Genomic DNA, 72089 nt, shown 5'->3' with positions numbered 1-72089 from the left:
ATACACTAGGAGAAAATTTCATCAATATTTGCAATCAATATTTAATATTGATGAAAATTGCCTACACATTAGCAAAACATATGGACATAAATTTGGATTATTGAAGAAATTTTGTCTAATGTGGAGGCAATTTCTTCAATATTCGTTTCAATATGGATGACTTTTCTTCCATACTGTCTTTCAATATTGTTTACCCCTACACATTGAGACAAATATCATCAATATTATTCTTCCATAATATTATTGAAGTGCAATATGGAAGAAATGGTCGATATCAAGTTCATTAGATATTTTCTTCAATATATTAATTTTCGTTTTCACGCAAATTCGAATATTTTGTGTTGCAGAATATTCGAAAAATATTATTTGTCGATTTTGGTGCAAGTTCAAAAATAAAAAAGTGTGTTTCAGGGAATGTAACTTCCTAGTGGAATTCACCCCAGTTTTGGTGAAAGTTTTTATTCAGATGTAAATTGGGAGTAATTTGTGCATCTGGACATGGATTGAGGCTTCTGAGACAAAGCAGATGTCAATCCCAGCATCCTGCTGGAGAACAAATCAAGGTAAGGAATTGAATTGGGATGGAAGTGAGACATTCTATTGCATTAGTAGGTCCCGTGTTTTTTTTTAGTTGGAACACAACCCGTGGATCTCTTCAATATAAACCTAAACACTGGCTGACAGACAAGGAAAATATCAAGGAATATGTAGATAAGGCGCGAGATCTTCTCAAGCAAAGACACTGGGAGCCACAGTTGAAGTGCCACAATATGGGCAAAAAGAAAGAGATTTTGTTGATTTTATTTTTTTTTTAATTAAAAAATTATAAATAAAAAAAAAGTGTTTGCAATTTTATACATACATTTTTTGTTTCTATATTTGATATTTTTCTGTACATTGGGGTGCGGAATCGTATCCATAATCTGTCTGCAACTCCCTTCTGTGAATCTCTGGAAAAGCTGCTGAGTTGAGTGTATCCATGAACCTTTGGGCAGCAGAAGCACTTACAAGTCAGAACAGTCCCCGGTGCTTGTGAATATCTGTAATCCAACAGCCGGATATGAGAGTCCCTCACCTTCTAAATGTAGAGGACTAGCTTATGACGAGCCCCATTTGCCATTTCCAGATTCTTGAACTCCATCATTTGCTCTTGGAATGTTTATTGGATGTGGATCTAAAGCCATCCGGATGTATTTAAACCACCAGCAGATTCTGCATCCCACTGGCATTTTCTATAGTGTTATCAGGGAAAACTTCGGAGTTTTTGCACCAACAGTGCGATCAGGCTAACTTCTCAGACGAGGCTGGACTCACAGCAGCCACCTGTCCGACAGCTGCCTTATCAGGGAAAAACTTCGCGGTTTTTTCATCAGGGCGATGTGGGCTAACTTCTCAGCCGACACTGGACCGCAGCATCCATCCGTCCGGCTCCGGCAGCTGCTGTCAGATTGTTACCCTCTTCGGTTTTCAGCACTTCAATACCTCCGTCCGGGAAACTGAGCATAGCTAGCAAATCCCTCAGTCAGCGATTCAAACTGCTGTATCACTGCTCTAGAACGACACCACTGATGCTTTTCACTCTTGTGGATTACAGTATTCTTTTGATGCTGTACACTTTTCAGAAAACTATTTTGAACAAAGTTTGAGGTTATGTTTCAATGTCTCGAAGTTCTGAAAAACCTTTATTGTCACCCGGATATGTGTCGGATCATTTTGGAAATTGGAATATGGTATTAAATAACTCTTCAGTGATGCACAGGAGGGATTAACAACCAATAATTAAAAGAAAAACGAGTGAAAACTTCTAGTAAAACTTGGTTGAATCCCACTACAAAAAACATCTCTAGAAAACACTTCTTCTTCGCACTTTTGGTAAATTTTCCACTAATATTCACTAAAAACTATCCCAATGAACTTCAATAAACACTTTCCACGCTTTTCCAGCAGCCAAATAATAAATTTTCACGAAAAATAATCTCGAGCCGCAAGAAAACTTGAGAGATGTCACGAAGTGTCAATATTGAAACGTATTAGCTGCTGTGTGGAGGCATTTTCTTCAATAATTCTCTTCAATAATTGAAGCTTTTTATCAATAGTATTATTGAAGAGCCACTCATCCATATTTTTCCTAATGTATAGACAGCTTTAGGCGCTACCGGGACATCACACCCCGTGACACACGACTGCTTTTGGCCAGAGCACTTTTGCTCCCTTTTTTCATTTGTCGGCTTCTTGTGTCACGGTGTCCTAATTATCGGGCGGCCCTCTTGACGAACGGTGGTTCGGCTAGGTTAAGAGGGCTCATTGTGCCGAAATCTGTTAGTGAGACATTCCGTCGCACTCTCTTTGTTAGGGGAGTCTACCTGTACAACTCCCTTCTTCCTTTTACGAGAAGATCGGTTGCTGCTATAAGGGAGCAGTTCCTGAACTCATCCGAGTAGCTCTTTGAATCTTAACAATTTTTTAAACTAATTTTTTATTATTCTTCCTAAATCTTTTTTTTTCACTGATTATTTTTTTTTGCATTTTTTATCTTTCATCTGCCACAAATTTGTAAGAGGGAAATACCCTATTTTTTGTGATGAATAAATTAATTGAATTAAACAATCGATTTTTTTAAATTGCTCCTGGGGTCGGAGGAACTTCTGTTCGACAAGGAACCCCTATTGACACTTTTGTCAAAATGTTGAAAATTATTTATTGTATCTAGTAAAATATAAGTAATATAACGTTTTTTCTGTAATATATCTTTTACTATAAACAGAGATGTTCAAATTTTGTATCCCAAATGGTACAGAGTAGGGTGTCAATAGGTGCTGACACGAGTTCTTAAAGTGTCAATAGATGTTCCTTTCACCCTAGTGTGTAGGGGCTTTTGGTGATCAAAAAATATTATAGAGTGTGAACTATAGTATTGAAACCAGAAAAACAGTCTAGAACTTTGAATAATTTTACCTATTTACGATAAATTTTCAGTAAAATAAATATATAATTTCTTTTTTGAAAAAAAAAAAAAATATTGATATAAATTCCGTGTAGAAACTATTTTGAAGATCTTTTTGATTGTTAAAAAAATTAAACGTGTATTACCTAAATTTCGAATCTCACATTAAATAAACATTAAATAAATTGGAAAATAAAATCGCAAATTTTGTTTTATTACGATTTTGTATAATGAGACCACGAAAGATAAGTATGTCTGTAAAACAGTGTTACTACTTTCATATGTATTTAAACATTAAAATTTGCTGATTTAGTTAGCAAAAATTTCAAATTATAGTCAGTCAAGTAAAGACTGTTAGTCATTACTGTCTAAACACAGGAATTATGCATCTTCATTTTTTTAGTGCAAAATTATAATTAATAAATTATTTTAAAATTACACAATCCCTTCTCTTTCGTGACGCACATAAAAATTCAATAATCCCGAGCTTTATCTCAAAATTTATGGTTCATAACTTTCCGAAAAGTTTCTTGAATATTTCACAAAACACCCATTAATCCCAAATAATGTCTTTGAATAGAGGAAATGCAAAATGGGGGAAATTTAGGCTCAGTAGTAGAGTTTTTTTTGTGCTAAATGTTCATATTGAATTTGGAAACATTAATTGAAGAATTGAATAATATGCTAATTTGGAAACAGTGCCGGCAAAAAGAGAGGCAATTTCAATTGACTAAATTATAGAGACTCGTTTTTTTAACACTCATTTTGTCTGCAGAGGATTTATTGTTGAGGAGTTTGTTGTAATGGATAAATTGAGTTCATTGATATTCCGGTGTCTATGGATGATTGGGAAACTCAACAAATCAATCATGGACAAATAGTAACATTAAAAATCCCAACCAGCAATCATGTTGTGAGATGAGTTCAAAGAACCAAGTATCATAATCCGAGCTGGACAAAATTACTTGTGAAATTTTACGATGTCTTGGCACACGCATGTCAAAAGGGTACTTTTTTGTGGGATTAGTGTATTGAGAGCTGCGCTCAAAATGATTTGAATGTCGCGGGGTTAATTGATGAAATCGCCCAAAACAAGCTCCTAGTTTTTTTTATTTTCTATATTCTTGTCTACCGCCCCCAAAACTGTTATTTATGACCGTTTTGTGAAGATTTAGAAAAATGCCATTTTAGGCTATTGTTAGTTTTCTCAGGTGGCAAAATATCACGAAATATTCAATAGACTCCTTGTTGAATAAAATATACAATAATTATCTCAGTAAGATGCCAAGCAAAATTTGGTTATTGCTAAAAGTCATCCGGCTCAAAGATCAAAATTTATACATCAAGTTTCATGTAAAAATTTATGAAGAGTTGACAAAAAACACCTAATCGGCACCTACGCGAAATTTTCAATTTAGTCTATTGGTATCCGTGTTAAAATTTCAAATTGATTTTTAATATGAACAATTGGTCAAATAGGGGAAACTGGGGCACCACCAAACAGGGCTACCACCAAACACTGCGATTTTTTAAATAGGTATAAGATTTTAGAGAATGAGACTTATATGAAGTCAAAGATACTATAGGGATGCTTGTCCAGCATAAGAATGATCCACATAGTTCAAGTAGTTTAGAAATGAGAAACTTTTTTTCGTAAAATTGTGAGATTATGATAATTTTCGTCATTTATATATCTACCTGGAAAATGAAACTGAAATAAGTTAAATAGAATTTCACTACACCAGTACTTTCCTACATGCTTTGAGATAATATTTATGTAATTACTAAAGAAATTATTGTTCATTTTTTTTTTAAAATTATAAAAAATCAATCACAAAACTACTTGGGGCACCACCAAACAGGCAAATTTCTCACACATGTGGACGTCGCGAGCGTAACTTAAATGAATTTTTTTTCCTCTTATCTTTCTTAGGGCCTTGACAGACCTGAGGATTAGCCGAGAGACGGTTTAGCGTAATTATATTCGAAATAATGGTTAGACATAATTTCCATCATTTTCCACTAAGTCGTCTCTCGGCTTAAGCCGTAAGTGTGCCTAGGGCATTAGTTTTCGTCTCTCTCTTTGATCGATTTTCGAAATTTATATCCATTCATGAAATTTTCATTAAAATTTCAGAAGAAATAGGAGAAATATAGTTTAATGAAGCTAATTTTACCTTAAAGAAGTTTAAATCAAGAACTAGCGGATAATTTTTCGATTTTATCAAGAACAAAACTAAAGAGCGCGCAGATACAAACTTTAGGTAAAACATTCGCCACGATTTAGTGGCGCTGTTTACCACAAGAAGTCTATTGTTGTCAAAATGACAAAAAAGTCAATAGAAAAATATGTTCGTTGTGCATTGCTTTAGTTTACTGCCTTTTTAGTTATTTATTCTTTGAGAATTATTTACATTTTCAATACCTTCTTTATAATTAAGAGCTGGGGTGAATGCGCAAAATAACTTCAATGGGTGAGAAAAAGAGGTGTTTACTGGTGCACCAGAAGTGTTTGGTGGTACCCCGGGTGGTTAGAAAAAATCGAAAAATGCATGGTGAAACAATTTTCCTTTTTCTGGAAAATTGCATTGTTTTATATCATCTTTATATGCAGCCTAGACCCAAGGCTATAACATGGAGTATGCAATATTTTTCTAAAATTCACAGTTTTCTTGGGAAATTTAGTCAAAAGCGCATCTTTCAAAAGTGTTTGTTGATACCCCAGTTTCCCCTATGTTTTTTTTATTTCTGTATTTTTTTTTAAATATCTTTCTTCGGTCGACCAATTGCACGATGAATAAATTGTACTTCATCTCTTGATATCATATTGCTCGACGAATATATTAAGAAATCACTCGACACCATCGCGTCAGGGAAAAGTTGGTGATTTGACGTCGAGACAGATGAAATAAACATTCAGGATCTTAAGCGAGTTGTCTTCGATTAGAAAGATCCATATGAGACGCCTCTCCTAGTTATCAGAAGTACAGGGTTATTGGAGAGATGTGCAACCAATTTGAAAGCAACAATTCCAATGTCTAGGAATATTTTCCAACTGATTGCTTCTTAATAACTTGCTGTTTAAAGCTTTATTAACAACAAATAATTACAAGTAAAATTTCCAATAGTTTTGTATTTGAAGTTTATTATTTATAAAGTAGAAGCATTTTAAAATCAGGAACGCGATAGAATAATTTTGGCAGTGAAGATCAAACAAGGGGTAATTAGGAAACTTTCGGGTAACCCACGGAATCCATACATTTTTAATGGAACTCTCCGGGAACTTGGGAACCTGGGGGAGTCATATATTTTTCACTGGGAACCTATATATTAATTTCAGGGAACTCAGGGAACCTATATATTTTTTCGGGGAACCGGGAACTGGAGCCATACTAATTGCTCATGAATAACCCCTCGAAATCGAATCCTCACCCCCCTCATCCCAATAAAAAGCTTCCGTGTTTTTGAAAATTATTCGCTATTTTTCACCTCTTATACAAAATGTGTCACATTAGGGTAATAGAACATAATATGAAAAAAACATACTTCATAAAAAGCGCAAATTTAACACACAATACATTCAAACCTTAATCTCCATTAAAAATATTTGGAGCATTTTTTAGTCCCAGACGAATCCTGGTCAAGGTCGTGAAAAGTTCAAAATCCCGAACGCCTTAATATGAATATCAAAAATCCCGCAAGGGTCGAAATCTTGAATAGTCAAAACCCCGAAAGCCAAAATTCCGAATGCCAAAATTCCGCAGACCAAAATCCAGAATTTTCAAGTGTCATGGCTACTTCTGTCTAATCGGAAATTATTACACACATTATCCTCAGTATAATTTCGTCCCTTTTACGATTTTGACCATTGAGAATTTTGGCTTTCAGGTTTTCGATTTTGAAGATTTTGACTTTCAGGATTTTGGTTTTCGGAATTTCGGTTTCTCGAGATTTTGACATTCCGGATTTTGGCTTTCGGTATCTTGCCTTTCGAGAGTGTAGCCGACACTTACTCAAGATATTTACTTAATAATTCAGGGAAAATTTTGGATACTTTCTAATGTTACGGAATTCAGAAATTTGATATTTTACGGTTTTTGAATTGAGAAAAGAAGAAATAGTTTCAGTCACGTGATTTTCAATTTATAGAAAAGAAACAGATAAGAAGAAACAGAACTAAATGGCTGAATAAATTATTTTTTAAAGGATATTAATTTCATTTTATAATTATTACTATTAGTATTATTTTGTTATTTAGTCGAAAATTTTCTTGTTTCATGATATGACAGTTTATTTAAATTTCAATTTAATTTATAAATAATGTTTTAGTGCAGGTTCTCTTTAATGCTAAAAATATATCACATTTGCCAGAAAGCAATGCAAGCGTTCACCGCCGTGTCTTAGCGTTGGTTGTCATCCAGAAATAAACCGTGGAAATGCCAAGAAACAAGAAAAATCTTAGAACAAAAGCAATATGAAATTAAGAAAATAACTTAAAAATCTTTTCTATAAGTAAGATTTTACTTGGAATGAGTTTTAAGTTGATTTTTTAAGGATTTAAAGAAATTCTTCCACCTCTTCCAAAAAGTATGATAGCCTGGAATGAATTACTTCAGACTTTTTCCGCTGGCTTTGAAGTAAAAGATCGTCTGGTAATTACGTAGAATTCTTTTTCTTTCAGTCATTTGTGCCTACAGGATTTTTTTCGAAGTTCTTTTTAAACGGGAAAAAACTGCACTTTGCACTCTTTATCACTCTAGTGCACTCAAATTGACTGATAGACAGTGGGGACCCTACTAACATATAAAATAAATATCCTAGACATCAGTGCGAATTTTTCTCTAAATTAATTGACCTTATGATATCGATGAATGTGAGACAATTCAAATTAAAAAGTGCACGTTAGAAGATACAGTAGACTCTCTCTCAATTGGGCATTTGGGGCAAAATGTCATCCGGTTTATCTATAGATTTGGGTGTCAAAGCCTTTGTAAATTCCACAAAAAGCGCTCAATTATAAAGAATCACGATGAAATAGGAAGAATTACAGCAAATTTGAGCAAATTAGCTTCATAATTAAACGTGAAAATTGTCAACAAAATTTTTCGCCCGATTGAAAAAGAGCCGATTGAGCGAGAGTCTACTGTACTTCAATTTTTTTCTCTAGATTAAAAAAAAAGAAGAAAATATCACGCAGGAAGTCGAGATGTATACAGTTTCTTTTTCAACACTTTTGAAACATTTGATAAAAAATTCTCGTAATTTGAAAAGGATTCGAATCCGGGAACACTTGTATCATGGAGCGAGCTTTCTAACATTAATGTATTTGATTTTTTTTAGTCATAAACCAAAATGGTACTATATTTTTTAAACTAAAAATTCAATTTTGGCAATATTCATTAAATTTTTCCTGAATATCCCTGTAGTGAAATATCATTCAATTTCTTCTGCATGACATTCCAGTCGGAGCACAATATCATACCTCATAGTCTTATGGGATGTAAGACAGAGACAAAATAATACTTTTGTGAAATAACATCATGATTATATAACAAAAAGAGCCCATCACATGCCTCATATGAGGATTTGGTAATTGAACACAATATTCAACGACAAATTCACGCAATTCTGGCGCCAATAAAAGACTCGTGTTGATCGCACGCTCAACAAGATCATTGCTGGTGCTTATAACCATCGGCCACGGGGGCCACAGCGAAGAAGTGGACACAAGAGATATTGCTTTTGACCTGCATTGACATGGTATTTGTCAATTCCCGGAGGTGGCTTCTGAAGAATCTTCTCGCATCATGGCAAATTTGCATTGAACGTTCATTAAGTGGTGATTGTGAAGCAAAACGATCAGAGGAAACCACTTTTTTGCGACGGGTATATCGTCTAATTTTGATGAGTGGCGCCTTTCCCAAAAGGCTATAATTAAACCGCAAGGTAACCCAGTTCTTACAGATGATACTGTTCGCAGGAGATTTCCTCAAAACCCCAATTAACGAACATTAAAACTGATAATAAGTTCACGAAGTAGTTTCAGTGCCAAATCTTTTCTGGGCTGTAAATCACAATGAAGAAATAAAAAAATGTAGATAAAAAAGACATAGATTTATTGAAAGTTCAGAAAACTTAAATTTGATCGACAGGTTCTTCATTTAAATCCAATAATTTTGAGCGAATCAAACAAGATTTTTGAGGCAGTACCATTTATTGGAGATTGCTTTTCGAATAAAAAGAAAACTTGCTAAACTGTAAAAAAGTTGAAAAAAAAATCTTCTCACCATAACTTATGGCTATGAGGATTATAAGTCATTCAATTAAAAATTAGTAATATCATAGAATATTCATTTGGAAAAGTGATCGATTGTAAAATTATGAAATAAAAGTAACTTTGATATTTGACAAAGTGTTGATAAATCGCAGCTCGTTCGTCATCACTTGGTATAATGTCACGCGCTAGCAATTATTTAATCATTTGATAATTTGATCTTTAATTATTGGATCTTCTCGTGAGTTTGAGAGAAATATTGTAGTGGAATTATTCACGATGGTCTCACATGATATATCACATTGTATATTTTTCTCTGCACGGCTTAAGGGAATGACTAACTTAATAAATCTGCATGTGTCATAGGTTTCATCTTCAGGCATTTTTTATTAATGAAATTTTTCCTAAAATAGACCTTTGGAATTGTATAAGAAATACTATTTAGTAATTTAATTTCTTAATAAATGGTATAGCTATTTAGTAACCTAAAGAAGACATATTTTCAGAGGACAACCACATGAGAGAATAAAAATTTGCTTAAAATAAATATAGGTCATTAAGAAGATGAAAAATTGACTACATTTAAATTTAAATTGCAAAAATATGACCTAATTTCTATTTAAATTCGAAACGGATCTAGGGTAAAATTCAGAATTTTTATAATGTGTTGTATAATTAATTGTGTTCACTATAAACTCGTGTGAACTAACAAAAGATAGTTAATGGCTTCTTTTTTTCGCATAATACTCGCACGAGACAGAATCAAGCTTGTGCGGAATTTCCAGAGATGCTAAATAGGGGAGATTGGGCCCACATTTAAGAAGGCAGAGTATCTATTTAAATTTTCGAATATTAGAATGGGTTCAAAATTAGTCAAACACATTAAGTATGTATTCTCATACCAAAATAACCAAAAAATATGCTTAAAGGAGAGTTCTATAACAAAATTTTAGCATTATTTATTTTTAAAATTAGGAAAAACATTTTTTGTCTTATTTTTATTATTTTTTTTTACTCAATCTTATTAATTTTAAATAAAGATGAAGAATATTCTGAAATGTTATAATGCTAAAGAATATGCAAAAAGAATATTATTTTTTTCTCAAACTCATTTTTTACATTAGTTTAATGACAATATATTTAAGATATTTTTAATTAACGAATTAAAAAAATAAATTTTCAACTTATACAATTTAGAAAGAATATCTCTGCAGTTCTATTTTATGCATTAAAAAGTCTTAAAAAACTACACAATTTTTCTCTCGTGATTTAGGTGATACACTCTGGGTAATTTCTTATGTGAGGATATATATAGGCATTGTTCACACATAGTAAACCTACAAATGATGTGAATTTTCTCTTTTGGCTTCAAAGGGCTAGTCTGTCATTTATTTGCCATAAAATAGATCATTATTAACTGCTCGAACTCCTCGAGAGAGCCGTTTCCACAATCCATTTTTTTCAAATTCTCTGCATCCTGGCTGATAAATGGTAAGAGATACTGACTTCTGGTCTTCGATGACCCCCAACCCCATCACAAGTCAACAATCTCTAGCGAACTAACTTATCCAAATCACCCTCACCACTTTCATTCCCTCCCAAAACATGATTTTTGACTTATTTCAAAATTGGCCCTAGCGATTTTAATGATTTTCGGATATGTTTTGTAGTTTATTTAGCTGAACATTAAAACATCGACACCTTTCACTGGTTAATTCTCCATCTTGGATTATTCAAGGTCAAAGGGGATAATTTTTAACAGATTTTCTCAAATTAAAGTAATTGAAATACTAATGTTTTTTTTCTAAATACCCTCTTCTTGTACAATTTTCAACTTCAAGAGATGGTTTTTTGGTAATTTATAGACCAAATTAATCGAAATTAATCTTATATGAAGCATCCAAAAAATTGCTAAAAGGTAGAGAAAATTCGCATCGTTTGAAGGTTCACTATGTGCAAACCATGCAGGCATTCTCCTAATTAATAAGATAAGACATAAGATCAGACTAAGCTGAAGAATCTTTTAAATCCATAAAAAATTGCGATGGAAAGTATAGAAGATGAATTATGGCAATATTTATAATTTCTTCCAAAAAATTCTGAAAAAATAATACGGAAGTTCTAACTTTAATAATTTAGAACAAGTTAGTAATGCTAATCTACAGTACTTTTAACAATATTTAATTGATTATTTTAAATTAAATTTTACAAAAGTTGCCCCCAAAATTCAAAATCTATATTGGTTTGTTGTTAGTAAGTCCGCCTTATCCCTAAATCTAAATTTATCTTAAATTCCAGATAGAAGCACCCAGGCTTCTTTCGGAACCGTATTGGATATTTGAAACTGTCTAAAATCAATTTCCACACTAACTTAATGTAAAATAGAAAAGTAGTTAAGATTATATTGGGTACTGCTTAAAACCAAATTTTTTTTTTCATTTCCTTCAGCATGATAAAAGGAAAAACTTAAAAAAAACAAATGAGAAGTAAAAAATTAAACTTAAGGTAAATTAAGCCAATTCAAAATCTGCTCCAAATGGAAATTTTTCGCTATTCCAAATGGAAACGTCATTGTTTTCATGATAAATACAATAAATACATTACTAAATTATTGTATTTATTTTTTTTTATACCTCCGTTTAATTATTTAGTTCATTTTGCTCTAAATAAAAAAATCCATTCATATTCACAAATTTTAATTTGACAATTTCTCAGAAAAATTAAAAGTGTCCTTTTTCACCATCGAATTTTTCATCGATCGACCATGTTTTCCAATGAAAAACACAATAAAGTGTCTGTTGTTTATTAGTTTTGTTTAACATTTATGTCATATATCTGGCTAATATTAATAGTTAAATTAAGTGCTAATTTTTATTGTTAACGGTACCTGAAGTTTTCAAATGAAATAATTACCTATTTCGTGAACAAAAAGGATTTTTCTGAAGCGTGTGCAAATGCTTCAATAGGAAACCCCGGAAATATGATTTTTTTGAGAGATTTTCTTATTGTTTTAGATGGGAAAGGAGAAAAGACCAGGAATAAGAACAAATCCTGCAATCAAGCGTAACTTCAGAAAGTTTTGGAAGCCTTTCGTCGCAATTTCACTTACACTGTTCTGTTTGTCTCCAATTAGAAAATTTCCCATGTCTCTATTTGGATTAATTTGTTTCCAATAGAAGCATTTTGCACTAGTGTGTTTTTCTTGTATTTAAGAAGTTTTCAAATTATATTTAGAGAATTGTCACTAAACAGTAATATTCTTGAAGAGTCGAGGAGCATAATTATGAAATTCTCTTCAGAAAAAATATGAACTTAATGTGTTGAATCTTCTGTCAAAGTTAAAGCATCTGGAAATGGTTTTGAATTTGGATATTTACCCTAGTCAAAAAAAACTCAAATTTAGGCGATAGCATTGCCTTTGGATACAAATCCAAAGACAATGTCGGTAGGCAATTTAGATTGTTGTCTCCAATACAATTTTTAAAAAGAGTAAAACATTTTTGGTAAGTTAATTGATCCATTTTAGTAAGTGAAATATTTCTTTAATATTTCACTACTTACTAAACTTAATTTTTTACTTACCAATTTTCATTTTTATTTACCATTTTTATCAAAATACAACGATCTGCTTCAGCCCTTTCAAGATTAGAAAAATTTCATGAAATCTAAATTCTAATATTTTCTTCATTTTCTTCTTCAAACATTTTCGTAATGTCTATCTTACTGCTTGGAACTCAAAATTTAGAAATGGTGATTTCATGAAATTTTTATGATAATTAAGATGTACTACACCTTAATTAAAAAAAATTATCATAAAAAAAGAATAAAATTAATTGTGAAAATTTAAATATCGGTCAGAAGGAAATCTAAATCTTCATAAAAATGGATTTATTAATTTATATAATTAACATGTGAGATAGTTGCAGGTAAAAAAAATCTCTTTAATTTTGCTTTGCCAAAACTTGAATGAAAATTCTAATGTTTAAAATATTGCTGATAGACGTTTTAGACCAGAGATGTGCAATAACCGTTTAAAACCGAACAAATGTCAAATGAAACTTGTACGTCAATGGTCAAAAAGCTACTTAAGCAAACTTATTTTGACGTTTATTCGGTTTCAACGGTTCTTGCACACCCCTGTTTTAGACCTTTTAGATCAAGAAAATGTCATGTAATCGAAATTCACATCCTTTTCTTTCTCAAATTGTTTGCATAAGTATATCCTGCTCTTTTCCACTCTTCTTCTTCTTCTTCTTCTTCTGAACATCACACTAAATTTAATTTCGTCCAATCTAATTTTGAGTGGGAAACAAGGGCGTACCCAGGATTTCGGTTAGGGGGGGGCTAAATCTCAAAATTTGTTGGCGAGGGGGGGGGGTACATAATTTTTATTTTGAAAAAAAAAACGTAAAAAAGTAAAATGGGATAATAAAGCAGGTCCCCTACTTTTCAGCATAGATTAGCCTATGCTTAATTTGTAGGTATTGGTAAGGAACAATCGTAAGTGTTCCTCGGACCAGTACACTCTCTCCCATATTATTGGCTAAAAATAAAATAATTTTTAGAAATTATTCGCTACTTTTTAGCAAATTACTACAGTAAGTAAGACATTCCTTTTAGTTCATATTTAATCTATAGAACCAACTATCCGAGAAACGTTTGATTAAGTCCCTTCCGATCCGCAGAACACGATACATTTTTACAATTACACCTATCTTTATTCATTTCTGATAATAAATGCGCAAATTTAGATATAGTAAAACGAATCACTATTATACCAATTGTCATATACAAAAACATCAACATGTTTTGGAGCTTATATATTTTTCTTAAATTTAATATGGAGGTCTTAACATTTCGTTTCGTGATACCCTTCAAGGCAAAAAGGACTATCATATAGAATTAATGATATGCTTCTGAAAATTTCCAGCTTTGACATTTTTATTTAACGAAAATTTACTTAAGGGGTTACGACTACGAGGGTCAAGAAGACTAAAAACAGATTTTTTTCCAAATTTCTTTTCTATCATAATAAAAAAAATTAATTCAAGCTCTTAGGCATAAAAATAACAAGATTTAACTTATATTTTCTGGATTTTAATTTAAAAATTTTCAAAATTCAGCCATTATGCTATATTTTCTGATATCAAAAACGTAAATATTTCCTGTTAGGTAATGAATTAAACTAGTCCTTGAACGAAGGATTTTATGTTTATTTGATCATAACTTATTCTCTAATCTAAGACGAAACGTGGTGTAAAATACTTCAAAAATGCTATTCTTGTAGAATAGTCTTCAAAAAATTCAAATATCATTTTTTCAAAAATCCTTCGTTCAAGGACGTGACCCCAATAGGGAGAAGCGGTTGAAAATGATAATGCTGATGATCATCAAGTACTGGTTTAACTCATTAGTTAACAGGAAATATTTGGCTTTTGGATTTCAGATGAACTTATTTCAAGAAATATTGCCCATCTAAAACTATTTTTTTTTCAAAAAGGTCTCCGAATTCCAAAAGTCAGATTTCTGCAACTGAATTTTTAAAAGAAAATTTCAGAACATATACTTTAAATGTTGTACTTTTATATTCCTAAGAGCTCGAATTAACCCTTTAACGACGAGACAGTTTTCGCTGACCGAAAATCAGCAATAAAAATGAAACTGATAAACAAAACTTGTGATACGTCTTAAATCTGGCCTTCGAAAAGTCAATAGAATCTGATTTGGTGTATTTTTTGTCTCTATGAACGATAGGGACAAAAATAGCTCAAAAATTTAAGTGATTTTTCTGACGATACCAATGACAGATAATTTTCACTCTAAAGAAAAATATTATGTTTGAGTATTGTAGTATCTTTTTCTAAAACAATTTTGCTTAAAAAAAATTGGAAGTATAAAAAATAATTAAAATCAATTTTCATTATAAGAATTTTAAAATTCGTGTCATTTTTTAGCTTAAAAATTTACTATATTTCAAATAGTTGGAGACTTGCAAAAAATATCCTAGATTCCTTCAAACTTCTACTTTGCAATTACGTATAAACATAAGTAAAAAATAACTTTAGGTAGTCACGAAAAATTATACTCTTTATGGGACACCGGTGTTCCTATCGTCCTTAAAGGGTTAAATAAACTTTTTATTCCGATGTAAAAATATTAGAGAAAATTATGCTGTTTTTAGTATATTTTGACCCACGTCTCCCCTTCTTAAAGGGTTACATGGATCACGCAGCCTAAAAACAGCATGTTTCCTTTCTTTTTTATCAACGTGATATAATTAATTCAATATAAGCTCTTAAGTATGTAAAAATACAACAGTTGAGCTGCATTTTTTCAAATTTTCATTAACAACTTTAAAAGTTTAGCTCTTGTAACTTGGTACCTAATTTTTGGAAATGTCTTTTCGAAAATAAAACTTACTTTTCGGTAGTCACGATTACTCAGTGTAGATTAATCTAACGTAAAAAAATATTTCCTATTAGAAGATGAGTTAAACTAACTTGAACCATGGATTTTTTGTTGCTTTGATAACGATTTATTTTTTAAGACAAAACGTGGTGCAAAATACGCCGAAAATCGTATTTTTGTATTAAATTATCAAAAAAGACCTAATTTTGTTTTTTTTTTAAATCCTCAAGTTTAAGAACGGATTTAACTCATCAGCTAACAGGGAATAATTGGTTTTTCTGAGGTCAAATGAATCTACTCTAGTAATCGTTAGGTATTAACGAAAAATAAGTTTTTTCAATAAACGTTTCCGACAATCAGGTCCTAATGGCCGAATTTTTATTTTTTTTTTTAAATAAAAATGTCAAAAAATATAGTTTATATATTATGCTTTTATATGCTTAGGAGCTTAAATTGAATAAAATTTTTATTATGTTCAGAAGAAACTTGCTTACTTTTCAATAACAGTATATGGTAAATTGTTGGTGCTAAAAGCGATCTTTAAAGAACCCAATGACGACTTTTATAAAACAAATTCTAACCCTATGCTTTTACTTTACTAAATATTTGCCCATTTTTACACTTTTTTTTTTAAATTTTTGAATGTAGTGCAGTGGGGGCAACAGCCTTGTTCTGCCCCCCCCCTCCCCGATTGGGCTTTTAATTGTTTTTTTAGCTCATTTTTGTATTGACAAACGAGCAGTAAAACACTAAATTTGAAAAGTGACTAAATTTACAACTTTTAAAAGAAGTAGAATTTTCATCAAAGTTTCGATCTTTATGGATCGAAAAATTAAGCCCATTTTTGGAAAGATTTGTTTTTTTTTATTGAATAAAATTATTTATTTTTGCTGACCAAATATATATTTTTTTTACTTTTCATTTGTTTTTGTCTTCTTTGAAGCTTCTAGGGGGGGGCAGCTGCCCCCCCTGCCCCTAGCTGGGTACGCCCATGGTGGGAAAGAATGATATGGATGTATGCAAAACGTTTCAGAGAGAAAAATATGTGAATTTTAATTTTACTAAATTTTCCTGATATAAAAGGTGTGTCGGAGCGATAAAGTTCTAAATTGATTACTGATCAAATTAATTTTTCTGTTCAAAATTGTTTTTTTCTACTCATTTGTACAATTCCAGAAGATAAATGCGAAAATTTGATGTTTCCCTTTCATGAGCAGCCCATACTCTCCTAAATGAACCCTGTTGGTGGGAAGTTGGTCTGAGGAGAAATTTGTGTGTCGCCTGGGAAGGAAAAAGAAGCCAACAAGATTTATCTGTGGTCATTACAGGTAGCTGATGGGAGAGATAAAAATACGAGAAATAATTGAAGCCCACTTGGGAGTCGAGTGGTCAAGTGAATACCAATGATTGCCTGCAATAAGTCAGAGAAAAGAGTTCTCCTTGGCCATTTGCATGTGATAATTGACCATTCTGTCTTCAACATTTTTCTCACACCAAAATCATCGTGGGCCCCAGAAACAAGAATTAGAAAAACTCATCACACATTTTAATTCATCTTGGGCAATTTTTCGCGCATTTTAGCTACCAAAAATCGCGCCTCTTCATGTTTGATTATGTTAATCGACATTTAATGTGACATCGAAACATGATCCACCTGTCCGGGGATGGAAAATAATTAAGAAACAGTCACACAAATTATCTAACTGAGCCACAAAAGATGTGAAATTCCTGGCTTACAACATAATTTATTGAAAAATCATTTTGATTTAATACTCTGTGTCATGTCAAATGAATAATTTACAGTTTGGAACATGCCACTGCATTTGCCCACACTTTTTCGCGCAACAAAGAATATTTTATCGCGATATTTGATATATTTTCACCATAAAATAGATGAAATTTCTCTTGCAAAATTTGCGCTAAAAATATTTTCACCCTGCTGTGTCTTCTTTGAATAGCCTATGAGTTAACACGCAAAAATATTGTGGGCGATGTGGACAGATAAGATAAATATCATAATATGGTGTGATCGTAAATTAATTAGGAGTTTTGCATTAATATTTTGATGATATTTCTTCAGACTTTTGTTAGATTCGAATATTTTAAATTAAGTTTAAAATACTTTAAATAGATGGCAGCAGTGAGAAAAAAAGCAATGAGAAAACCCGGTTGACCATGATTGAATTTCAATTTGATATTCTGTAGTACTATTTTATACATAACTACACTGAGAAAAAAAAGAGGGTGCGATTAAATTTTTTTCCTCGTTTAAGGTGTAAAAATATATCAACATTATTTAATGTTAATTTTACACCTTTTGAAGCGTTAAATTAACATGAAAAAGGGTAACCTTAACCCCCAATACACCTAAAAAGGTTAATATTTACACCGATTTCGGATCAATAATGCAGGGTAAAATTAACATTTCCGGAATGTTATTTTAACTTTTTCGGATTTCTCTCAGTGTTTAATGTCTATAATAGCAAAAATATTTAATTTATTAAATTTTTAATTTTTAAATCATTAAATTTTTTCTTTATTGAAAATTGTCTTATTTTGTATTATTTTCCAGAATAAATTAATGGAATAGTCCAATAAAAAGTAAAAATATTTTTATTTCACAAAATTTCTTTAAATCATTTTATGGGAATATTTTTAAATCTGAGTTATTTGATTCAAACGATACCTTTTTGGCCTGTCAGTCGGCTGTGATTAGTGATCGAAATTTTTCAGGCGTTGCTATAACAAGCGGCAAAAATAATTTTTTGTCAGTTTAAAACAGAAATACTTGAAAGGAAATTGAAAAATAAATGAAGTTTTTAATATACAGTACTGTCTCTGTATATGCACAGCTTTTATGTCGGTTGCATTCAAAATCAATTTGTTTACATTTTGACAAAGTAATAAAGAAAATTATTTTCTTGGTAACAATTTTTTCTTGTTTTTAATTTTCTTAATTTTATTTTTTTTCTGTCTCATATTATATTTAAAATAACACGGGAAATTCTAGAACAGTAAAAAAATGATAATTTATTAAAAGAAAGATAAAAACCGTTGGGAATTTCAAAAAAAGTTGTGCATATTCAGAGAAAGAACTGTCAAAAGAAGTACCCAAACTGTGCATATAGAGAGACAGCACTGTAAATAAAATTATTTCTAATATAATTTTGTATAATATGATGCATTAGAGTTTTTTTAATAAAATAATTTTAAACTTAACTTATTTAACAAATTTTTAGCCAAGGGTTAAAAGCCTTTTGGGATAGCAAGGACACAAATCGGTTTTCGGCTAATAGCGTTTTAAATGAGCCAAGAAACTAACCTTTTTCTGGTGGATTTCATCTTACTTCTGGGCAGTCATAAACTGTAATGAGTAGCCACAAAAACTAAAAAAAATAGAAAAAAAAATCCCGAAGGATTTTATGAAGAATATTACTTTCTCTTTGGGTTCCAAGAAGGAAAGTTTTCACTTTTATGCACAATTTTTAAATAGAAAAAGTTTATTTTCATATGTATCCAACTCACTGATGATCTGCAAACAGAATAAAATCAAAACACATTCACATTTTTCAATATTTTTAATTCATAACATATTGCATTATGTTCTGTACATTATCTCATTGCATAAATAAAATTCAAATTAGTTGGAGTGAATAGTTCACTGTCCGCATGAAAATATTACATAATTCCTCTAGAGAGTGTTTTAAAATGAAATAATAAACTGAAATATCCTTTTTACCACTAACATCTATCCTCTATATGCGCGAATTTATGAAAATACTTTATATATCTCTCTCACTGTTCCGGAAGATAGAATCTGATGCTGAAAATAGGATGGGGTATTTCTTCATGAGGGATGTTTTTGGGAGGCAGCTGGAGCAAATGGGATGGTCTTTCACGAATAATCTTGTACATTGAAATGCGCTTCACATGAAGAACTCCTCCGATGAATTCGACAGCGGCAGTCACGTGCGAACCGGTCGATCGAGAATCGAAATCTCTATTACACGCAGTCCCCGGTAAGTAGGGTCAGTGATCTGGAGGCCCCGTGGGTTGTAAACCCTCTCATTTTGCGAAACGATGTATTTAGATACCTTCCTCAAGCACTGCAAAGACAAAGACCACGAGCATTTTAGCTTCTAAAACATCACTGTCCTTAATTGTCAATTTCTTGTGTCCTAAAGCGCATTTTGAATATTTCAGGATGGTGTACTTATCAACTGAAAGGTCTCTGATTTCCTGAAAAACCGTAATGTCTAAAAAGACGGTGCCGAACCGACAATTTCTGTCGCAAACTAATTTCAACCATTATTTCATTCTGTGATTCAGCCTAAGGATACCGTAAATTAATGAACGCAAGCGATGCTTGAATTAAGTATTTAAATAACATCAAAACCAAAATATTGTACGATATCTATTTTTAGGAGTAAGAAAAAGGATTGAGTTAGTCACTTGAGTTGATTAGTCACTGAGTTTACGGGAGAAAAAATATTTTTTAATTCCGGAAAATTTCCGGAGCATCAAAAGGGGATTAGAATTTTGGACATTTGCATCATAGAGCAAGTGCTCTACGACTTAACTCATTACATGAAGTAATAGTGAAATTTTGTGTAGAGAAGCTTTAATTAAAGCAATGTCTAGTTCAGAGGTGTGCAAGAACCGTTTGAAACCGAACAAACATCAAATGAGACTTGTACGTCAATGGCCAAAACGCTACCTGAACAAACTTATTTTGACGTTTATTCGGTTTCAACGGTTCTTGCACATCTCTGGTCGAGTTTTATATGTAAGATGTTTAACGAAATTTTTTGTTTTTCTGATGAATATTCTCGAAGATCAAAATAAGTTTATTTGGGCCTTTCCTTATTATATCGGCTTATGAATAAACTATAGATGCAATTCGAGTTGCATTCGCGAAATCCCCTATCAAGCGATTTTGTGGCGCAGCCACCGTTCATGTCCAAGCGCTCCCGACAGGGTTCCGTCATAGACTGACTCAACTCTCCCCATACGAATTCGAAGCAAACATAGGCGCAAACCCAAAGCCTCCCTTTATGGCCCGGTATCGCGCTCCTAATTTGCTACATAGTTGTAAGAGGAGTGAGATGATTCAATATGCAAAACACTATGGTTAAGTCCAGATTATCAACGAAAACTATTCTTACCAGTTTTTACTTAACCCTTACTTACAATATATCGTCGGTTGCATCGACCGTTGTTGTATTTGCATTTCTTTTGTGTAAGCATTTCACGCAAGAAGCGATGTCTGATTGTAGCTTGCACCAAATGCAGATACGACAATGGTCGATGCAACCGACAACATCTCGTGTTGAAAGAATCTGCTAAGTCCATTGTAGCCCGCCCAAGAATTATTATTAAACGTGTCGGGGCATAAAATTCACACATGTCTTGCCTAATAACGGGCTACGTCAATGGCATGCGGGGTTGCCAAGACAAAGGACAAACACACAAGTGTGGGGTAGTTTGAACCACCCCACAGTCACAAGTCACGTCACATTCCGAGAAGCCCCATCGCCGCCTGTTGTCTCTCGACGGCGCTCCTCAAACGGTTGAGAGACTTCCACGTCGTCCAGTTTTGATCACCACCAGGAGGAAGGCCCTCCCTTAGTTCGACAAAATCTGGTGGAAAGACTTCCTTCCACAGATTAAGTCTAGCCTCCTCCGGTGATTTGTCAAGTGGTTTGACAGAGTGTCAAAAGCTCTTGCGAGACTTCAGCCTTGCTCTTGGTTTCTCGTGACCATAGAGAAGATGCCTTGGTTCAGAGAGAACCTTGGACATCTCTTTACTGGAGATGATTTTTCTCTTCACCGGTGGTGGAGCAATTCCTGCTAAGGGATAGAGTTTGTCCACTGGCGTGCCCTTTAGGCACCCTGTTATTATACGGGCGGTGTCGTTAAGAGCAATATCTACTTGTTTGGCGTGCGCAGACCTCTCCCATACTTCAGCTACGTACTCTGCTACAGAAAATGATAGCGCAAGCGCAGACGTACGCATCAGTTTCGGCTGAGCTCCCCACTGAGCGTTGACAAGTTTTCGCAGTAAGTTATTTCTTGCCCAAGAATGCCTTCCCCAGAATGGGGATCCTTCTTCCGTACTCTCGGAGTTTTTGGGAAGAAACAGTGCACTTTATTGCGTTTTATCATAATGTATCCTTCAAGATATTGAACTATTTGCACTAGGCGAAACTCCAACTCGCAACTGCGAGAGTCGAGTCAAAGATATCACCGCCGAAGACCCAACGATCTTGCATATGAAGGCCCTATGCTTCTAAAGCAGGTTTTGCATATAGCGGGATTTATTACTTCTATCGTACGGAGTTTTTACTATTTGTTGGATGGGATTCCTCTTTAATTCCATAAAAACAAAAGGATAAAAGCAAATACGAATGTGAAGTACAAATGTAACGGTAATCTTATTAGGTATATCGCTTCGTTTTCGAATTTTTAATATTTTTACGTGATGGACGTTTTGTGACACTTTAAATGGTAAAGTACTCGCTTTACGATGTAAGTGTTCCGGGTTCGAAGTTTTTATCCCGTTTAGATCATCAGGATATTTTCTAACACCTCTAGAGCTGTCGATTTGTACCCTCGAAGTGAAATTTAGAGAAGATTTTACATGTTTTTAGTAAGTAAATGCCCTCATTTATATTTATTAAATTTTATTAATATTAGGGGAAAGGGTCATAATTTTGTCCAGTTTTTTATTTTGGACACTTTGAGGATAAAATTGGACACTAAAAATAAATTGATTAAAATGATGGGTTTTTATTCCAATATTTGATGAACAATGAATTCTATCTAAATATTTGTTCTTTTTGGAAGATTTTAACACTTAATACGTTAAAATTTGAATATGATTTGAGTTAAAATTGCTTTGTTGAAAATTCAGTGTGAGCAATTGCTTACGAGAAATATGACAGCACTTCATGTTTACTTCAGTCTTAATTAGCTATGGCGAAGAACTAACAATGTTTCTTTGCTTTTTTTTTGAGTGATATTATTGAATATTCATTGAATATTGTGTTGATTCACGTTAATGGTGATTTGTACATTTGACCCGAAGTGAGATTTGCCTTGTGAATTAGATTTTTCGTGTGAAAAATGGGAAATTTTTTAAGACATTTACCAGTGAGGTGATGGTTCTTATTTTGGACAGGTGTTTTTCTCACGAAATTTCGTGAAGTTTTAGCTTTAGTGATGACTAGGTTGGATAAATACCTGGAGAAACAAAGAAGCATCATCTCCACGAACGAGATGTTTTGAGAAATGCCTTGAAAGGCTCCCGGAAAGGCCAGGGAATGAGCGAATCCGCACGTACTTGGAGTACCGAAGTCAACTCACTTTAATGAATGATATGGAAAGTTTCCGGGCTTCTGTGACATTCTACGTTTCCCTTACATGAACAGGAAGAGGACTTGGTAAGATTGGTTCATGAAATGAAGAACAATGGGCATCCTGTTGAGGCGGATTAGCTGTCCAAATTTACAGCCAAGTTGTCCAAATTAATAACCAAGTTGTCCAAAATAAGAGTCAAATTCACCTCTACATATCAATTCATTTTTAAACGTATTAAGACTAATTTTGGTAAAAATAAGACGATAAATAGCTTGCCAAGTTTCTAAACAACCCTTCTGAAAAGAGAGTAACAAAAAAAGTCAATTAGTATTGAAAATATCGTACTTCAAACTTGGAACATCGATGTTTATAAGCAGACTGGACCAAATTATGAGCCTTTACCCTAAGTATAATTCTTGTGAAATTTTGTTTGTTCTACACGGAATAACCTCGGGCAAATTGGATACGAAAATTTATGTTCTGTTGATTCTGCAGAACCACAAAATAGTTTTGAACCATCCGGGAAAGGTTTATCAGAGGATGATCTTATTATGCTTAGTGATTGAGTTTGACACACTGTCCAGGAAGTTGATGGAGATGTTTCTCATGGATTCGTTCTCGTGAGATTTAATTTCACAGAGTAGGAAATGGTCACATATGCGTGTGCTTCCTTTAGATCTTTTGCTCCTCCTTGCCAAATTTAAAACACTACAAACCATTAGAAATCACCGCGACTGATAAGATGAAAATTAATTCCTTAAATTTCTGGAGTCATTTGTTCAGTGATTGACTTGCAGCAAGTGTTTGCGTGTCAATTATTGTGTGAGAATGTAAAAGATAAAGTGAAAAGATCTGCGTAAGGCAGAAATTATTATGTATAGATGATTTTTTTACTTGCATTTCTTCCAGAAGCTCCAGAGTTGTTTTTATACCGCAATTTTCTCATACTCGCTCCTAACGAAAGATGAGTTTCCGGGACTTCCTCAATAGCCCAATTTCCATAAAAATATAATTTATGGGTTGACTATTTTAACTTAAAATTAATAATCTCTGAAATAATTCCGATTGCAAAATCAAAACAAGCGAAAGTGAGGTTATGTTTCACTGTCCCAAAGTGTCACAATAACGAGCCGACAATGCGTGAAGAGCCGACACTCATCATCATTTGGATTTAACGATACTAGAGATTCGATAGTATCGAATCGATACTAGCGAGAGTCAAAGTTATCATTTCACCCCTGATATTTTGGGAATAAATGAATTTGGGTTGCTAGCAAGTACGTTTACAGACCCACAGTTCCTAAACAGAATGTTTCAAGGAGATACCCCCCACAATATGAAACAAAATTCCTCGAGATCATCAAACCAAAGGATTATCCTTTCTTCGATCACAGGATAAAATTTCCGAGGCGGTTTAAGATCAGTTGTGAAGTTAGCTGTAGATGCAATTGCAAGATTAAATTTTTTGTTAAGAGTGAATTAATTTCCCCAGCAAAATCGGCAATAGATAATTCCTGATACGATAGATAATTCTCATTAACTCTTTGTTCTGGGATACCTTCTCATAATGGGTCTCCGTGCAGATGTAGTTTAAGTATGCAGTGATGCAGGCCAAGCAGCCCTCACAGTAGGTACTGCAGGTGCCCTTTTCTGCCTCTGCAAAGTACTCATTAAGTTTGTTGATGGTTGTCTCGAAGGTGTGTTTATCAATCTGTCCAGACAAGAACCCCCTTTAACAATCTTACAAGTCACTGGGCAGGAAGTATTACTCACGCGACTTTCCAGTTCTGTGGGGAAGCGGGTTTGGAATTTAACAGCTGTACCTTCACTGTAGTCCCTCTGGACGAAGACTTTCATGTAATTATTGGCAAGAGCTGGAGTTCCTGGTTGTGCTTGAGACATTTTCTACTTCACGACTTTCTCTGTTTCAGAGTATCACGAAAGTACTTCTTTCACCTTCTTCCTAAACTAACACACTCACTATCGTTGAGCACGCGGAATAGAAGTACAATTTTCACGCCTTTCTCCTCAGATTATCAATTTTCACTTTTTCCAGCTAATTTTCACCCATTTATATTTTCGCAAGAAATGTCACATTACCACTTGACTTGACAGTTCGACTCCATCCGCCATATTTGATCGGCTCACACTACTGGAAAGCGCGCCAAAACATTCCAGCCTTCCCGCCTTTTACTGGAAATCCCATTGTACCTTCTATTAAAATCCCCACATCAATAATGATTATGTTAAAAAAGTGACAAATTGCGCTCTATCTCAATATTCATGTTTCATTAAAAATTTTATGTCTACACGGCTATCAAATTTCAGTTCATCAATATCGATTCATGTCCAACAAGGTGATACAATAAGGTTTCGGTGTCATATCACGTGCCTAATCACTGTACACGAGAGCATTAATTTCCCTTCCCAAATGATTACCATCTCTCAGGGCGATTTTGTGAAAGAAAAGCAAAATGAAATGCCACAAGAGATCACTTCCTATTTCTGCGAACGATTACTTCGAGTGACGATCAGTCAAGGTGAAGGTGCTCAAAGGGGTACTCGCACTCTGTCCCCGTAACCTGGTTAAGATTATTCATTCGCGGAGCTTCGAGCCACTCAAATTGTATCAATTGGCTTGGCTTTTGTTTGAATGTATTGAAAAGGGGTTTATCAATATAGTAATTAGAATACAAATCTAAGAAATGCATAACTTAAATTGTTTTTGGTTTCGTAAATCCAGAAAGAATACGTGAGATTGTTAAGAATCTCACCTAATATTAAGAGTCTTACCAAAACTTTTGGATAAAGGCTTTTGTCTTCTTGCAAAAAATTTAAAATTGAAATAATCTAATAAATAAAAATATTTTAAGGAATAAAAAATATAGTAGAATTTTCAAAATTTACGTTGATAGCTTTTGCCACAATATTTAAAATAATCCAAATAAACTATATGAAATGAGAATAAGAGACAAAAACAACAAGAAAAAATTAAATTTGTTGTGGCACAGACCAAGGTTCGAAATTTTAACCAAGCAAATCTTAAATAAATTGAAGTTAAATTAAAGTTATTCGAGTAAAGAATAGGGAAAAATAATTACTGCACTGCCAATCTAAAAACACTAGTCACAAAAGAGCAGTAAGATATTATTAAATTACGTCAGTAAAAAATCTAATTTGATCAGTACTTAATTTAAAATATCAAATAGAATAAAATTTTTATGTAAGTTATATTAGAAAATATCGAGGGATTTCTTTATATTTATAAATATGTAAAAAAATCATATAGAGAAATAAAAGAACATAAATTAAAAATAAAGATCTACATTTTATTTGCAACGCAATTAAATTAATTGAATTTTGTTTTAAGATTTAGGTTTTTACTGACCAAAATGCAATTTTTAATTGTCCTAATTTAATTTCTTATAGCTCCGGCACATCTTTTGTACCAGGAAAATTTCATCTTATCGAAATTCAGACATTTTTCATTCCCAAACTTTTTTCACAAGTCTATCCCACTCTTTCGCACTCTTCTTCTTCTTTTGAACATCACATCAAATTAAATTTAGTTCAGTCCAATTTTAAGTTCAAAATAGTGTGATAGACTAGATAGGCGAACCTCTTGAGAAAGACAGGGTTGCGAATTTTGATTTCATAAAATTTTACCAATCTTACTGACCAATTTAATTTTTTTGCTTTTGCTTTTTCTATATTTAAATTTTAAAACATTGTCTTTGTTATGGGAGTAAATTTTGGTCCAAGCATTTTCTTACTATTTTTACCGATTTTACGTATATCCTGTCGTAATTTGAATTATTAATTAATTTTTCGTAAAATAAACTAATTTACGATGCAAATTTATTCAAGATGTTTCTCTGAACGATTCCCATTCTTTCACCTTTTTGTAACTCACCATTTTAACCATTTTAACCGAAATTGACAACAAAACATTATTTCTTTATTATTTTTTATTATTATTTTATGTATATATTGACCATTGAAAAGTTTAGAAATGTGTAAATCGACCACGTATTTATTTGCACGTATTTAACCATTTTGAAGTACTTTTCTAAATAATTCAAGAAACTTTTGGTCGATAAAAATTATCAACTTTTGAAAAACAATTATTTTTGATATATTGTTGGGCTTTTGCCCTGAAAAATTCCTCAGAGAGATCAAGGCTTATCGTGGCCAATTATTCGGCATCGACCCAGCTCTGTGCCCCCATCCGAACTCTTCCAGGCCTTACTAACATTGTCGCCTATCAGCCAATCCCCCACACGGCATGCAACAGAACTATACCACCAGTGAAAGGCCGCCTTTCTTGGAGCGAGAGGCGGGAAATATAAATTGCCCGCGAACAGGGAAGGGAATCCACCAGCCTGGCTCTATTTCGCTCTCAGGAGGAAAATCTACACTACATATATGAAATAAAATTATTTTTTAACATATAAATAAAATCAATGGATTACAAGAAAAAAATTAAAATGTTATTCTGTCTGTCATTTTTTTCCACTTGGTTTATTGAATATAAATTTTTCAAGAAACTTAGCCGACACTGTATGTATTGTATATATCAAGAACCGTGATTTTTATTATTTTATGCAAATTTTCCAGGAATTTCATTGCTTTTGGTTAATATACAAAATTTCTTTATCCACAAGGAAAAAATCTTCGTAAAAATTAAATTTTTAATATTAAATTGAATTTGGTCATCAAAAACGGCTTATACACCCTGTGAAGGAGGATTTCCACCGTTTGCCTCTGGAGGTTGGTCACCAACGCTAAGACGGCGGTGGACGCAATAGAGGGAAAATAAGTCACTGTTCCTGTAATGTTGTTGCGCTTTTAAAGCATTTGTCGATGAATAAAATATCTATCTATCTATATAATATCATAAAGAAATATAATAGAAAATAAATATTTTTGAAATGAAATTCGTTTCCAAATTCATTTGTTCTTTCTCGTGAATGGGTATATATGTGAAAATATAAAACATTTTTGACAAATCAATTTGGTTAGTAAAAATTGAATTTTGGCAAGTAAAAAATCAATTTTGGTAAGTAAAATATCGATATGGCACATACAACTTCTTAATTTTTCCTTTGCTAATATTAATTTCACTACTTTACTTCAGCTCTATGCAAAGTATTAAGAGAAAAACTGTTTTGGTCAGTAAATTAGTAAATTTGGACAATAAAAATAAATTAATTTTAGTAAGTAAAAAAAAAACATTTTGCCGTGCAAAAAATGAGAATCAATTATTTAAAAATCCTGAATTATTTAATATTATAGATATAATTTATTAATATCTAAAAAAATATGCTACATATTTTCAGATAGCAAATATCCAAGAAATAATATCTAGAAAACTTTCCAAATTTATTAATGATAGAGTTAATTTGCGTGAAACTGCCCCACTCGTTTCTATTTAGCCGAAATACAAAATTCGCTCAAGTGAAGAAATTGCAATTCTTGTTTTGAGTTTTTAATACATTATTTTCATGATCCATATTTTCTTAATATACTTTTTCTACTTCTTTGTAGATAGATCATTTTTATTAAATTTAACAAATATAATATTCCATCTGTAAAACTGTTGTGTAATTATGTTCCTGTCCATAAACTTCTCACTTTCTAGAAGCTTACGCCTTATCGGTCAAGCATATTATGCTGAAAGCCGTACATGCTGTGCTCTTTTGTACGCTCTGAGGGCGTTCTGGATTCCTTCATTAGCTCTGCTAATTGAGCATATTGAACATTCATTTTGCTAGTTGGAACACCTCTTCGTATACCGATTCTTACGATCACTGCTGCGCTGGTGGAGAAGAAGTTCGCGACGACGGTCAAATATGCAATTGGAAGTGCTTCTGTGTTGAAAAATGTGAAGAGTTGGTCATCATCTTGGGTCTGAGACATACGGTTTTCCTCAGCTCGGGTTTTACAGTCAGTGGCTTTACCGGAGAAGAACGACGGCTCCACTTGGACGATCGTGATCACCACGCGATCTCTCGATTGCATTCGAGACTCATTGCCACTATCTTATTCACCTGCAGACTACCACTCTGTGGAGTTGAGCTGGATGTTAAAGTAAATTTGTACGGAAGATTCACTCAGTGTCCCGATGTCATATGATCTTCATGGGAAAGATCAGTGAACAGTCGCGCGATCTTTACTGGATTTATTGAGTGGCTGTTTTTTTTCGGGAAGACTCTTGTTTTTTCTTCTGGGAAAAAGGTGTAAAAGGTGTGTGTGTTTTTTTTTGTGCTGAAGAAGAAGTTTTAAAGTGAGTGTTTATGGTGGCTACATATTGTGGATATAATGCCCATCATTTGTGATTTTTTACTTGATCACTAATCACATCAATTAATCATCAGCTACCAACATCTTGTTAGAACACTCTCTCACCAGGAATGTTATAAAGTGAAGGTAAAATCTTTGCAATTTCAGTGTTATTTCTTTTCCCAAGTTAAAGTGAATTGACATACTTTTCACCATTTTTCATCAAATTATTTGTATGTTGATCATGCAGAAAGAAGATGAATAATATTATATTAAACAATGAAATACAACAAGAGGAGAGTGTTTATGCAGATATTCTTCCGGGCAATGTTCACAAAACACGCACCATTTCAATTATGTTTATTCACCCAAATGCCACAAGATCGAAAATGGTGATGACCTACATTTGGTCCACCCAAGGAGGTGTACATATTGAAAGTTGTCTTTCTCTCTCATCTTTTCCGTGAATTTTTATTTACTTGAATAATTTTCGGGCTTCTCGTAAACCTGTTATGATCGCGACCTACGTCTACATTTGTAAGCCAATAGAGAGGCTTCTTTGCAAAGAGTGATCTGTCGAACAATGAGGTGTACAGTGAAATTATAGCATTTTTTTCTTTCGTCTAATGCTACAATGAAACCTACATTAGCAATGAAGTAAACGATCATTTGGTCCAACCGTTCAATGAGGTGTACCAGTGAAGATTTTTAACATTGGAGTTTCACATCGATCGCGATCTTCTGTAAATTGAAAAGTCCCTTTTTCTCTTTCATTGTCAAAAGTTGCAGTATTAACTTTTGATTCATTAAGAAGATGCAATTTCTCCAGAAGGAACAAGGCTGTCAATCAAATATAATAATTTGATCTTTCTCTGTTTCAGTGAATCTTGTGCGCAAACACGAAAGATCATGGAGAAATTTGCAAAGAAGTGGATCATTCTATTCAGTGGAGCCTCCTCAGTGATCACCTCACTATTATTTTCTGGCATCTATTGAATTGTGCTCCAATTACACACAATTGAACAACAACAAAAAATTCTTCACTCTTTGTTGGTCATTTATGGTGCAATATTGATAACAGAGGGAAAATCTCTAGTTCCTGGGGTGCATCTGAAAGATCATCATGCTGTCGCAGAGTAAGAGCTATACAATGTCACTTGGTCGACTTTCTGTGATTATCGTGGTGACACTTCTTCACTGGGTCGCACCATCTCATGCAGACGCTAATAGTGCTGGCATAGTGACTGAATCCGTGGTCAAAAGTGAAAATAGCTCCATGATCACAATGAGAGGAGACACTCTGAATCAACTGGGTAATATGCTACTGGACTTGGCGGATGACTCTCTGAGCCGTGGTCACATTGATGTACTTCCTGGTGTCACAATTGAGAGAAATCTCAGTGTTTCACACTCCGAGACGCGATCGTACGGCAGCGTGCAAAAGCGACTGCATGACTTTGTTGAGAGTTGCGTCATAAATGTGGATGTAGGACGTGCACTCGGTACAGGCCGGATATTCTTCTTTAAGGGCCTCAAGAAGATGATGTGGCCCCTCTTTATAGGGCTTCAAGTGGTCAAAACAGCCCTCCTAGCTCTTTTCTTGCCCAGCCTCATTGGATCCCTTGGAAAGATTGTGGGCAAAGGTACTAAAAATATCCCTATCTCACTTCCTCAAATTCTTAATCGTCCCTCATCATCCCACAGGTTTATCATCGGTGTCGGCTTTTGGACAACCACAAGAACCAGTTGAAGATCTGGAATTCAAAGATAATACCTATTTAGACAACGAGAATAGTTATTCAACTGGGACAGGAAATACACTCACTACCGGTCAAGGTGGTGGAGCAACTTCTTTTATGCAGCAACAGCAAGGTAAAGTGACCCTAATTCGATTTTTGTTGTCTTACAATTTTAATTGACTATTTGGGTATTTTAAATCAGACATCTTCATTTTACCGGTAGAATTTCATTTGGTCAGAATTTTGCATAAATTTGACATTCAGATTAAGTGATGCATATAATTTCTGGTTCAAAATTATCAGAACATGAAAGAAACATTAGTAGTTTGCCTCTAGCACAATGTGCTCCAGAATTAAGTTCTTTTCGCTGTAAAAACAGAAAAGAAGAAATGACATAATTTAACAGTTGTTAAATTAAAATTAATTACCTTATTAATTAGTAACTAAAAAGATGTGGGAGTTTTAATATCAAAGTAATGGTATATCTAAATTGTGGCATAATGAAATACACAATTTAAAAAATGTTGTCTAAGTAAAAGTAAATGTGAATTTAAATGTACAGTGGGTGTCAAAAGTTTGTTGCCTCATGTATGTTCGGGAAAACAGGTGCAAAAAATTATAGAAAAAATTACTTTTTAAAATTTTCCTTTTTGCAAATTAGTAGCCTATTATCCGTAGATCTTATTTACATATTTCGAAAAAATTATTGCATTTTATTTCATATAAAAAATTATTGTTTTACAAAAGTTGTTCATTTTTGAAAAATCAAAAGTTTGTTGCCTCATTTGAAAAGTTACTCAAAAGGGTCAAAAACATGCAACTAACTTAAAATAAACCGACCAAATTTTGAGTTTATGTCATTTGACATAAAACTTTGTCTATATTTTAATTCATTTTACAATGTATTAGGAATGTTTATAAAAAACAAATAGGGGGAGGTGGGGCTACTTTGAGCTGGGGGCTACATTGTTACACGATTTTTCACCTATTTCTAATTGAAGCTAGGCCTTACAATTATTTTATTTAGATCCACAATTGTTTTGTCTATCAAAATTACATCATCTTAAACCCCAGTTTCCTTTAGAAATATGCGAAAAAATCGTATAACAATGTAGCCCCACAGTTCAAAGTAGCCCCACCTCCCCCTACAATAAAATATCTATTACGTTTCAAGCAACACTCCTTAAAAAACGTAACTTGTATTGAAAATATTACATTTCAAACTTAAAACATTGGAGTTTACATGCAACTATGCCGAAATTTCGTGAAGTTCCCTTATTTTTTCACAATTAAAGCTTTATCAGAGAGATTATCTGTTTGACAGCTCCTGATGTAAGCTAATTCTTTAAATTTAAAACAAATTCTATCTAAATTGAATAAAATGTGTACAATCTTACTGAACATTGAGTACAATTCGAGAAAAGCTGTACGAAATATTAATTTACCATATTACAAGAGGCAGAATTATCAAAAAACAGTACTATTTAAAGTAAACATGACAACTTCTATCAATTAAGGTGTAAGCGTTGCAATACAAGGCAAAGTGGGAAAGCTGCATAATTTTAAAAAACACAGACATCTTAATATTCTGAATGAAAATTTTTTAATTCAAAATTCAAATTGAAATAGACAGTCAAATTAGTATAAGTATTAAGAATTTTTTGACGGTTAAAAACTTTTTAATAAATTAAAAAAAAAAAACATTTTTTTCATAATTCCATAATAATTCTATACTTCTGAAAACGATTAAATCAAAAGCAAAAAAATTAAAAATATAAGCACTTTTCGAAATACCTATTGAAAGTACATATCTTAGATTCATGATTAGAATTAGTGAATATTAAATGCAAACTAGACAATTTTGAATAATTAATTTATGACCAATTTCTATAAAAATTACTTTAAGGAAAGGTTGTTTAGTTACGTTAGTCTTTCACAATGACGTGAGCAAAATCGCTTGAAAGAGGTAGAAAAATTTCCTTGGTCTTTTTTCGTTTCGGGTAAAGTTATGTAAAGTTTGTGTACGAAGTTATATACACGGAAACTTTGACATCGTTTCTATTTTGATAATATTTTCCTACATTATCTTTCTCGATTTGAATTGTGATTAACAAATTCTTTTCTTAGAAAGTTATACTATATAAATAAATGTAGTTTGAAAGAATTTAAAGTATTTTAAAGAATTTACATGTCATTTAAATTCAAAGACCGTTACTACTTATGTTTTTTAACGTCTCTTCGGGCCTGCTTAATACGTATTTTTTCTTTGCACAATAACAATAACAGTCTTTAAGAAGTTGATGCCAAAATACGAAATCATTTACTATTTCTAATTCATTGTTCTACTGGGGTAAAAAGCGTCACTCTCACAGTTCAAAGCGTTTACTTTCTAATTCACTCTTTATTATCTTTTTTATCATAAAAAAATATTAAGAACCTTAACAATTTGAGAGAATAATTTTAATGTAAGAAGTAGACGACTAAGATAATTTCTTTTTAAATTACTTGGCTGTAAGTAATTTTATTGTATTAAGACCTAAGCTTAACTTTCAATCCGAATCAAAATATTGTCATTAGGTCGGTGTACATGCCCTTACACAGAGGGTTTAGTAGCCGAATAGAGGTCTTTTGCATAAACTTCCCTTACCTACACTGAGAAAAAAAGGGTAAGATTAACTTTTTTTCCTCATAACTTTAACACTTTTGAGGTGTAAAGATATATCAACATTTTTATGTTAATTTTACACCTTTTTAAGGGTAAAATTAACATGAAAAAGGGTAACTTTAACCCTTCATACACCGATTTTGGATAAATCCTGCAGGGTAAAATTAACATTTTCGGAATGTTATTTTAACTTCTTCGGATTTCTCTCAGTGTAGTTATTCATTGCTAAATTTTATAGGTTAAATATTCACAAGGTTCATCTGAGAGTCCATTTGGGCCTTGAGAAAGATTGAAGGAATTTAGTAAGCATTTCGGAAAGAATTGCAGAAGATCTGAAAGTATTTCCTTATAAATTATTCTTGACCAAAAAATAATAAAATATATTATTTTTGGAAAAGTTTCCTTTGTTAGTTTTAAACAATTTTCACATATTTAGTCTGGTTTAAAGAGATTTCAGTTCGCTTTTTAGTATTCTACTGACTGAAATTGAGTTCTTTGCAAGCAATTTTTAGTGATTTACTTACTAAAATGGCTCCTTTCCATTGTTTATAATGCTAATTAATTGATTATAAGTAATTAGTGGTCAAAAAATGAAAGCATCATAGTAAAAACACCTTAGTCCGAGGATTTGGACTAAATTTTAATTTTCGTTTTCAGTAGGAAATACGACTTCTGATAGAGTGAATTCCTAAAAATTTTAAACACCGTAAAAAATATGTAAAATTCCATATTTAATGTCAAATTTTTAAACTACTTTTGTTAAGAAAAACCACAGACAAATTTTACAGAGTAAAATAGTAACTACAGCAATTTATAGTTAGAATATTGAATATACATAAGAAGCAAATGCGTTGACTTTATTAGTGTCGTACTCTACTAATGATGAATATTCAATCGTTTAATTTAAATATAGTATAGATTATTATTTAAAAAAATAAATTTCAGAAGTATTGTTTATGTGAATTAAGAAAAGTGTATTTCGTGACAAAAAAATTTGAATGCAACAAAATTTAAAGAATGCGATGTTACATGATGTTCTGATGACGATCATCAAACCAAAGTTATTATCTAATAATTATGAATTTACATCTGAAATAATATCTCCTAATCATCAATCTTCAGTAGGTCAGAGCGTAGCCGCTGATTCATCGAGAAAATAAGTTATTTTAACTTTTTACAATTAATTATTAGGCTTTATCTTAAAGGCTTAGCTTGTTGCTCCGGCCTTCTGACTTTCAGATATTATGCAATCAATCTAATTTTAAAATTTTTATTGGTATTCCTCACCATGTTACTTATTTTGCTAATCATAATTCAAAAATATGTTAACATTATTTAGCCGGTGTTAATTCATCTTTTATATTTGTCTAGAGAGTTTCTATTTTTGCTAGGGCTCATAAAACTGGCTAGTGGCACACAAAATTAAGTGCGTAGAAAACTAAATAAACAATGAATATAAGGTAAATTCACATTGCAGCATTATGAATATGAGATAAAAGAAAAACGTTGTTCTTTTCCATTTTAACTACATGAAATTTCTTATTTATAGACTGTATTTATGAATTTAAAGGCATAAATAGAAATATTTATTGTTTCATTAATGAAGAACAAGCACTCAAAGATAAGAGAGTTAATCCATGACTTAATGATGCTATAAAAGTCATTCAACATCGTAATTAATTATGAAATAAAAATATTTTGGCGAAATTTATTGTGCACTGAATCTCAAATAGTCTTACAAAAAAAAGGTTTTAATTAGGGATTTAGTGTCAAATCAATAAATTTTAAACTTTATAAGTCCTCAAGAAAATGAGGACTTGACGATGGTTTTGAACAACAGATGAAAGTTTTGGGATCGAGTTTCGCACAATAGTGTTGAATTTCCTAAAAGTAAAAGCGTGTTTTTTAAATTTCTGAAAATATTTTTGACAAATTTTTGAGATAAAATCATATAACCCATTGTGTTAATATGACAACAGCGTGATGAGAAAGTTCTTCTTTTTCTCAATGAAGGAAAACATATCGTTTTCCTGATGGTATTTGCCAGAGAGAGTTTGTATTTACACATTCATCTAATTGGTTGAGTGTGCAAAAATCTTGAGAAAGTAAATATAAAATGTATTGAATGATTGTTAATTTGCTACAGTTACAACTGACCCCACTAGACCATCATCTTGAGATATTTTCAATAACATTCGATCAATATAAAACTTCGCGCACATTTCTACGAGTACATGGGAAGATTCTCTCTCCAAACATGAGCTATTGTGAAAAAAAAAACATTTAAGAGAAATTACACGGTATTTTCACTTAGGCAAACGCAAAAAATGCTACAGATTGTTAATTGCGATCTCAATTATTTCCGTTGTGTATTTGTGTCTCATTCAGATAAATACGGAAATGGACTTTATGACGGAGCCACGTCCGAGACTCAGAATAACATCGTGAGATTTGGACCAAATGGTCAGAAAGTGTCGTATATGATGACACCAAACGGAAATTACTATTCAAAATACAACAGCATGATGGCAGCCAAGAAGGATGACTTCAAGATCTTCCATGACATCCCAGCTTCCTCCATGCTGCTCACCAACTACGATCCTTTCTACAGTCCTTTGCTGTCGCGTCTCGATGCCATATTCCAGCAGCTGGGCCTGGGGTCCGGAGAGGAGGCCTGCCGACAAAAACTAGTGTGTCTGATGTATGCCAGTCCGGCCAAATATGCACCCTACAGCAACCTCATTTCGGCACAATTGAGTAGGTGAGTGTCTCCATGACTCAATATTGCAACTTCAGTCCAAAAGATTATTATTCACATGTCTCAGTTTTTATGGTCGAGAAGAGATATCTCTTTTGGAGAATTTCCTTTTTGGCCAGTCTCTAAAAATTCTGCTATCCAATTAATTTCATCTTACAAGATGATTCACATTTTGTGCCAAATGCCAGTTAAATATATACTGAGAAAGTATTATTAAAGACAAAATGATTGAATATAATTATGGTTATATCACAGTTTTGCTCCAGTTGAAGCGATAATTATCGCTATTAACTGACTGATTTTTACTCTTAGAACAAGTAAGAGGTGTTTGAGAAGCCATTCATCCTGAAGAAATGATAGGGAAGGAAAATTTATAGAATTCTCGATAATCTTACATGGGTATGACAACCTCATACATTTTCCTCTTTCGGTTATCTTCTTCGCATTCAAACATTTGTTTTTTTTTAATTATTTAAACTTTTTTACTTCAAATTGAATAACGACTTCAATTCTTTCTGATTATCATTCATTTTAAGGAGATTCAGATTTATTTAAAATTGCAATAAGTTATCAAATAAGAAAATTTTGAACTGATTTCTTTTGACGCCAAATTAATAGCATTAATATGCTAGCATTTTCAATCGAATAAAATTTAATTAGTAAAGATTACAATGGCTGGTAAGAACGGATTGAAAACTTTTTCGCTTCTTGGAATTTTTCTTAGCACCTACGTTTCGGGAATACGATATCCCCTCCGCACAAGGTTGGACAAATAGCTCTTCACAGGAAGAGCTAGTAGGGGAAAGTACTCTCCCTTCGAATGTTCATGCCTTCGAATAATGTGAATTTTCTTTTAGTTTTCCCAAGAGAATTACACATTTCTATTAAATATTAGTTGGCTTATCATCAATTGTTGATAATATCGTGATAATTTAGTGTAAATCTATCACGAAAAACAAAAGAAATTCACATTATTCAAAGGCATGAACGTTCGAAGGGAGAGCACTTTCCCCTAAGAGTTGTGTGTTGGTATGTACTACACGTGCTACATCATATCAAACCGAAAATTTATTCGAAATTTTAGTTACAATTTTCTTAAAAAACGATTTTGACATTTTTAAAGGCAACTTACATAGAATAAATAAAGAAATAGGGTATAAGAATTGGCCAATAATTTCTTTTTTAAATTAAGTAGGGGAAAGTGCCAATGCTTGATACGATCCAAGCTTGATAATAACTAAGAAGGGTCCATGAATGATAATTTAAATGTGGCAACTCTATCATTAGATGTGATTATTTCATAATTACACATATTGCAATCCGCCAATTTTATCGACAATTGACATAAACTTCAATCCTGTTGCCTGAATTTTAAGGTTGCAGAATGACATTTTCATGGACTCAAAGTGAAAAAATGGTTTTCACTAGCGCCCTAATGCCATAAAAACACGGCTTAGAAAAATTACATAAAAGTGATTTTAAAACTAATAACCAGTCGTACAAACGATTTAAGCAGATAGATTACAGTTCCGTCTAAATATTGATGTGCAATTTTTTATATCCAATGAAATTTATACAGTGAAAATGGGCTTCCGAATTGTCAAATCAATTATTATACAGGAAGGCCCCAAACCCAACTTGTATAAAAATCGCCACTGAATTTCCATTTTCTTCTTGAGGAAAATCTAAGGATTTCCAGGAACTATTTGAGGTTGGATTATGAACCTAAGAAGTGAGACATTTTTTTGTCATAGTGCAAGAATCGCTTCGGTTTGTGTGGAAATCAGAAAATAATCACAAACCTTGGACATCATTTTACAGTATCAAGCATGGTCACTTTCCCCTACTTATATCACTTATTTAATGTTTAATAAGTACTTTATATTATGTTAGTCGAGTAGGATCATTTCAAACATTTTAGCAAATTTGAGAAGAATAAAATACTTTTAAAAAAGCCTTCATCACTTATACAAAATATTTTAGTTTTATAATTAAAAATATGATAATTTAGGTTTATAATCTAAAAACTAGTGACAAATATCTTTAAAAAAGTTTTTGAATAATTTGACCAAGTTATAATTGAGATGCTCGAAGCAAAAGTGCACTATCGTATATGCATTTTTCGGCTAAAATTACTCATTCTTTCTCTTAGCGATTAAAACTAAATTAATGAAAAGTGATCATTCTAACTAAAAGATAAAATGTGCTTTTTTTGGACAATTATTAATAAATTATTATTTAAATAATCATAATAATTCTAATTAATGTTAATAAAATAGAATAAAATGGTTAATAAAATAAGTCTATTGGGAGCAATACAGTCTTATCAGGGATTCAAAATTTTTTTTCAAAGGCTCCAAATTTGCCTAAAATCTTTTAAAACTTGTATCTTGAAAATCTGGCAATTAGAATTATTCAACGGTATTTTCTATATAGTTAAATGTCCGCGTAGAATATTTTAAAAAGATATCCAAAGATGATTTTAAAAATGTCGTTTTATATAGAGGGGGTGGGGTATGAAGAGGAATTGGGAAAAATGAAAGTCATGTTAATAGTCCTAGATTCAATTGAAGAATCTAAAATGCGATAGGGAGAAGTGGGGCACCTTTGAAAGAGGGACAATTTTGAAATTGGGATTTTTCACCTATTTTTAAATAAAACTGAGCCTTATCGTGATATAATTTAAGAGCACAAACAAATTGATAAGGTAAATTACATTATGATATGGCTTAGTTCTACTTAAACGTAGGAGAAAAATCTCAATTTCAAAGGTGCCCCATTTCTCCCTATAGACGCAGACTTACACTCGAAAATATTTAACCTACAAAATTTGACATAAATAGAATAAAGAATTGTCATAAAATGTTGCATACAGAGAGCTTAGAATCATCGATTTTAGAGGTCCTTTGCACAAATTTCTTTACTTAATCCTTTACTGAAATATCTTATAAGCTAAATGATATCGAGGATCAGCTTGCCTGTTTGGACCCTAATGCCTGGTTCAGACTGAATATTTAGCCCAGTTCTCTAAGGTCTCAAAAATGTAAATAAGAAACAATTTTCCTGATTTTTCAATATCTAATGGATAATTTACCCTTAATATCCAGTTCTAAACAACAATTTCTACAAGAATCTTGTCTGATAAAGAATTAGACGAATTAAGCCATATGGCTAAATCTAAGTCTGAAGCCCGTATAAGTCACCTATCTCTAAACATTTCGTCTTCGTCTGAACTTTCTGATTCTTGAATATATTAGAACAAGTCATCTTTGATGATTCGTGGTAATTTTGACAGATCAAGAAGTCGATGTAATTGTACTGCTCGATATTTCTTTAAGCAACAAAAGTCTTTAATTTTATCAATTGATAGAATCGAATAATTTTATAAAGTCATCATTATTTACAAATTTTCGTATTTTTTCTCTTCTGAACTATTAATATATTTTGTTCTGTTGTTTTTCTTTTACATTCTAAATCTTTGTATATATTCTTACTTATTTTCTTTCATTTCATTTTCATTTTTCCTCGTTTTGATGTTTATTGTAACTCAATTGATAAAAGGTCTGATTAATTAGGATTTAACATGTTGCAATTTTATTTCAATTTAATGTCATTAAGCCTTGAAACTTATTAAAATGAAAACTTTAACACTACTTTTGGATTATATAAAAACTTTCATTGTATTTTAAAAATTAATAGAAACTGGATAGAAATTGTATCTGAACCAATCTATACCGACACAGTTGTAATGAATATAACATTATTGGTAAACACATTAAATGCTATTTGAGGAATTTAAATTTAAAGATCTTCTTGCAGCATGATTGACCATAATGTGGCTTACCACTTTCTCAAGAAAAAAAAAGAAGAACTCATCATTTCATGTAATTTACTTCTTTTGATGTTTTTGTGGTCAACAATCCACAACAAATTCATTTGATAAAGTGGAAGATCATGAGATTTTATCGCATTTCACTCTCTTCATCACTTTCGGGCAATTAGAAGTTAACATTTTATGTATATTTACCTAACATCATCAACTTTGTATTCTTGCTAATGGGATGGGAGTTCTTTCAGATCGGTTGCTCTAAGTTGATTCTAATCTTAATGTTCTCGTTTTGTTTTCCTTAATATCTTCTTCAAAAGGGAACTCAACGAATTGAAGAAACCGACTTCAGACAACCCGGATATTATGCGTTTCTTCAAATACATGAAGGCCGCCAAGGATGGGCAGGATGGTGTGAATTGCGATGTAATGAATCGTGATTGCGTCGATCTCAAAGATAATACGAGTCCAGCCATGATAACGACTTTCAACGATATCAACAAATTGGTTCATGCCAGAAAACTTCACTGATGATCGAGGCACTGAGGGACGGCTTTTCTGCAGCTAAATCCCCATCTGACTTTTAGGAAAAACCACAAATTGCATTGGCGATCTGATACCATTGACAGTGATTTTGCTTGTTTTATAACGATGTAATTACTTTACGTATTCGCTCCATTTAACTCAAGTGCAATTTTACTTTAATCGGAATTCAGTCTTATATAATTCTGTGCTATAGAATGCTACTGATGGAGCAGACAAAGAACATTTCGAGAAGGTGGACACAGAAAGATGCTACCTAATTGAAATTTAATAAGTGAAATAAGTTGAGTGGGATTCACGTGAATTTTTCTTTCACTCATTTCGCGGTAAATTAAGTGTATGTTAACGGGAACAATGTGACTCAGATTTTCCATCTTCTGAAACATTCTTTTCTTTAGCGCACGAGACTGCTGGGTGTAAATATATTTTAGAATCAAGAAGAAAAGAAGCACTCTTGATGGAGAAATAGCGTTCTCTCACAAAGAACAATCTTAGGCAATTAATATTTTGGGTGCTTGGCCACAAAACTTGGACCAACACTTGGACTCGAATTAGGTTAATTAATGGGAATGTGTGTAAGATTGGAATGGGAAATGACTAGTTTAAAATAGTTCTCTCACTTTATTCTATGTGAACCTCCTTAGGAAATTATACTCTTCTGGAGATTGTAATTTATTTTTATTTATTTTCAAATACAACCTCAATAAATAGTGTGAGCCATCGAGAGCTTGACTTTTATTTATTACTTTCTCTCACGATATATATTTAAGAAAGAAAAAAAAAACAGATCGGAATTTTGGTAAGTGAGGTGAGTAATGTACTTTTTCTTCAATTTGTCTTTTATACCATAAATGTGGGTTTACTTTCCCAAAATTACTTCCAAACCGTCTAACCAGGGGTAAAAAACGATTTATTCGAAATATATTTTAAGATTTCAAATTTAGGGTGAAAGGAACGTCTATTGACACTTTAAGAAGTCGTGTCAGCACCTATTGACACCTTACTCTATACCATTTGGGATACGAATTTTGAACATCTCTGTTTATAGTAAAAGGTATATTACAGAAAAAACGTTATATTACTTATATTTTACTAGATACATTAAATAATTTTCAACATTTTGACAAAAGTGTCAATAGGGGTTCCCTGTCGAACAGACGTTCCTCCGACCCTATTACAAGTCTTTGAAATAAAATAATGACCTGAAATTAATTGTTTGGATAAATTTTATAGTCATCTTCTAATGATGAAAATTAATGATCTTAGTCTAATTACCAAGAATTAAAAAATAATAAAGGAACATTAAATATTTATTGATTCTAAAGAATACTTTACTAACTAACTTAGAATCTTTGCTAATATCACTTATATTGATATTAGGTTAGATACTATTATATTAAAACTTATTACTTCTCTAACTGAATTTACTTACCACTGATACTAACCAATCTAAATAATTATTAATTATTAAAGATAATTAAATCCAGGTAATTGCTATTAAAACATGTTTGTAGAGGTCTGATCAATTGAGTGATAAAAATCGGTTTCTAGAGCCGTTAATAGTGTCCTGTTAATTTTAACACTAAAAATAGTGAGAATTACAAATTTTACATTTACAATTTCATGTCTTGTTAAATTTATTTTTAAAGGCTATTAACTGTGAGATTTTTTTAGTCAAAAAAAATTTTGTTGCGGTATAATCAGAAATAAAAATTATATTATTTTAAATTAATTAGCAAATTATTATTACTATTATTAATTCTTTTTTTAATTAATAATAATAATCACTAGTTTTTAATTGAAGGGTTTTCGGGTTATAAAAAAACATTTTGTAGAAGCATAACAAATCCAGTAATAAAAGTCATGTCTAGAACTAATAAAAATATTCTGTGTTAAGTTTATCCCAAATTATTGAGAATTACGGTTTTCACAGTTTTTTTTTAAATTAATTGTTTATTGCTAAAGATTTTCTCGAATAATTATTTATGTTCGTTAATTTAATAACGAAGGATTATTTTAGATCAAAAATTTTTTGTTGAGATGATAAATCCAGACTGCTTATCATGATCGGTTCTAAACAAGACTAGTATAAGTCTACTTACAGTAGAACAAAAAGATGGTATCATTAGGTGCAGAAACCTTAAATCTACATCCTCAAAAAATTATATTAAGTTACTTCTGCAATACTTATGAGAAAAAAACACTCCGCACAATTATCAATTTTTTTGCTCACAATTTTACTGTAAATGGTTTAAAAATAGCGTTAAACAGAAAATAATCAATGCTTGAGTATTATTAAATAGTTTCAGAGGTTGAAAGTATATTAATTGTGATGTAATTGACAAAAACAAATAATATAAAGCTGTTAAACTTTAGACCTCTCTCCAGAAAAATTGCATTTTAGACTTACAATAGTCTCGTTTGAAGCCGAAGATATAAAATAAGCTTCAGATAGATTGGAAGATTTTTAAGAAGCGCCAGATAGAAATCAAATTCTGTATAGGCGAGCACTTTCAGGCTACGCACGCACATACTTTGGCTTTGAACTTTTTACACTTTACAGTTTTCTCATATTCCTTTAATTTTTTTTCAGGAAATGTGTGATTACTACTACCTATTAAAATATATTGTCATAGGTCCGATTCATTAAAGGAATATGGTAGGAAATTTCAAATGTCATTGTTTGTGCGAAGCCTAAAAGCCTTTCCCTACCTATAAAGTAAAATAGTAGCCTTAACCCCGTAAGGACGATTGGAACACCGGTGTCCCATAAAGAAAATAATTTTTCCTGACTACCCAAAGATATTTTTTTCTTATGTCTGTGCATAATTGTAAAGTAGAAGGTTGAAGGAATCTAGAATATTTTTTGTAAGTCTCTAGCTATTTGCTATGTAGTAAATATTTAAGCTCAAAAGTGGTGAATTTTTAAATTCTCAAATTCAGAATTGATTTTATTTATTTTTTATAGTTCCATTTTTTTTATAATGAAAACCCTTTGGGCAATATTTTTCATTAAAGCGAAAAATATTATTCATTGGTATTGTCAGAAAAATTACTTAAATTTTTGGGCTATTTTTGTCCCTATCGTTCATAGAAGCGCAAAATAAATCGAATCAGACTCTATTGGACTTTCCAAGTTTAGATGTAAGACTTATCATAGATTATATTTCTCAATTTAATTTTTATTGTTGATTTTCAGTCCGTAAAAAGTGTCTCGTCGTTAAAGGGTTAAAAAACCAAGATTTTTACCGATCTGTTAATACACTTTTAAACGGCTTATAATAAGAAATTTGTCTTGAAATCCCTGTAGAAGCTCTTGAGTCCCTTAAGAGTGCATCACTTTACCTTTAGTGATCTTTTAGTGATGGAACTAAGAGCACTATAAGCAGATTATAAGAATTTTGATTCGTAGAGAATATTACAGGATTTTATTAAGAAAAAATGCCCTTGGGTACTTATATTGTAGCTCTATATCCCAGCCAGAACAATGAACTGTATACTTCTCAAAAGCTCTGAACCCCTAATTCCAAACCTTCACTCTCTCCGCCAGAACTCCACTCACTTCCCCTCCACGAATAGGTTCCCAATAGGTGAATAATGATAGCTTATTTTTAAATTCTTTCCGTTGCCATTCAAATATAAAACCGACTTCAACAGCCCCTGTCACGGAGTGAAAATTATTGAATATATTTGGTTTTGTGCATTCTCCTCAAAAGCATAAATTCAACCCCACAAAACAAGAGGAAATTTGGTGAATCTTAGTAATATAGGTTCACCACAGTCCTTATAATCAACATCAGTGACCAATGTTCTCGAATGTTCGTATTAGAATCAGAAATAACATCAGAATCAGCAAAAAGTATCAATGTTTACAGTTGTTTTAGCAACACTTGACTTCTACAATATTAAGATTAAAAAAATCAACTATAATTTGTAATTTCATCATTTATTTATAAATTTTGCTTATAGAACTTCCCATAGCCCCTGTACGAACTTAAAAAAAAACTATAGGAAAGTGGCCTATATTACAAAACGCGATTATTTTCCCATTCTTTCTTAGCAAATTGTCGTATATCGTGTTAAATTGAACTATTTTGTGCTATTAATTTCATTATTGTGATTCATCTTTGAAACCATCATCAAACCCTTTTCAAAATTTTAATAGTCTACAAAAAATGTTTATGAAAATTTTCTCACAATCATTAGTTATAGATATAGGTATCAAAATGCCTTTCTAAATTTTAAACTTCAATCAATATTACTATTTAAACCTAACCACAAAAAAAATTTAGTGTGTGAATGATGCTCTGTATTTGAGATCAATTTAGGCTCTATCAATAAAACGAAGTGAAATGGATGGTTTGAGAAAAACACCAATGGAGAAATGAGCAGAAATTATTTGAAAATAAATCTATAAAGACTGTTTTTGACCTCTTTGGCCATTCTCTAAGCAATTGCCCAATGCGAAATTTATTCTCTCATACATATTTTGCCATGTCTTCGATAGCAAAGAAAGCGTATTTTTAGTCCGCGATTGAATGTATTTGGTTAGTCAATTGATAGATGCATGCGAAGAAAAAAAAACCATTTAGCACATTTTCAAACGCGATCTTCACACGTGCCGAACTGTGATATTTGATCAGCCAGTTGGGCAGTTGCATGTGACAGAGTTTTGTGGGATAAATTAGAGCATTCCAGACCAGGAAGATACTGGGGCAGCTATTAATGGGGGAAATACCGTTTCAAGACATGGTATCCAATTTATGATCACGCAATCGTGATTTGAATTTGAAATTATGGCTGGTACAAAAACGCCCAAGAGTCTGCAATAGCTTCTGCAAAATTTCTCAATTGACGATCATTTCACCTGAGCAGGTGAAATTATGCGATCGCCGCCACTGGTGAGTGAATGATCAAGCAAATAGGAGATGGTGTGCGAGGCAAGAATCTTCAATGGTTGTTAGTTGATGCAGAGAGAGAAAAAAATAATCACGATGGGGCTCGCGATCGATGATCAGCATGTGATTGCGGATTTTCTACCAATGATTTCTCAGTTTCATTGCGAAAATGCACGCTGGCAGGTGCACACAGAGTCTCCTATTTTTTGGGTGATCGAGAGGCAAGAACTCTTAAGATCACCTATGTTTAGTTCTGTGCTGTGTTTAATAGGTTCATTCACTTTTCTTGCGGCAACCCAAGTAAGTGTGAGTGATCGTGAATGTGATCGTAGGTTCTTGAAGCTGTTCGCCACAAGTTCAAGCTCAAGTGTGTGTAGTTGTCGCTGAGTTTGAGGCCGTGGAGCGTCGTCGCCATGCGCTTAAGATCATTCTACCTGGCTGCAGTATACTTTATATCTTTAGCAATTCAAAGGTAAATATTTTCTTCTCTCATTCACTCATATTACCAAAAATTTTTTTTTCAAACATTTCACCTCTCTGAATCGCATCTTTCTCTAATTAACAAAACTTCTTTGTTTCAGATACGCCGAATCAACCGAACTACCCGCCAGTATTGAGAACGACGAATCGCTTGAGGTGGTCAATCATAAAACGCACAATGTTGTGGACACAAGTCTATTAATCGATGTGACTTGTCATAAAATGGAACGGTAAAAAGAATCTTTTTGTCTCACCATCGTCAAAGATATTACCCATTTATAAAGAAAAGGGGTGGCAAAGTGTCTCAGACTTTGCCGTATGCTTTTAGTTCGTGATTTTCAATGATATGCCCTCAAAATTCATTTCGCATTAATTTTTTAAAATTATTAATCGGTCCAGAAAACATGAGCTAAAACAATGTGATCACGAAATCGAGTATTTCACATAATATCTTCGCATGTGTCAGTGTTTATTTTTGCGAACCTACAGTAGACTCTCGCTCAATCGGTTCTTTTTCAATCGGGCGAAAAATTTTGTTGACAATTTTCACGTTTAATTATGAAGCTAATTTACTCAAATTTGCTGTAGTTCTTCCTATTTTATCGTGATGCTTTATAATTGAGCGCTTTTTGTGGAATTTACAAAGACTTTGACGCCCAAATCTATCGATAAACCGGATGACATTTCGCCCCAAATGCCCATTTGAGAGAGAATCTAGTGTATAATTTTGAACCGATTCACAAATGACATCAAAGAACATTAAAAAATAATGGTGAAGAAATCGGTTGAAAATAGATTTATCGATTCAAAATTGTTCAAGGATCAGGTATCTTTTAAATAAATCGAATAATACAGATAACCGATAAAATAAGAGATGTGTTATCGGAGAGGGAAAGTCCGTCCGGAAGCGGCAACACTGTTTGTAGAGTTTTCAACCCAAGATAAAAAAAACTACCTCTTCTTCAGAGCTTTCGACACGCTCCGTGTCTTCCTCAGTGATCGAGTGTTGTCAGAGATCTGTGGGTCTCGTTGGGTAGGGGACGTTTTGTATTGGCGGGCAGGTTTCAGGATTTTCACAAAAGATCTCAACGGATGCACCAGATACTCTTCGGTCATTCAGGGACAACTGAAGTTCCCCTACCCAACGAAACCCACAGATCTGTGACAACACTCGATCACTGAGGAAGACACGGAGCGTGTCGAAAGCTCTGAAGAAGAGGTAGTTTTTGATCTTGGGTTAAATGCTCCACAAACAGTGTTGCCGCTTCCGGACGGGGTTTCCCTCTCCGATAACATATCTATCATCTACACGGCAATTTTCTACAAGATAAAATAAGACCTCTCTAGTGTTATTCTAATCTTGGAACTTGAAAAACTATTGCAAAGGGTGACCCAATTTTATTGACGTACAAGAACGAAATACTGTTCCCTTGAGCTACCCCTAAAATATATACATAAAGCAAGGGCCCCTCGACATTTCATTTTCCATACGTTTTTGCATAGAGGCACTGAAGACTATTGGCAAGTTTTTTTCTAAAGAGAATGATTCATCAGTCTGATATATTTCGAAATCGTGCATTAAAAGCTATCTATAAATACATATTTCATAATGTTTGCCGAAATAATACAAGAACTACGAGCAAATTTATTTAAGTCGCGGTGCAATATCTGCAAAATTTTTACAAGGAAAAGTGAAAAATATCTTCACTTTTTATTAGGTTTGATGGGCCCCTGCATAAAGATAATGTTGAAATTTCGTAAGTTGTATTGAATATAATTGCTTGCATTTCTTGTGTTTTCAATTAATAAATAAGATTAAACTTGCATTGCCGTTTGCTTCATTTGAAAATACAAAACAAATGCAGATACGATTACAACAGTCAATGCAACCCGTGATATATTAAAAAGAAAGAGATACGGCAGAGGAGAATTCAAGGAGTGCTTAAAGGGGCAGTTAGAGCTATTTTTTACTTCTTAAACTCGACAGACAAATCAGTATATCAATCAGTATCAGTATCAGTTTACATATTTTTTCTGATTTCTTACCCCCTTGGTTATATTTTATAGAATTTTGAAAATCCAAAGTACTGAGATTTTTAACGTTATGCTATTTGTTTGTCCGTCCGTCCTGTTATCAGAGGCCTCTTATTCCTGTTATTAGAGGCCAAACGGTGAGAGAAAAAGACTTGGACCCTTCGGTGGACATTCTCATTATTTGAGCCAAAGACCGCCGACATGCCTCACATTTTCCTCCCACCCTCCTCATCCATTCCAAAACCATTTATTTTAGACTTAGAATGGGTGTAGCTAATGGAAGGAATCTCTATCTTCTATTGTGCGCCATAACAAGTCAGGCCAGTACAAATATATTGATTTATAAAAATTATTCGGTAAAAACAGACCTATTAAAGAATTAAAAACTGTTATGTAGTGCAAAGAAAAAAAAATGTTCAAACTGTACATGTACAGATTATTTAGGAAATTGATTAAAATTATAAACAATATCCAAATTAATATTAATCGAGAACTACTAAAAAGAGACAATAGAGTAGTGTCGAAAACTCTGTAAAGCTACGTATTTGGATTTTTGAATAAGAACCGAACTACCAAGGATGCTCACCGGGGGACGGGACATTTTGTTTTAACTAAAATAATTTCAAAAAAATTTCAATTTAAGAATGGTTGAAGGGTCATCAAAAATAAAGAGTGAATATCACTCTTATCGTCCCTCCTCTAGGTTTCTAATAAATGTACTGTTAAATAAAAATTCGATAGGAGAAAGCGGGGCACCTTTAAATTGGGTACCTTTGAAATAGGGTTTTATTCTTCTATTCTTAAATGAAGATGGACTATATCATAGTACAATATAGTTCGAGAAACTAGTCGTGAAGCTAAATTACATTATGTTAAGCCTCAATTCCTTTTAAAAATAAAAGAAAGAAAGCTCAATTGCAAAGGTACGCCAATTCAAAGGTGCCTCATTTACTCCTATTCGAAAAAATATATCCATTATCAATTTTTTTTTACTTATTTTACATCGAATTGGACCAATAATGTTGAGTTCTGAAAAGCAATATAGACGTATTTTCTGAAACTAGTACAATTTGAACCAATCGATTGCGATTGAGTACAAAATTTCATTTTGATATTTTAAAACCCGATGTTGAATTTTTTTTCCGTGATCGAAATGCAATATTTCTAGATCTACTTATAAGCCAAACCCGAAAATTATTATTAAAATAAATATTTTCAAAATAAACTAAGCATGGTTGGTGAGAAATTAAATTAAGTCTTTTAATTATGTCTGCTTATGGAAGGTGATAGAAGACTGGAATTAAATATGACTAACCGTTCGGCAACTTGGTCCTTATCGAACAAACGCTAGAACTATAAAGGACAAAAATTTTATTTTTTTGAAAACTTCAAAATTTCAACTGAGAAAATAAGAAATACAAATTTATAACTGAAAAACGTAATAAACAGTGATTGTAGAAATTTATTGTTCTTTTCTTGTAGAGCTCGAGCAATAAAATTTTCAATGACTATTTTTGCACCTTGCCATTTTCAGACTCTGCAGAAATACCACGAAGTTTGCAAATCGCCAATCGAGAGATGGAGAATATTCACTACGCTTTATGGATGAGATAGCTGGAGAAATTGATATAATCGAAGATAAGAAAGACACCATCTTCTGTAAGATTATTTGCACAATTCCCTCTACAAATTTAGTCAATTAATATCTATATTGAACATTGAGGAACAAGCGTGGGAATATTGGAGAAAAAAAGAAATTTTCAAGATCTACTATTTACTCAATAACTTTCGCGAGCTGCTGAAAACGTGTCATACATTTCAATGTTGATGTACTATATATCGGAAACTTTTATGTATGCATCCAAAGTGAAAATTCTGTTTACAACATCGATTTTCTATCGCGTAACTAAAACTGGGGAATCGATATTTTAAGCTCATTTTAATTTTCATTTTGTATTCTTAATTTTCTTCAATATATTTAAAGAGAAAAAGAAAGTGAATTAGAAGTTTGAAAATTCAAAGATGCTATTAATCAGTGAGATTTATGTACTGACATCATAAATCATAATTTACATTCCATAAAGAAATTGCTTGAGAATATCTTTTATTTGCTCGTATACAAAAATATGCAAATAATATACCTTTTGAACTTAATCAAATAATTGCGATTTTGAATCTAAAAAATAATCATTTATCATTTATTAACAATCACTTTTTCATATTGTGAAATAATTTCTAGAAATTATTTTATGGATTAAGTTTACATTAATCGTGTGCAAAGGAAAATAAGTTAAAAGTTTATAACAATTGTTTTGAGTAAATTACTTATAAAATTTAAATTTCTATCATGCTATTTTAATAATACTTTGGATGATAAGAAGTAGCAGTATATAAATTTATAATTAAAAATTAATGATTTGGATAAGTTTCAGCAACAATTAAATCTATTTCCATGTTTCAAGGCACATAAAAATTTAAATTTTTTTATTTTATATATTTTTTCAAGTTCTGAGAATTATTTGTCTTTCTTGAAATATATTTTAGTGGTATTTTATTTTATTTACCTGAAATCATCAACAAGAATCATAATTTTAAAGACAAAAATCAAATTACAATTTTTAATATTCTATTTGCTATTTTTTAAATTAATATCTATAAAAACAAAAAAATCCTTACATAACCAACACGTTTTAATTTAATATTCATATTTTTATGACACACAACATAAACTAAATACTACGCACGTTATTTTTCAAATTGTAGAAAAAATAGAATGTTATATTTTTAAATAATTTCACTTCATTCCAAAATTCTAGTAAATATTACTTGAAGAAACAGATTATGTTTCTTCAAAGGAATAAAAGCCTCTATAGACAGAAACAATAAAACATATTTTATCTGGATCTAAGATCATGATAAAAATAAATATCTTCAGTATCAAAATAAGAATTTCAGGATATTTTCGTCCATTTATGACTCAAAATAAAAATGTTTGACCATTGACTCGCCTTTTCAACCCTTACTTCAAGTAGTATTTATTAGAATTTTAGAATGAAGTAAAATTATTTAAAAATATGACCTTATACTGTAACGACGTTAGAATTAGAATATAACTGGTACTGATAGATTTTTATTAAGGGTATTTGTTTAACTATTAAGTGTTTTCTTTGTAATGGTATCTTGGTCACAATAAGCCGATAGGCTACTGTGGAGAATTACCTGTGGTAAACAATAATTTCTCTGTGATAGGATTCTGTGATATCTAATACCCTCTTCTTCCTGCCCAGTTTACCTATAAATATATTGTGGTGTTATAAATCTGTCAGGGACTGTGTGTTTCTTGGGCTTCCTTCTACCGTTTGTGATATTCACGTACCTGGAAATATATATTCCTTTAGTAAATGTCTTTAACAGTGATCCGGAACGTAGGCGGCTGGCTTTTCCAGAAGACGTTTCCTCGATGACCGCCAAATGCCCTTCACCAAATCCACTGAGGCAGTGAAACACAATTTTCACCTTCACCAATTATTTATTTACAAATATTCTCCTCTTAGATTTCACTGAACACGTTTAACTCTACGTCACGTAAATTTTTCTGTAGTTTGAACTAATATTTAATTGATAATTCACAAAAAAAAACTTATAACTTTCTCCTCACGTCTCTTTGCAAAATCAAGTCTTACGTAATTCTCAGACTAGTTCCCCTCATTCCCCTACTTTCTTTCCAGCTGATCTTATTCACCACTTTTTCCTCCTTCTCTCTCCCTCCATGCATATTCAAAATCCAACCGTCTTTTGTCTCTTATTTTTAAGAGGTCTTATAGAATGGAAATTCTATACAGCTACAGATCTAGATCAAGGGTAAGGGGGGATCACAAAAAAATAACCTTTTACTTATTATAAAGTTTGTACAAGAACGTACGTAGTATTTAGTTTATGTTGTGTGTCATGAAAATATCATATGTAATAAATTAAAATAAATAAGGTAAAGTGCCCTCGAGTCGACCCGTTCCTCGATTCGACCGGTGGGTCAATATTTGAATGCTTGTTGGTGATTTTTTTATAAAATTGTCACTGATTCGTATTTATTTATGGAATAATTGACCTATTAATGTTAGATCATATGTCAAATATTAGCGCAAATAAAATTAACCCTCTAACGGGTAAGACCGCCTCCAGGCGGTCTTCACAAAAATCACATTTACAGCGACAATAAAGGTTTTATTTATTTAAAAGTGCCATACTGTCCTCGGTAATAGTCTTATAAACATCTCTTGAAAGTTTGAACTCATTTTGACTCTTCGTTTTGTTGCTATTCCCAGTTTTGTGTGACCGGTCAGAGAAAAAGCAACAAAAAATATTTGTGCAAAAAAATTCATTTCCAATTTCCATAAAAATACAGATTTAAAGCTATCTGACTAAAATAAATTTATTTTTTACTGAAAGATATGTCATTCTACTTTGTATATTTTATTTAAAAAAATTGAAAAAAACAAAAAATGTGAATTTTAGAAGCAAAAAGAGTTTCAAAAATTTTTAATATTTTCTCGCCTAACGCCTAAACTAAAAGAGATAATGAATAATGGATGGTTTTTCCAACTTTATTGGATCATAATTATCCTAGGAAACATTGTTTTAGAACTTCTTTTCGCATATTAAAGAAAACACCGTTAGAGGGTTAAATTGAAATAAATAACTCTTCCAGTAGAATTGAGGAACCGGTCGACTTGAGGTCACATATTGAGGTTACATTTGCAGAGATATCGTATGAGCTCTTATGTCATAATGAGAGGTTATGGTAATTGTAACCTAAATGTTTTTATTTACAATGCCAGTAAAAAACTTAAGAGAAGTAAAGGGTTTAATTTAGTCTCTGAAAACTTAAATGTTGTCTCCAATAAATCAAATTTGGTCAGCTAAAAATAAAATTTGATCATTATAAATTTTTATCAATAAAAAAAAATTATAATAATCGCTGGAAATATGACAAAAAACCTTAATATTCCCTCTAACAAAAATTTTCATGATAATAATTTGAATTATTTTAAAGATCTCAATTGCGTAGTGAGTTCTGAATAAAATTGTTTTTTTTTTGTTGGCCAATTTGATTTTTAACTGATCATTTAATCAGTGCCGTATCTATACAACTAAAAAAATAAATTGAAATTAATTTTATTTTGGAATTAAAGTAAAATAATATAAAATATTTTTTAAGTAATTTTTTTATTGATCAAAATTTTATTAATTTATTTATTTGTTATGTTAGCCAATAACATAATTTTCTTCTTCGAAAGTTTGTTTGTTTATAATTTTTTTTTCTATTTTTGGTATATCAAACAAACGTGTGGGAATAATTTGATCCATTATCTAGGTTATTTTCAGCTCTGCCACTGAAACGCTCAATAAAATTCCAAACTTGAATCGAAGCATCTCGTTACTGAATTGAAAAGCAAATCATTGCAATTTAAAATATTGAATTATTTTAATTGTGATCTTATTATCATTTTTACAAATTAATCTCCCGTATAATTCAATGCATTAATTTAAGTGTCTTCAGCATAAAAAATGTTTGAAAATTTCTCTCTCATTTTTCAGCGCGCGATCGCTTGAAGAAGATCTTCATTCCTATGCTGTTGATTCTGAAATTGTTTAAACTGAAATTACTGCTGCTTCTGCCATTTATCTTTGGCCTGGCCAGTTTCAAGAAGATCCTGGGATTCCTCATTATCATTGTACCAGGTTAGTGAATTGTAACATAGGAAGAATGTGGCTTTGTGATTTAACTTGAGTACCGTTCTAGCCATTTTGGGGTTCCTGAAGCTACAGAGTCTGCAGCAGATGAGCCATATGGATTACCAGTCTGGTGGACTACATATGCAGTACTCCCCACAGGGGGTTGGTGGACTCAGCTACTACCCTCATCATCATCCGAATTTCCACAGAAAGAGCGACAATTTCCGACCAGATGACTACCAACCACGAAGACCCTATCGACCGGATTTCAATTCATCTTCATCAGACTTTCGCTACCCGGACTCCTATTTGGCCGTTGTGGGCAATCGAGTCCCAAGTGCCAGATCGAGATTGACACACTGATCTTCCAAGGTCAATTGATCATTTACAAGAGACATTTTTTTATCATATCACTCATATTTATTTGCTCTTTTCTGTCTCTTGTAACATAAATAGTTATACATATACTACGGGTATATATACATTTAAGGGAGAAATATTTGCTTAGTCCTTAGGTATAAATCCTAAGACAATGCTTAATATCGTTATCAATTGAATTGAATCAATTGAGGAATTAATAATTTTGCAAATATTTCAAATGAACAGGAGACTTGAATATAATTTCAAAACAAAAATGCTCAAATACAACGAGACAGGGTAAGCTAATGAGAAGTTGCATTTAATTTAATTTATTATTAAGTTTTTTTTTATAAATAAATAAATAAATAACTTATTATTTTCTACTGTCTTTTAGTTAAAACATTTTTTTAAAAAAATGATGCACCGATGATTTCTGCAAAGATGAGGTGTCTTCGGAAAGAGAAATCCTTTGAGATTTCTACGAGCTTTGGTTGGTTTCTAGATTGGGTCACACGATCTTTTTATTTTGCCATCTGACGATCAGCACTTTGGGAAATATCCTCAAGGGCTTCGGTAGGTGTAAATTGGACTCCTCTGAGCTACATATGTGTAGTACATCGGTTTTCGCCGGAGGGCTGTATTAAATGAATTAAATGGATGGAGTTAGACGTGAAATGCTGAAGATTATAGAATTATGATATGGAGTAAAAGAAGTTAGTGAGACTGTAAAATTTATTTCATTTAACACTAGAATCCAATTAATTTTATTTTCATTTCCATCTGGAGAACATTGTTCTTTCATTCTCCGCCAAATGGTCTCGGGAATAAGTCTGTGAAAGTATCAATTAGTTGTTTAAAGTGTGCTAACAATTTTGCAAAACAAAAAAAAATGATTTGTGATCTTTTAATTAGGATATAGAATTTCAAGAGAAAGTATATGTTCACGAACAATTACTTGAGTATAAGTGCCATTTAAATAAGTCCAAATACCAATAATTATTTTATAAATACATAAATTGTGAGAAAAATAGCTTTAATTAGTATACTCTATCGGTTAATCGTGCACAATCATCTAGAGCACGTTTCATGAGATTTTGCAATTTTGATGGATTTTCTAAAAGTGTTTAGCACAAAAATACCTCAAATGCATCAAATGAATCGGTGAGTTCCTGCATTTTATGCAGTTATGAGTGCACGATGTGCAAGAGATTTTAAGTCTTGTGGATGGATAAACAACATTGGAGAGTTGTGGATGCTGTGGCATGGAAAGTATGCTCTGTTTTTTGTGATAATTGCTATTAGAAAAAAATACGATCACTTTCACATCTCCCAAGAGTCCACTCTGTAATTTAAGCTCATATCAAATATACCATAAAAAATACGCAGTATTTGTGCTTAGAAGAAGAGAAGAAACAGAATTGAAGTACTAGAAAGACATACATGCTACCTGGGGATGGGAATGGAGGTGAGGTTGGGAAGTTATGTGTGAAACGCACCATTGATTTTGGGTGATTTTCCCCACACAGGAACATTGATGGCTTATAAGAAAAATCAGTATTTTTTGCAATAATCAGAGCAGAACAGATTTTTACAAATAAAAAATATTTTAATACCATTATAAATTTACACAAATGATTGGAATTAAGCATGATCGAGTCTTTTACACATTATTTTTTTTTCTTTTTTTTCATCTTCACCACAATACTTCTCACCTAATTCTAACTTGTTTCTTTTATGCTGCTTCTTAATCTGGTCTGTCTACTCAAACAATGTTACTTTTTTTTTCCTAACTAATTCTCTTCTCTTTTCTCATATATGCAAAAAAAAATTACACATGAAAAACAACAAAATCTATCAAAAAGCTTTATAAAAAAAAAGAATGTCTCAATAAATAAATAAATAAATAAATTATTTTTTGGGTTCATTTAAAAAAAAAATCTTTGTTGCATGAATAAATTAAAGGAAAGTCCTACCAGTTAAGGAAGATGCGGATTTTCGGGAGAATTTTAGAGATTGAGGAATTTGTCTAAACGCACAAGCCAGAAGAGTTAATTTTTCATTAGTAAAAAATGAACCCACCTGAGAGGTCTTGTCGTTTTATCTTGGCAAGGCCGCCCCCTAGTTGGGGCACGAGCTGAGATGTGGCGTTATTGGCAGATTCCACAGCGGCTACGATATTACTTTCGGCCGCAAGGGGATTCTGTTGATTAAGCTGCTGCTGTTGCTGCTGGAAAGCCTGCAGATCTGGGCTTATGTGATAGGGCAAGAATTCACTGCCTGACGCCACAGCACCGCTCAGTGGTGAGTCAATTTCGTAACCATTATAGGGGAGATATTCAGGATGATCGATGGTATTGTGTCCCATAACCCTAAACAAAAAAATCAAAATGGGATCCAATTCGTTAGATCCTGCGAACGTTTTTAGAAAATAACTCATCCTACCTTCTCATCGTCATTGCAGCTGCAACTAAGAAAGCTATTTTGGAGAGTGCAAATGCCTTGAATGTGAGCAGTGCCACGCTTGTAACAGCTAACATCATCCAACCCACAGCATTGAAGGCCAGGAAAGAGGGAATGAACAACCGCATTGGCCTATGTTTGTGACGATGTCCTGAGGGAAAATTCGCATTTATAGTACAACATGTAGGCTAAAGTAGTGTTTGTTATAGATCTACTTACTTCCTTCCTCATCTCCACCCTTTCTCAATAGGGATACCTCGAGGTAGCCACTGTAATCCTCCGACCTCTGGATGCTAAAGACCACGGGTCCAAGGGGGATTCTTAGGGCATTGCCACTGAGGAAGTTCATGAAATTGGAGGAGCGTCCCTCAACGAGGGGCTTTCGCTCTAGCGGTACCACTTTCAAAACGCCAAAATCAACGGATTCCTTACGACTCAGTCTTCCCACGATATCCTTAGCCACACCATCTATGCACGTAGCATTATTGACACAGGACCACGTCATCTTCCCCACGATGGAGGTGTCCTTGTGATGGGGCAACGGTGTGGCGGACACAGCACTTAGCAGGTAACATACCACAAAGACTATTGAACACTGTTTCAAACACATCCTTTTCGCGTCAAAATCCGCCTTCCAGCTATACCACCGAAATAAAAAATGTGTCTACACACTTTGTCAACAATTCTTGGCCAATTCTATTTTGGGATGTGTCTCTTCGCCTTAAGACAGTAAGAAGAGAATAGGGGAAAAACAGGAGTGGTAACAACAAAAAAATATCAATTATTAATCCAATTATTCCTCCGTGTTTGAATGATTGAGAAGCACTACGGTGCATCTGTCGATTACACCCATTTTTATTCTTTTCACACTTGCTGAACAACCCCACCAGGGATGGGATGCTGCACACGCGAATTTCATTTATGTGCATCTTCACCATAAATTAATTATACAAACAATTTGTTGCACCTTTGCAACATGAGCGTCGAGATGAGAACTACACTAGTTTAAGAGCAAATAGACTCAATTTCTCTTTTTTCTATCAAGTATCAAACACCTACCCTCTTTAACAATCTCTTATCTGATAACTTACACTAAAATCAACCCTTACATCAAACAATAATTTATTTTGGAAAACCATACTTTATCGATAGGACAGGTTGATTCTTTCACAGACAGTCTTACTGAACAAGTTTAGACTAGCGCTATAGCCATTTCAACCCTATCCCGATATCAGTTTTTCAAAAAACTAAGGAATAGTTTAAGACAAAGAAAACTCGATATAAAAATATCACAAATGTTTGACCAGAATATTAGACATCTTTTAAATATAGTAAATCATCACTTCATTAAATGAAAAATGGAAAATGTTTCAGTTTGGCTGAATGCTCGAGTTTATGCAGATGCATAAAGTTAATGATTAGTAACGTCAGTAACTTGAACATTAGTTTTTAATGGACAATTTAAATGTTTTATCAGCTGTTCCGTAAAAATACTTCAATAAATTAATCCTTGAAACTAGATTTGAAAATTTTACACAAGGCTATTTTGGACGCTACAGGGATACTGAACAAGTTGAAAGATTGATTTCCAAAAAAATCCGAAATATTACAATTTAGGGTAGAATAACCTATCAATGTGAATGGAATTTCAATTTATCTAGAGCACAAATAAGCAGTTAACCTAAGATTGTGACATAGATAATTTTTATATAAAATAAAAAATTAGTATTTTGTTTTTTTTTTTGAAAATTTCCGTTTTGAATTAGGTTATTCTACATTATCTTTCATAATGACATAAATTTCAGAAGATATTGAAAAGTTTCCAAAAATAGAATAAAATAATATATAACAACATAGTTAATCCAACATTGAATTAACCTTTAGATCAGAGGCGTGCAAGAACCATTGAAACCGAATAAACGTCAAATGAGATATGTACGTCAATGATCAAAACGCTATTATAACAAACTTATTTTGACGTTAATTCGGTTTCAACGGTTTTTCCACACCTCTGCTTTAGATGATTTTGAAAGTTTTACTTTAGAATCTAAAAGTATGAGAGGAAATTTTCCAGCAAGCTAATGAGGTAATATTCCGTGTTTAACAATTTAATACTCTGAAACCGGATCTCGGTTAAAATTCTGAAAACCAAAATCCTTGATAAGACTAAAACTCCGTACATCGATATCCCTAAAGGCCAAAATTCAAAATGAGTGAAAACTCTCAAAATGAGTCTTAAGGCTGTGATTTACCTTGTCTTCTGAACATGAGAGCAGTGCTCTTTTTGTTCAACTTGTTGCTTTCTGAATGTCCTGGGTACCTGTCGGATCTTTTGATTAGGGGGGGTTCGGCCAGGATTCGGGGACTCATAGTGCCTAAAGCCAACAGTGATTACTTTTATCGTACACTGTTTGTGAAGGGCATTGTATTCTTTAACTCCATTCCGACAATCGCACTTCTGCGGATACTATTCGGCCACATTTTCAGTCTGGACCTGAAAATAATTGACTTTACTTATTTTTCTTTTTTTCTATTTTTTTCTTCTTTTCACAGTTTCTTGTCATTTTTTTGTTCCTTTCTTTTAAATTTCTTTCTTTTTGAAATCGTTTTTACTTTTTCTTTTTCTCACAACTGTAAGAGGGATGACCCTATTGTTGTGATGCATTAAATATTGTATTATTATTATTCAAAAACCCCGAAAAGCCAAAATCGTTAAAATCAAAATCCCGAATTCTTGAATGTGTCATCTATTCCCATCATTGCACTCATAATTGCACTGCATTTCTAGAAGCAAAGTGAAATTTCCTGTGTTTTGGGGAATTATTCAACAGATTATTCTTCGTATAAGCTCATCTTTTCATGATTTTGACTATTCAGGATTTGGCCCACTTGGGATTTTGATTTTTCGGAATTTTGGCCTTCGGGATTTTGACTTTCGGGATTTCGATCCATTTGGGATTTTGGTATTTCGGGATTTTGGATTTCAAGACTTCGATGCATTCAGGATTTTGTTATTGAGGGTCTTTGGTTTTTCTGATTTTAGTGTTTACGATTTTAGCTTTCAGGTTTTCGACCCATTCGAGATTTTGGTTTTTTAGAATTTTGGTTTTCGGGATTTCGACCCTTTCGGGATTGTATTATTTCGGGACTTTAGCTTTTCGGGATTTTTGTGTTCGGGATATTGGTCTTCGAGGTTTTGACTTTCGGGATTTTAGGATTCGGCATTTTTGACTGGCATTGAAGCAAAGGTATAAACACCATGTTATATTTGTTTATCAATTCAATAAATTCAAATAAATATTCGTCTAAATGTTATTGCCTTGTCAATTGATCAAGTGGTAGAGCACTCGTTCTATGATACATGTGTCCTGGGTTCTAATCCCTTTAAGTGAGTAGGAATGTTTCTGCCATTAAAGATGTTCGTGTTACATCCAGTGAGCTTCACTGTACTTAATTCGACGGGGTATGGGATTGATGACCCCATTCCTGTATAAGAACGATAATGCGTGTCTGGAAGTCCCGATTGCGGAAAGGGCTACATCCTCCATAAATGTCGTTACTATTATTACTATTATTGTTGTTAAATGCCGTAAATTCTAAATTATGGAAATTTTTGTACAATTAAGGTGGATTAGGTCATAATTAGAAAAACTTCAATTGCTTTATTCATTCACTAATTTTACTAAAGTAATTTCCTATTTTGAAATTAAAACCAACGAGCTACAACCTTTAGATGAAAGTCTACATTACAGATCTAAAGATTAGTTTAATTGCATATAAAATGTTATTACTAAGCCTTCTGTCGGTACTGTAAGGTGCATTATATAAAGACCGTGATTTTTCTTCTTTTGAGACTTTTTGCTTTAAAAATGGAAATAATATAATAGCGATTGTAATATAATGTACTAAAAATGAAACTGAGGGTAAAAGTCGTAGAAAATAAGCTGTATCTATTTACTTTTTTTTCAATAAGATCACCCACAATCGCTGATGATGAAAGAAAAAGAAAAATAACATGCGTAGGATTGGTCGATTGGTCAAAGCACGATAACTAGGCTAAGCATTGATTGTTTATCGTTTCAAAACGGTAATAATCTCATGTAAATCTTACATTGATTGAATTTCTTATAATTTTTTGAGCGAATAAGTAAAAGAGTCTCCCTCGCTCTTACAGCTGAAGTTATTAGAAATCAATTGAGAAAAAATTTAAGCCGAAGAAATTAAATGCGTGATGAAATTTTAGGGTGCATTTTTCTTGGGATGGTTGCACTAACTAAGTTACTTAATTGTATTTTCTGACATTCAGGGAGAAATATTCATTGACTGAGTAATATTGAGATGGTCGGAAAGTTCTTAAGCCAAGACTTCCTGATTATCTTAAGCTATTATGCTTAGTACTACTGACACAATTTTAAAATGTGCGTGAAATGTTACATCTTTTAAGATTATATTTTTAATAGGTTGCCATAAATTTCACTCGTTGTTATTAATCGAATTTTCATGGGTGAATTATTATGAGTGATTAACAGTGAAATTCCTGTAATCAAATCAATCAGACAATAACTAAACGAAAAGACTATGTTCAACCAAATTCGCAAGTTTTAAGTTTTGTCTTTCAAAAACGAAATAGTTCTGAATTTTTCAGCATACAATAAGATAGGCTATTAACATGCTAATTTTGAAAGAAAGAGCAGACATGAGAAAAAAATACACCCAAAGAAAATGAAAACATAACAAGTTCATATATAATTATGAGAACTCTTTTCAAGAAATCACAACTGTGGTATAAATCAAAAGAAAGAATCAGCAATTATCTCATTTCCGCAAAAGACTAGAATTAAAACTACAATTGCATAATGCATTTCAGTCGATGCTGATGAACAATACTGATAAGATGACGGCTTAATTGTAGGTATTAAAGACACTTTAAGAACTATTTCATTACTCTTATATTCCCACATCTACTATATACATAGCTGTAAAGGCAATAGAAGATATTTCACCATCGTATCAATATTAGAGTTGGAAGTGGTACTTTAACAAATTTTTATAATTTTCTGAAGCTTATGATGATTAAAGAAAGTCCAGTCGATAAATATCTTAAACAACTTGATGAGATTATTAATCTTGTGGAAATCAAAATACAAATAATAAGTTTTTTTTTACATCCATACTTCAATAGGGAAAAGTGCCCATGCTTTGCACGTTCCCTAGCTTCATATTGACTAAATTTTTCCTATGATTCCTAATAAATGTGTCTCCACAATATATTTTAAAAACAGGATATTAAAAACATAGGAAAAAATTAGTCATTATGAAGCTTGGGCCTTTGCAAAGCATGGGCACTTTCCCCTATACAAAAATTAGGGAAGGTTTTTCTTTTTATATAGTTCAACTTGTAAAAAACTCCTTAGATAGAGAAAGTGGTGCGCCATTGAAATTGGGATTTTCACATATTTTTAAATAAAATTGAGCCTTATCGTGATTTTAATTTAGCTACACAAACAGATTGAGAAGCTAAATTAAATTATGAGATGGCTCAGTTACACTTAAACATAGAAGAAAAATCCCCATTTCAAAGGTGCCCCTCTTTCAAAGGTGCTACACATCCCCCTACACAGATAAAAAACTAGGATGGTAAATTTTACCATCCAACATACAACATTTTATTAACAGGACAGTAAAAAAGTTACCTAGCAAACGGGATATTAGATCGGACAGACAAAAAATGTAGAATATACAAGCTTCTGTTTAAAATTTATTATCGGTTAGTAAATTATAAAAACTAGATAGTAAATTCTACTACACTACATATTTGAATGAAAAATATTGGATTTTTTTTTCAAACTGAATCATTTTTGACCATTGATTGTTTAGAGAGAGCTTAGAGCCCTTCTTGATCGATATTCTTTGTATTCTAAGCCATTATGGTGCGTAAAAATGAATTTTTTAATACTGGCTTCAATTTTCCACCTTTTAACTTTTTGTAATTTGCCATTTTAACCTAAATTATGAGTTATTAAAAAACAGAATATTTCTTATTATTTATCATCACTCTTATACATATATATTTACTTTTGATAACCTTAAAAATGTACAAATCCACCATTTGCCTCTCAAATGATATAAACTCAAAATGTAACTGGGTTACATTAATTTGGTTCCATGTTTTGACCATTTTAAATTAGTTTTTTAAATGAGGCAACAAACTTTTGATTTTTCAAAAATGACCAACTTTTGGAAAACAATTATTTTTGATATGAAATAAAATTAATTTTTTTTTTTTGAAATATATATATAATATCTGCGGATTACAGGGAATTCATCTGCAAAAAGAAAAATTTAGAAAAGTATTTTTTTCTATCATTTTTTTCACTTGATTTCTCAGACAAGCATTAGGCAACAAACTATTGACACCCACTGTATTTCATATTTTTTTTATTTTGTCAACTAATAAACTCTAATTATGCAAATCATATGAATTTTCTGAGTGATATATCTTAATATATGACGATTCCTAATATGTATAGACCTATTTTATAGAACTTATTTTTCTTATATCAAACAGGATACGTTTTTAGACAAATCATCTTAGAAAACATAATATCCCATTGATGAAAGATTTAAATATTTTTTAAGGCTTCTACTAGGATCGAAGGAATACTTCTTCGACACCCAAGAAGCAATTTATTCTTAATATAGTCTTGTAGAATTCCCTAAGTAAGGTATTATAGAACCAAAAATCTTTTAATTTGTTTATAACGCTCTTGGTTCCATCACTGAGATTACTATAAGTAAAGTGGTGCACTCTTAAAGATCATAAGAGCTTCTATAAGAATTTCAACAGAAAATTCTCACTCTAAGTCTTTTAAAAGTGCACTAAAAGACTTATCTAATACTTGGTTCTATAAGGCATTTTTCTTCTTGGGCAGGGAACCCCTATTGACACTTTTGTCAAAATGATGAAATTTATTTAATGTATCTGGTAAAATGCAAGTAATATGATGTTTTTTCAGTAATCCACATTTTCTTATAAAAAGAAATATTCAAATTTCACATCCTAAATCGGTACTGAAAGTGTCAATAGGTGTTCCTTTCACCCTAAATTATTTTTATACAATTGACAAAGTTGAAATACAATTCGACTTCATTACTTTATGTGTAAGTTTAGAGGAAACTGGGGCACCACCAAGCACGGGGTAGCACCAAACACTCCGATTTTTTAATCATATATTTGACTTCAGAGGACAAGACTTATAGAAATTTATAGGCATTATAAGGATAATTGTCCACTGAAGAAATGGTCGAGATAGTCCAAGTAGATTAGGAATAAAAATTAACGTTTGGTGCTACCCCGTGTTTGGTGGTGCACAGTTTCTCCTATGAGTAATACACAAAGGAAATATTGAGATTAAGTCATATCAATTTAGGAATGCTTGAGTTTAAGATTGAAATTTTACAACATTAGCTTTGTTAATGCCTAGAACTGCAACGAAAGTTTGGTAAGCCAGTTGAACTAATTAAAATAAAAACTATTTGTTTACATGAAGTGTGAACATGTTCGTGAAATTGAACATGAATGCTTCCAACCAAATAAATGTTTATTAAAGTAATTATTTAAATCATAATTTTCTATGACTGCTCTAAAGTTTTGATAAAGAATATTATTTGATGTTATTCAGGAATTATTATTGGTAATCATTCAATTACAATCCTTCTGTTTTATCGACTGAGAAAGCATCTCAGCCAAAGTCATGTTTGATGTGACCAAAAGAAACCAAATAAAATAAGTTTATGGAAATTCCAAGACATTACCATGAACTTCACTCTTTTTTTCGCCAATAGCTTTCCACTCCAGTTACTTGTTAGCATTTCGTCTGCGGGCGAGGAAAATCATGATTTGCACAGACTTGTGTTGGTGTTAAATGAAATCGAAATATTTGTGACTCTTAATTAACAAGAATTCATTTGAGGGGGAATTAAATGTCTATTGACTGGAAGATGAAGATTTATTGTTGATTTCGAAAATGTTAATAATAAATTCATAAATTAATTTCTCTCTGATTGCGATTACTGAAGAAGAGATTGATACTATAAAACGCCTGATATGAGGCAAAAGTGTTTTGATTTTGTACACTTTTTCGATTTGTTGATCGTGTCTCTTGTCTATAATTTAATTTCTTCTTATTGCAAGTGAGGGGAGAAATTCTTTATTAGAAGGTTATTTACCAATAATAAATCATCTCTTAGACAGCATATATTTAATATACCATTCTAAAGTGATCTTTTCTTAACGGTTCGGTTGTATCTCTTGAAATTACTCTACTTTGTTGTTCTGCAAAAAAAACCACCAATTCACTTGTAGATTGTATATACAAAAGGGGAGCAAAAAGGTGATCCATGTCTAATAATGTGATACACCATTAGAATGTGTTTTGGGAAAGAAATTAAGAAAAAAGTCTGTTTTTTCGTGTGATTACTTGCGGATGTTCCGGCTAAATTGCTCTCGTGAATGCTCCATTAATCCCTCTCATTGCCCTCCATACTCAGGCACAATTGTTCACTTAGACCAAATTTCTAAAAATCAAAAAAGAATCTTAGAGCGGCACAATCGACCGTGTCCAAGAAAGTCTTTTGATACATTGATCTACATCTAGAAGGGGATAACTCATATATAATGCCTCGAGTGGCAAAAGAATCGATTCAGTGCTGTGATAGAACTCCTCAAGTGAACCAATAGTCTTTGCTGAATCGTATTCAAAATGGTGCTCAATCGTGCTACCTGGTGTATCGTCCTTGGATTATTCCTTGTGCAAATATCTGTGGCACATGAGGAGTCAAATGCCAAAAATTGCAGTGACCCCGCATGTCGCAGTGGACGAGTGTTGAGGAATATATTTAACTATGTGACAAGTGATGGTGGTGGAAAATCACTAGTGCTAGTACCTGGCCTAGAGATTGTGAAATTACCAGTCCAGGAAACAGCTCGATCTTCTGATTATGATGATCTCAAGCATCAGAGCTTCCTCACTAGGATGGCCAAATACCTCCAAACACACGAGATCAAGATCAAATTTCCTGAACTCGTGGGACAGACTGATTTCAATGAAGTGCTTGCCGGTACCATGAAGAACATCAATGAAGGGGAAAATGTAGTAGGTAAATAAAAGCATCGGCATCACCATGTGATCATGTGCATTGCGCTACCACATTCACGAGAAATGCAATAACCGAGGGGCTTTCTTAAAATAATGTTTTGCTATCTATCAAAACTTGTGATTTGCCACCTGCAAACGAAGAGATATCCCTACACCTAGAATAACCTAAAAACGAAAAGTTTCCAAATATTTAAACTATAACTGATTATTTTGGTTTAACTTGATAGTAAGTTTAATTTTATAATTTCGTGAACAGAGCCTAAAATTTATTCTAAAGCCTTCAGTAGTATTAGCTTACTTAGTAGAGATCTTTATTAAGGAAAGCATTTTTGTTGCACTTTTGCAGTATAAATCAAAATATAAGGGAAACTGGGGCAGCAGTAAACATGAGGTAGTTGTAAACACTGATATTTATGTCTACACTACTTGAACTTTATGTCGACCATTGCTTTAGCAAATTAATATAATAACGATAAATATATTAAAAAAAGGAAAAATAAATAGAAATGCTTATCCGATTCTTGGCCAAAAGAGTCCAGACTGACTGACTGACTGTCAGTCAGTCGGTAACATGGCCTGGAAGTGTTCGGATGGGGGCACAGAGCTGGGTCGCTGCCAGGCAATTGGCCGCGATAAGCCTTGGTCTCCCAGAGGAATCTTTCAGGGCTTAAGCCCGACAACACTCTTAAGCATACACAATTGTAACAAAAAGCAAGTAGCAATAAGGCATAAATCAGGCGTCCGCCGCTGTCTTAGCGTTGGTAACCAGCCTCCAAATCCAAACGGCGGAAATGCTTCTTCACAGGCTGTAGGGAAAAGCGCGCTACCTTCAGACGATTCAAGCTTCAGACAATTCAATTTTTTCTCTATGTTCCTTATGGATTTCACCCCTTAGCTCTTTTCTGAAAATTTGGGCCATTGTACTAGCTATTAAAATATAATATTATAATGGCAAAATTTATTTATAACACATTGAAAAAAATTATTTGTACGAAGCATAAATCGTCCGAAGGTAACGCGCTTTCCCCTATAGTCTCTTGTCGTATATAACGATATTTTACTTTTTATCAGACAAATAAATTTCAATTACAAAATAGGCCCTATTGCAGAGATAAACGAAAATATGCTCAAGGTAGATCTGACAGGAGCAATTTGGCTCGTGGCGTCACACTGAGTTCAATTCAACCACAAAGAAAAAATATGAATAAAAAAACAATAAAAAGATCATCAAAAGTGCAGCATAAAACTGAGAAACTCACATGAAAAAACCAAAAGAAAAAAAGAGAGAAGATAGAAACAAAATAATATATATAGATTTATCCCAAACTGTCATACACTGAGAACAAGACGTGCTTTGCATAAATTTTCTTTACCTGATCCTTTAACAGCAAAATTTTACTAGCTAACTATTCTGAAGTATGTCTGAATATATTTGGGTCCTTTAACGTTCAACTTTTTAAGAAGGAAGGTACCAAAAATTGGGGGTAGAAAAAAGAATTTTTCTGACTAATTAAAAAAAGGATGGTAAATCGTCCCATTGCGAAGTGCTCGAACTGGTGATTTGGATTCTATACTTCAAAAGTACTGTCGCACCTTTTACCGTTTATCTTTTCTTAACCGATTTGAACCAATTCATAAGTCATTCAAGATAATCCACAAAATAGTTTTAAGAGTAGTGGGAGGTGGGGCTACTTTGAGATGTGGGGTTACATTGTTATACGATTTTTACGCATATTTCTAAAGAAAACTGGTTTTTAAGATGATGGATTTTGGATAGACAAAACAATTGTGGATCTAAATATAATAATTGCAAGGACCAGCTTCCTTTAGAAATAGACGAAAAAACGTATAACAATGTAGCCCTATAGCTCAAACTAGCCCCACTTCCCCCTGATAAAATCAATTTTTGAATAAAAAGTATAACCGATTTATAAATTACTCAAAACATTGCCCGAAATATACCTCAAGAGAAATATAATTGAGTTTCGGATAAAAATTAGTTATCTGTTATAAACTGGTTCATTACCGGTTCAGAATCGATTGGAATCAGTTCGTTTTTATCGGAAATTCTAAAGTCTGTCCAACGAGCTCAAATATGATACCATTCGGTTGAGAAATGCGCTTTCTAGACTCTTTTTAGCATTTGACTTGAAAAACCGTTATTAAGAATGATTCAACCGGGATTTTCGTATAGTCACGAAATATCCACCTGGTTAATCTCTGAAACCTATTCAAAAATGAAAAAAAAATAATCGAGCAATGCATTTTCGGGACATCCTTAAAAACATGGTTTCGGTGGGGAAGGAAGTGCTGTGGGGAAAATGAGGGACATGTTAATGGTCCTAGGCCCGAGATATGAGGGGGTTCCCCGAAGGTCCCATGTCTCCATCTCTAACCGTTTGAGCTCTAGACGTAGTAACGACCGGACGTACAGAGGGACAAATAGCGTGACGGACGTCAAAAAACAGAAAACTACAGCTTTCCCATATTCTACTAAAATTACGACTCCTTAAGGGGTGAGGAGTCGAAATATTAATAAATTGGACCGAATTGAAATATTTATGAATATAAATCAAATTCAAGGAATTATATATACTGCTCCCTTTCTCTCTGTGGAGTTCGAACAGTAAAATATACCTTTGATTGTGGTAAAAAGTTTTCTGGTTACCTGTGATTCAATTTTATCGTTAAAGGGGGTTATTAAAGGATATAATCGAACATTGAAAAAATTAGACTTCGACAAATTATGATCAATCTCTTAAACTTTATTTTTTATTAAACATTAAATAAATTATTAAAAAAGAAGACTATTGTAAAGGATCTAGTCACTGATAAAGAATGGCAAAACTTTAATTTACTAGAAGTTAAATTTGTTTAACAGAAAATCGTTAGTTGTTAAGTTTTCAGTGGATAATTGAGAAAGTTTAATCATTATTTCGATTATAGCAACACTAGTCTGTTCACGAAGTTTTCTTAAAAATGGTTGGTTTTATTATCATAAAATATAATAATTATTTTATTCAACTTCGCATACCCCCCATACTATGCGTCCGCCGCCGTCTTAGCGTTGGTGACCAGCCTCCGAAGCCAAACAGTGGAAATGCTTCTTCATTGGCTGTATAAGCATTCTTTAGTTTACAAAGTCGTTACAAATATTTTGCCTCACATGATTTACCAAAAAACAAAACTTTTGCAAAGCACAACTCAAAAGCATAGGGATGCGGTGTGAAAATTAGAGAGGAGTCGCATAGCCATTGGCTGTTTGCGTCCTCTAGGGGATCTGACATCCCATAAATAAATATTTGTAGACACCAGCGAATTGAGGGGTTAAATTGAGGTGCACAGAGCAAAAAAAACTTTAACTTGTACGCACTTAATTAATAGAGCGCTTTTTTGCTCTGAGGGTTTCAATTCTACTTCTTTTGAAAACTCTATACCCGGCGTCTCCACTGTAAATAGTGGTCGTTATCTGATAATTCCAATAATTTTTATTTTCATCTATGAAATGGGTAGATTGGGGATATTTGGGACAGTTTTTTTTTATTTGTAAATAAACTCATTGAATATTTAAAGGCCTCGATACATTATTATAAATTTACATCCAAATCAAAATAGATTACTCACAGCGTTAACGCCTTTATGTGACCCTACTCATTGGTTTTTGGCTGCAAATAGTCAGCCAAAACTACAAGAATCTTTATACATTTGCAGATATAAATAAAATAGTGAGGAAATCTCAAAATTCCAACTTAGGAAACCAAGTTTTGACCTTTACAACTTATTCATAGCTTATTCATGAAATATCCCTTAATTTTGAGATAAATCCTTAAGATTCACTGGTAAAAATAAAAGGGTCAAATAGACCATTTCCAGAAAAAATGGATCATAATTGAGCCTTTGAAAGGTTCCCTTGTATCTCTTGAAATTTCATATGCACATTTATCACGATAGATTATGTTTTATCGTAAACTAATTATTCATATCATATTTCTCTCATCTGAGCGAACACCAAAGATGACTTTTTCATTGTTTTTATTCGTATATTCCGGAGATCAATAAGTGTCAAAACAGTGAACCTTTCAAAGGATCCTTAATTTTAATTTTAATTTTATCAAATTTTTCTAAATTTAAATCTTTAAGCTAAATTGTAATAAACTTCACAATAACGAAGTTGAAGTGTGAAAGTCAAACTTTTTTTTAACAATTCCAAAGTCCCTCGCGAGACCTTTTTGATCTTGAAATCAGAAAGTTTGAGGTAAATTTGAAATAAAGGAAATGCAATTTTCTTTTAATTTATAATCGAAAAGTTTTAAATCTTTGACACTAAATATTTAATTTAAATCTTAAAGCATTGTTTATTTCGGAATTAAGGACGAACCACAAAATCTTAAGAAATGTTTCAGTGTAGCGTAGAAATACTTGGAAGTTGAGTCCCATTTTTTGATAGTAAATTAAAAATCCTCTACGTCCCAAACTATCCTGGCACATACGTCCCTACCCTCTCCTATACAGAAATGGACATGAGTGATATGGGGACATGGGACATGCGTACAGACATGATGCCTTTTTAAGTATTTGGACCTTTAAGTTACTGTTTGAAACTAGCCAAATAATATGGAGAATTTACCATGTGAGTTACGAATTCAAGGATTCTGTATATTCAAGGATTCAGATAATAGTTTTTTTACCAGTAAAAATATTTTTTTGTCGAACCAAACCTCAAAAATTTTGTCAATTAAAAAGCTTTCTACAAGCCTGATATATTGCTTTTCTATAAAGAAATAAGGAAGATCTCAGAGAAGATTAGTAAGATACAGGTGTTAAAATGTGATAATTAAACATTTTATAGTTAGATCGTCACGGTGACTGCAATGAAAATCTTTATTTTTTAATATGATACAAAAAAAACGAAAGTAAGAATATTCATCGAAAATGGTCTGAAGAAGTGCCCCTTGGCATAATATTTCAATTCTCGCGGCATTAATTACTATCGATAACCTATTTAGTAAAAGAGTAAATGCATCGCTTTCACTAAGCCGGAACCAGCCGGAACAGCATTTTGAGCTCGTTCGCTCATTAATGGTGAATAAATGCACGCAAGATCCGCACCATTCACAAAAGTGAAAACTTCTTGTGCCACCAACAGATCACCATCCGTGGATTCGTTGTTTAGAGGAGAGATGCCTAAGTGATTCTCTGGGATATTTGCACAGTGAAAGAGACACCACATCTCATGTGTAAACTAACCAAGGTGGCAAATACTGCAGAAGCTATGATGCTGGTAATCTTGCCGTGTTGGTGCAAGAAACAATAGCTAGCAATTAAATATCCATTACAAGGCACCACACAATTTATTTAATGTCCGCGTATCTTGCTGGAATCACATCCACCCAGCGAGAGTTTCTTTTTCATCCACCAAGTCTCCAGGATGAACACCATCTGCCTCAGTATTTTTGGGCGTATCCATGAGAAAATTCATTGGCAAATTGCGAGAGACTCAAGTACCATTTATGCTGGTGGCCGTGACAAGATGTTGTGGAGATGTGAGAAAAAAAGTGCGTCTCTCTGGCAGTGATAAAAAAAGACACATCTCTCTGTTGAATGAAATTTCATGCCGCACTGACCATTCTCCTACTTTCCGAGGAACGACTTTCATTACTTTCATAAAAATCGATAAATAAAACACGGATCTTGTTCACTTGGGACGACCTTTATTCGCACACTCTCATGCCACAAACTTGGTGGCCAATGATTCAGCTGAAGAGATTCAGTGCTAAATGCTCACATTGGGTATTAATACGTGTAAAATACCACAATTTAATACATGCATTAAGTTATTGAACATAATTTGCATAAAGAGTGCCAATTTTCCCCTTTGATTACAAATTCATGACACTTTTGTTCCTAAAAGATGGCAGAGATAGCATAAATGAAAGAGATAGTCACTGAATGTAATACAACTCAAAGTTTATGGCCAAATTTCTGAGAACTGGGACAAGAAATTTAGTTTTTAATCCATATCAATCTCTCCCAAAAATTCCAGTAAACCTTTCTTTCTCAAATTTTACTTTGTCATTATCAAACAAACAACTTCACAAGCCTAAATTTATGCTAAAGCATAGCATTAAACGTGAGAACTATGTTCTGCGAACTGATGAAAATGATATA

General features: G+C 32.6%; 5 protein-coding genes across 7 annotated transcripts in view; 3 read left to right on the top strand and 2 right to left on the bottom strand.

Annotated features, from left to right (window-relative positions):
- Positions 1-19189: 19189 nt before the first annotated feature.
- LOC129799001 (golgin subfamily A member 7) lies at positions 19190-25104 on the bottom strand. The gene is made up of 3 exons (XM_055842565.1): positions 24759-25104; positions 24544-24696; positions 19190-19732 (listed from the first exon to the last, which is right to left on the bottom strand). Exons 1-3 carry the CDS (start codon positions 24885-24887, stop codon positions 19592-19594), a joined length of 423 nt encoding a protein of 140 aa, XP_055698540.1. The 5' UTR covers positions 24888-25104; the 3' UTR covers positions 19190-19591.
- A 3824-nt stretch (positions 25105-28928) lies between these two features.
- On the top strand, positions 28929-41524 carry LOC129799000 (uncharacterized). The gene is made up of 5 exons (XM_055842564.1): positions 28929-29414; positions 30149-30910; positions 30972-31139; positions 36060-36432; positions 40576-41524. The coding sequence occupies exons 2-5, from the start codon at positions 30391-30393 to the stop codon at positions 40784-40786; spliced, it is 1272 nt and encodes a 423-aa protein (XP_055698539.1). The 5' UTR covers positions 28929-29414; positions 30149-30390; the 3' UTR covers positions 40787-41524.
- Positions 41525-45722: 4198 nt separating this feature from the next.
- Positions 45723-55034, top strand: LOC129798999 (uncharacterized). Of its 3 annotated transcripts, XR_008751482.1 has the most exons (7): positions 45723-46168; positions 46278-46406; positions 49745-49869; positions 53806-53949; positions 54011-54315; positions 54400-54600; positions 54698-55034. XR_008751482.1 is itself a non-coding variant. In XM_055842563.1 (5 exons), exons 1-5 carry the CDS (start codon positions 46110-46112, stop codon positions 54304-54306), a joined length of 753 nt encoding a protein of 250 aa, XP_055698538.1. In that variant the 5' UTR covers positions 45723-46109; the 3' UTR covers positions 54307-55034. The 3 variants fall into 3 exon arrangements, 1 of the variants encoding a protein (XP_055698538.1); XR_008751481.1 differs by having other exon boundaries at positions 54011-54600; XM_055842563.1 differs by having other exon boundaries at positions 54011-55034.
- Positions 54341-57657, bottom strand: LOC129798998 (uncharacterized). Its single transcript, XM_055842562.1, has 4 exons — positions 56983-57657; positions 56746-56914; positions 56383-56672; positions 54341-54938 (listed from the first exon to the last, which is right to left on the bottom strand). Exons 1-4 carry the CDS (start codon positions 57371-57373, stop codon positions 54865-54867), a joined length of 924 nt encoding a protein of 307 aa, XP_055698537.1. The 5' UTR covers positions 57374-57657; the 3' UTR covers positions 54341-54864.
- A 7868-nt stretch (positions 57658-65525) lies between these two features.
- The window catches only part of LOC129809470 (uncharacterized), a 10706-nt gene continuing 4142 nt past the window's right edge, over positions 65526-72089 (top strand). Inside the window, exon 1 of the mRNA XM_055859346.1 lies at positions 65526-65873. Coding sequence (XP_055715321.1) covers positions 65526-65873 — 348 coding nt within the window. The remainder of the gene's footprint in view (positions 65874-72089) is intronic.

This window comes from Phlebotomus papatasi, chromosome 1 (genome assembly GCF_024763615.1).
Source record: "Phlebotomus papatasi isolate M1 chromosome 1, Ppap_2.1, whole genome shotgun sequence".
NCBI lineage: Eukaryota > Metazoa > Arthropoda > Insecta > Diptera > Psychodidae > Phlebotomus > Phlebotomus papatasi.
This window is presented reverse-complemented; position numbering and strand designations above follow the sequence as displayed.

What these genes read in the sequence shown, in the direction of transcription:
- LOC129799001 (XM_055842565.1), bottom strand. Translation starts at nt 24,887, where the DNA reads ATGTCTCAAGCACAACCAGGAACTCCAGCTCTTGCCAATAATTACATG. An exon ending in CCACAGAACTGGAAAGTCGC is followed by an intron (nt 24,697 to 24,758) that starts GTGAGTAATACT and finishes TTGTCTGGACAG; the next exon opens with ATTGATAAACACACCTTCGA. An exon ending in CGGAGACCCATTATGAGAAG is followed by an intron (nt 19,733 to 24,543) that starts GTATCCCAGAAC and finishes TTGTCTTTGCAG; the next exon opens with TGCTTGAGGAAGGTATCTAA.
- LOC129798999 (XM_055842563.1), top strand. Translation starts at nt 46,110, where the DNA reads ATGCGCTTAAGATCATTCTACCTGGCTGCAGTATACTTTATATCTTTA. An exon ending in ATATCTTTAGCAATTCAAAG is followed by an intron (nt 46,169 to 46,277) that starts GTAAATATTTTC and finishes TCTTTGTTTCAG; the next exon opens with ATACGCCGAATCAACCGAAC. An exon ending in TAAGAAAGACACCATCTTCT is followed by an intron (nt 49,870 to 53,805) that starts GTAAGATTATTT and finishes CTCATTTTTCAG; the next exon opens with CGCGCGATCGCTTGAAGAAG.
- LOC129798998 (XM_055842562.1), bottom strand. Translation starts at nt 57,373, where the DNA reads ATGTGTTTGAAACAGTGTTCAATAGTCTTTGTGGTATGTTACCTGCTA. An exon ending in GGGTGGAGATGAGGAAGGAA is followed by an intron (nt 56,915 to 56,982) that starts GTAAGTAGATCT and finishes ATTTTCCCTCAG; the next exon opens with GACATCGTCACAAACATAGG. An exon ending in GCTGCAATGACGATGAGAAG is followed by an intron (nt 56,673 to 56,745) that starts GTAGGATGAGTT and finishes TTTTTTGTTTAG; the next exon opens with GGTTATGGGACACAATACCA.
- LOC129799000 (XM_055842564.1), top strand. Translation starts at nt 30,391, where the DNA reads ATGCTGTCGCAGAGTAAGAGCTATACAATGTCACTTGGTCGACTTTCT. An exon ending in TGGAAAGATTGTGGGCAAAG is followed by an intron (nt 30,911 to 30,971) that starts GTACTAAAAATA and finishes ATCATCCCACAG; the next exon opens with GTTTATCATCGGTGTCGGCT. An exon ending in ATTTCGGCACAATTGAGTAG is followed by an intron (nt 36,433 to 40,575) that starts GTGAGTGTCTCC and finishes CTTCTTCAAAAG; the next exon opens with GGAACTCAACGAATTGAAGA.